The sequence below is a fragment of the Borostomias antarcticus genome (genome assembly GCF_949987555.1).
Source record: "Borostomias antarcticus genome assembly, chromosome: 15".
Taxonomy (NCBI): domain Eukaryota; kingdom Metazoa; phylum Chordata; class Actinopteri; order Stomiiformes; family Stomiidae; genus Borostomias; species Borostomias antarcticus.
The window spans coordinates 13,666,057-13,727,004 of record NC_140248.1 but is presented as its reverse complement, the minus strand read 5'-3'; the positions used below and the strand labels follow the sequence as shown (position 1 = coordinate 13,727,004).

At 45.5% G+C, this 60,948-nt stretch overlaps 2 protein-coding genes across 3 annotated transcripts; both read left to right on the top strand.

Moving 5' to 3' along the window:
- Positions 1–5,166: 5,166 nt before the first annotated feature.
- rom1a (retinal outer segment membrane protein 1a) lies at positions 5,167–7,497 on the top strand (the record flags this gene model as incomplete). Its single annotated transcript, XM_084450257.1, has 4 exons — positions 5,167–5,316; positions 6,215–6,645; positions 6,838–7,084; positions 7,285–7,497. 4 exons carry the CDS (start codon positions 5,167–5,169, stop codon positions 7,495–7,497), a joined length of 1,041 nt encoding a protein of 346 aa, XP_084306383.1.
- A 2,779-nt stretch (positions 7,498–10,276) lies between these two features.
- Positions 10,277–25,967, top strand: rps6ka4 (ribosomal protein S6 kinase, polypeptide 4). Of its 2 annotated transcripts, none has more exons than XM_084450545.1 (18): positions 10,277–10,696; positions 10,956–11,027; positions 11,180–11,247; positions 11,545–11,695; positions 12,167–12,282; positions 13,586–13,693; positions 14,435–14,512; positions 14,677–14,780; positions 15,412–15,562; positions 15,728–15,889; positions 21,310–21,435; positions 21,940–22,073; positions 22,326–22,419; positions 22,674–22,844; positions 23,296–23,487; positions 23,595–23,754; positions 23,844–24,007; positions 24,186–25,967. In XM_084450545.1, exons 1-18 carry the CDS (start codon positions 10,603–10,605, stop codon positions 24,411–24,413), a joined length of 2,373 nt encoding a protein of 790 aa, XP_084306671.1. In that variant the 5' UTR covers positions 10,277–10,602; the 3' UTR covers positions 24,414–25,967. The 2 variants fall into 2 exon arrangements, with proteins under 2 accessions (XP_084306671.1, XP_084306670.1); XM_084450544.1 differs by having other exon boundaries at positions 14,432–14,512.
- Positions 25,968–60,948: the final 34,981 nt, after the last annotated feature.

Here is a 60,948-nt window from a genome sequence, read left to right as displayed (position 1 = left end):
ATTTAATGCTCTGTAGAACTCATCCTTAACTAATCTCATGCAGTGCACTATAAATTACCTGAACCTCTGCCTTGTATAATTTCTCTCTAAACCACAAATAAAAAATAAATAAAAAAACGTTTACAATTGTCATGGATGAATATTACAAACCTTGTCTGCTATGTATATTTCAGGTATGAATCCAGTAAGTTGTATTTCATTGGCCACCAGAAGAGGGCAGCTTCAGCGTATGTGGTTGCTGTGCTCTGCACAAGCTACATTACTGTCTTTACCTTACCTTACCTTTCACACACATCTTTCTTGTGCTTATGTGCCTATCCCTCCCTGTGAACCACACCTTCCAGACAAAACGATTTAGTGTAAGTTACGGTCACCTACCTCTTTCTCGCGCTGCTGTGCCCCTCCCCCCACATGAACCGTAACTTCTAGACTAAACAATGTATCATATTTTCTCACAGACACCATGAACGCAGTTTTCTTTGTGCCTTGCTCTCATTTTATTCTGTGAACCCAATGAGTAGGCGACTGAGTAGGCAAATGTCTGTCAGACAAACCCTGAAACATTTTGGACCAAATGAAAATGGAGAGTAGATTGAAATTGAACCAGAGAAAAAGGAGGAAGTCTTGGAAATGGAAGACAACATCAATCCAGATTTCGATCAAGACCATTATGAGACTGACTAACAGTCAACAGATGAGGAAGAGGCCCCTGAGGAAGAGGCCCCTGAAGTCCTTTGTATAATTACTGCAGTACTCATGTTAACCACTAGTTGAAGACTCCCTCCCTTTCACCCCCCTCCTCTTCCCAGCAGGTATTAAACAAACTTTGGTTATGATTGTCCCCCACCCAGCGACAGCCGAAGGGGGGGGGGGGACTTTAGGTTGGCCAGTGTCACGGAGTGAGTGAGTGAGTGAGTGAGTGAGTGAGTGAGTGAGTGAGTGAGTGAGTGAGTGAGTCTGTCAGTCCCCCTGTAGTACCAGAATCCATCACAAAATGGGCGCCTTTCCAATGCATTTTTCCATTGACAAGTACATTTACATCAACATTTACAAGTACATTTTTACATAAAAAACTATGCTTGGTGTCTCAGTATAGTCCCAGACAAGTTTACTCTGGAAACCATGTACTTTCTACATCCACAGAGAGTAGCGCTTGAGGTGTTTAGTAGAGGTAGATATGTCTGTATTTCAACATTCATTATAGGACTATAGACCACACAGGTGCATGGACTTGTTTGCCCACTAGATGGAGACGTTATTGTCCTCTTACTCACTCTACCATGGTTTGTAGAGAGTATACTTTGGTCAACCATTGATACACATGATGTGACATTAGTAGCGCCAGATATGTCTGTATTTCAACATCCATTATGGGACTTTTGACCATACAGGTGCATGGACTTGTTGGCTATTAAGACGGCGCTCATCCGCTGTTGCTTTTTACACAAAAAACTGCACGTGTCTCAGTGTAGGCACAGTCCATTCTCGCCAGGGGTCTTTTTAATTTGACCAGCATCATCAACCACATGAGATGGTTAGAGCTCACATAGTAGTACTCGTTGTAAGTTGTTTTTCCCATTGCCAGTACATTAAGATTTGAAGACTGAAACTAGTATGCTATGTATTTCAGTACCAGGCCAGGTCCAGCCTGGCTTATGTGTGTGGCTGGCTTGTTTCTGTTCAGGATTGGTAGGACAGAAGCTAGTCATGCCACTGAAATAGCTGTGAATTTAAATCATATGAAATAATGTCTGATAAATGAAGATGGGTCTTGTCGCCTGGACACATCAGTTCCAATGCTTTCAATGCTAATCCATCACATAGGAGAGGTAGGGGTACACAGGTTTCCCATGTGGAGTGGAGGTGAGACTCTGCCCCCTTGGGACAGAATGGGTCAGGGGCAGTGCAGAGCCCTTCAGGCAATCTCCATGCACCCACCAGACCACTCAGGGGCTGAGTTGTGGGGTCTGTAGCATAGATAGTGGCGTGGTGGCGAGACTCCACCCCCTCAGGTCAGAGCAGTTCAGGGTTAGTCCAGTTACTTCTGGGCAATCTCCATGCACCCACTGGTGAAAATCGTGTGTCTCTAGCTCATTCAGGGGCTGAGTTGTAGGGTCCGGAGCATGGATAGTTGCGTGGTGGCGAGACTCCACCCGCATGGGTCAGAGCTGATTGTGTGCAGTACAGGGACCTCTGGGCAATCTCCATGCACCCACTGGTGAAGACCGTGGGTCTCTAGCCCACTCAGGGGCTGAGTTGTGGGATCCGTGGCGTGGATAGTGGCGTGATGGTGAGACTCCGCCCCCTCGGGTCAGAGCTGGTCATGGACAGTGTACCTCTCTCCGGGCCACCCACCTGCCCCCACCAGTGAAGACCCTGTGTCTCTAGTCCTCTCAAGGGCTGAATTGTGGGGTCCGTGGCGTGGTGGCGAGACTCCGCCCCTCGCGTCATATTGGGTCGGGGCTGTGGACCCCTCTCTGGGCTACCCATCTGCCCCCACCGGTGAAGACAAGTGTGTCTCTAGCCCTCTCAGGGGCTGAGTTGTGGGGTGCATGGCGTGGTGGTGAGACTCCGCCCTCTCGGTTCAGAGTGGTTCGGGTGTAGTGCAGTTACTTCCAGGCCATCTCCATACACCCACTGGTGAAAACCGTGTGTCTCTAGCCCACTCAGGGGCTAAGTTGTAGGCTCCGTAGCATGGACAGTGGCGTGGTGGCGGGACTCCGCCAGCTTGGGTCAGAGCTGATTGTGCGCAGTACAGTGACCTCTGGGCAATCTCCATGCACCCACTGGCGAAGACCGTGGGTCTCTAGCCCACTCAGGGGCTGAGTTGTGGGATCCGTGGCGTGGGTAGTGGCGTGATGGCGAGACTGCGCCCCCTCGGGTCAGAGCTGGTTGTGGACAGTGTACCTCTCTCCAGGCCACTCACCTGCTCCCATCAGTGAAAAGACACCTTGTGTCTCCAGCCCACTCAAGGGCTGAGTTGTGTGGTCTGTGGCGTGGTGGCGAGTTGTTGGGTCTGTGACGTGGTGGCTAACCCTCTCTGGGCTACCCACCTGCCCCCACTGGTGAAGACCGTGTTTCTCTATCCCTCTCAGGGTCTGATTTGTGGGGTACATGGCATGGTGGCGAGAGTTCGCCCCCTCGGGTCAGAGCCAGTTGGGGACAGTGTAGCCCGCAAAGCAGTAGTCATAACTAGACCACCGAGGATCTGGAAAATGTGCGGTGTCATAGTGTTTTTGTTTTGATGTTCTGGGACCACTGCCTCTTGTGGTATCAACATAGAACTGCAGGTTCTGGGACCACTGCCTCTTGTGGTAGCAACATAGAACTGCAGGTCAACAACATGACGAAGGAAGCCAGGGAGGGAGGGAAGGAGAGAGGGAGTGACAACTGGACATTTGCTATTATTGGTGCGCTGGCTTACAGCCACTCACAAAAAGCATAGTCTATTCTACTGAGGGACACTTCTACTTTTCAAATCCAGAGGTAAGATAAAAGAAAAGATTCCTGGCTTGTTTACTCATTGTTTTACATGTTAGGGGTCTCATAGATTAGTAGTGTATCATACTAATTAAAAAATAAATTCCATCTTTCCACTCCATCATTGCCACAAAGGAATATGCAACATGGGTGGGGGACAACATGTTCACTGTGCACTTGTTTATGGTTTGTGTTAATATAGGAGCAGTTAAAACAGACTGGTCAACAGTAAAATAAGATGGGTAGCAATGAACAGTGGACCATTGAGATACTGTACAGCTCTTGACTATGGGTTTGGACTTCTTTTTACAAGTGATTTATTCTAAATGTAGACATTGCATTTTCTGTTCTACAGCATCATTACTTGCTGTCCACAGTACTGTGCTCATACATAACTTCCTGGTACAGTATGTACCACTGCACCATTCCACCTCCCAAGTGGTGCCACACAGGTAGTCTCAGTCTTTTGTCATTGTCACATTATTTACTTACAGTAGGCTTCTGTCTTATCAAGGACAGCATGACATTTTAGCAGCCATATAGTCTGGAATGATAGATTGTAAGCCCTAAATGGTTCTCCTGGTTAGAGTTTTACATTCACTCTGCTGAGCCTCTTTCAGAGGCTTTTGATGGGATCATCACTTTCTCTTTTTATGTCTTCTCCTGTCCCTGCCCCTCTCCATAACACTGATGAAGAACACTGTGTTCTGGTCTGATGATTAAAGTCAAGAGACATCCATTGAGGTGTTTACATCTATCATCTCATGTAGTCACAGACAGAATCTTTCATGATCATGCAGGTTGAAAAAAAGATGAATATCTTTTAGGATCAATTCATCACTCATTTAATTAGTCATCTTTATACATTTCAATCAGATTGCTGTTTGGAGGGTGGCCATTTCAACATTCTTGATTTAGCTTTTACACAGTTTATCTGATCTTATCTCAAGTTATGGATTTACAAACACATCAGTACTTACAGTATAAACCATACCTGTCATGTTCAATGAGATTTGTCAGAGCTCATCCATGTACCTCAACCTGGTTTGAGGATAGCTGGCTTTGCTGAGCAGACAATGGCCTGGATTCCCATTGGGAAGGCCTCTTTAATAGGATAGGTGAGGATTAGCAGTAAGACATCCAGTGTTGGCCAAATCCAGTGTGTCTCACCCAAGTATGGGCACACAGGTGCAAGGACAGCGCACGCAGCACTGAGGGGGCGTCTGGACTTCTTTGTCACTTTTTGGGGGCTTCACTCAGGTGAACTTTGACATCACCAATGAATCCAGGGAATACTTAACATACTTATTAGGTGTCTGAATACTTTCTGAACTTTTTCACCCCCACTTTACTCTAAATTTTCATTCATTGTCTCTGGAAGACTTTTTTTCTCATTGGAAAATAACCAGTATAGTTTCTTATATAAATACTTTGCTTGACTACTTCAACCTCTCCAACCTCTGCATTGCTGTAATTCAAGCTTTCACAGACTTCACAGACTGCTTCAGCTTTGACCCTACTATTGGGACCGCCCTCTGCCAGCCACCCTCAGTTCAGTGTGTGCGCACTCATCCTGCTTTCTTCCCTCAGATTCATCGCCCCGCCGTCACCTCATCGCCAGTCTCGAGCCCTCAGTTCTGTCAGTAGCCCTCATAGCCTGCGGTGGTGCTGACCTTCATTGCCACCATGGTGCTGATGAAGATGAAGTTCCCCTTTGAGAAGAGGGTGAAGCTAGCCCAGGGGCTGTGGCTGCTCTCCTGGGCAGCCACCCTGGCCTCAGCCCTCACCTTCACCATGGGCTGCTTCCTAAAGACGGAGCTCCGCAAGAGAGCAGAGGTACCTGAACATGTCATTCTTTTTCACTGCACTGTTTAAGGGTGCTCCCAGGATTTACCACAAGTACAGCAAACATTCAGGATTTGATCTGCTTTTCATATCTTAGAACCTCTTAGTGTGATCATGACTGTGAGGCTATAGCAATGTTTATGAGGAGTGAAATGTGGATGTGGGGATTTGTGTGGTTTTTTCTTTCAATATTATATTGGGATGTTGAAATGAATCTCTTGAAATACTCAATTCAAGACAAAACATTGAAGAGGTTATCCAAGGTTAAATGATGAAGTATTGCAGGTTGTGTAGCAATCTCTTTTTTGTGTTTTTTTCATTAATTCAGTCTTCATACTGTATGCATTATGCAAGAGGAAACTGTCTCTGGTCTCAATATACCTGTGGCCAAACATATAATACATAATCTCATAATAGGGATTGGGAACTGTCCTGGACAATAAGCTGACCTACAGAATAGGGATGGATCCGATGATTGACACCCATCTAATCCACCTAATGTTGCTGTGTATGTCTATGCAGCAGTGTACTTCTATGCAGCACTACCACCTGTGACATAAATGATCTGTCTATATCAAGTTGATAAATCATTGCAATCACACATAGTCATTGGAGATGGCTGACAGTCTGAGGCTATGCCACTGATGACACACTGTTCTCCCAGCTCCACTCCTGTTCCAGAACTCATAATGTCTAATTGCAACCAGTGTTATTCCACAAGACCTTCAATTGCATATTATTCTCATCTATTACAACCCAGAAAACAAGCTGTAGTAATAATTTCTTGAAGAGATCATGGGATCTAATCTATTGGGATAAGATAATGGTAGGACTTGAAAATCAATGTATAGCTTTGCTGAACAACCAATTGATAGTGGTCTGTCTACAGGTAATGGATAACACAGAGATCCATGCTGTGCCCAATACCCTGATCATCGTGGGCCTAGCCTCGCTAGGCATCAACTACTTTGCCGGCCGCATCTGCCAGGACGCCCTCGACGCCGGGCGCTTCCCACGCTGGAAGAAATTCCTGAAGCCCTATTTCGGAGTCTCCCTTTTCTTCACTTTCCTCATGCTGATGGCCGTGATCATGAGCTACGCCATGAAGGGCAACCTGGAGTACTCCCTGAAGATCGGGCTAAAGAACGGCATCCGCTTCTACAAGGACACGGACACCCCGGGTCGCTGCTTCCAGAAGCAGACCATCGACCGGCTGCAGATGGAGTTCCAGTGCTGCGGGAACAACGACCACAGGGACTGGTTCGAGGTGCAGTGGATCAGCAATCGTTACCTGGACTTCAGCACCAAGGAAGTGAAGGAGTGAGTACCGGAGAGGACGCTATAGGGGTGAAGTTGCTGGTTTAAGTGTATCGATTTCAGGGGGGGCGGGCAGACACAAGATCCCTATATATCATAATATATGTTTAAGGTTGTGGGAAATGAGCTGATAAGAGTGATTCATGGACTCAGCCCCTCCCACCCCACCTCACCCCTTCGTTTCCAACCTTCCAGCCGTATCAAGAGCAACGTGGACGGCCGGTACCTGGTGGACGGGGTCCCTTTCAGCTGCTGCAACCCCAGCTCCCCGCGACCCTGCATCCAGTATCGCCTCACCAACAACTCAGCCCACTACAACTACGACTATCAGACCGAGGAGCTCAACATCTACATCCGCGGCTGCAGGGAGGCCCTGGTCAACTACTTCATGAGTCTGATGAACACGATTGGTGCCGGAGTTCTGTCTGTTTTCTTGATCCAGGTACCGTGCTGATGTTAGTCATCATATACAGTATAAAAGAAAACACTGTCATATACAGTATTGTGTGTTGCTATTTGGGTTACTTCAGGTGGTCTCTGAGTGGTCACAATATCAAGGTCCACATGAAATCTGATAGTGGAATATGTAGGTTGTAGGCCTCTTTGTTAATGTGAGCATCCTCCCTTCTTCCTCCTCCCTAGGGGTCAGTGCTGGTGAGCCTGCGGTACCTCCAGACAGCCATGGAGGCGGTGGCGGGCCAGGAGAATACTGAGATTGAGACTGAGGGATACCTGCTGGAGAAAGACCTGAAGGAGACTATCAAAGAGTATTTGGACCCAGTGATGAACTTCCTTATGCTGAACCAGGTGGCGGACGCCGAGACGGGCGCTGCTGCTCCTCCCAGCGCCAGCTAAAGGGGAGATATCTAGTGGTTTCAAACACCATTGGTGTGTGTGTGGAGGGGGGGGGGGGGGGGGGGTGCGCAGCACATTCCATTATGGTACAGGTATATGCGTGGTTTATGACATGCTTTACTCCAAAATGAGCGACCTGAATTACCTCATCCATCTCAGTTGTATTTTTGGATCAGTGTGACTGTCAATTATCAGAGTAAGGTATTAGAGTAATACCCATGTCCATAATCAATCCCACCAAAAGCAAGGTAGGTAGATACTCACACACACACTCACATAATAACAATAACTATCCTCCCAAACCCAAGACTCAACCCTTCAATATTTACATATACTCCACAAATACATATAAGTAAAGCAGTATTTAATGCATTATTTATTCTATATATGGAGGTGCAATGCACAAATTCCTTTACCAATTCATGAACCACTGAAGTCAGATTGTGTATGTGTTCAAATGGTATATGTAAATGGAGTTCAATGATAAAATGGAAAGACGGATACAATCCTGATCATGATATGAATTAATTGAATATTGTTTAATAAATTCACCAGCATGCAGTTCTCAAGTTGAAGCCATGGTATCACAACTGACTCTGACAATCCAAAAGAGTAACCACATCCCTGTCTTACAATGAGACCGAATAACCTAAACAGAAATTTTGAGCATTCTGAAAATATGCATTATCATATTTCATTTGGCATAAAAGACAAAACTCAATGTAAAAAGACAAAACTCAATGTAAAACTGACTCTATAGAGACACAATGCTTGATGCTCTGTTACGCAATCCTCAGCAAAAGGACATACATAGCACTGTAATGCAGAATTATTATGACAGATAACCATTAAAGTTTTATTAAAATTTGTATTTGCTTGGTGGGGTTTCGCCTCTTTGTCATCTGTCACTTTTCATTATCTGTTGTTGTCGTTTTGAGTCACTGGTGACAATGCACAGTTGAATGAACTGTATAGCGGAGGCCAGGTATTGTACATCTTCCCTATCTCATCTCCTCACTTCACTAAGCTGCTCCTCACCTGTTAACCCCCCCAGTCCCATCTCCTTCTAACACGCTCAGTCTTTTCTCCATCCCTTATTGAATAAGGCTTGTTCCACTCCTAACCCACGCTGCCCTCATATACTCCTTCCAGCATATGTGTCAGTGGAATAGGATTATGCAGATTGATGTCAGTAATGCAGTGAAAGCTACGAGAAAGCCGGTGTCTGTGTCCTCTGTCCTGACACAAGTGCAGCTAATCCCACAAGGTTAATACTCCAACTGCTGCTCCAGCAGTCATAGGCCTTCATGCTCACACAGAATGATGTGCCATGCATTATATTTATGGACACAGTCATATGTATCGCACACGTTAGCTCCAAAACCATGTTATATTGTATAATGTGTGCTTATAATGCCACACTTCGCCACACTTTCCCAGCAGAAATATGAGAAGCTAAGGAGTCAAGGACCACACCTTAAATGAGGACAGGGGAATCTTGGAATAAAATTAGAAAGAAAGGGCAGAGGTATAGGGAGGAGAGCCATCAAGGTGGTGAGGTAGTTGGGGATAGAAGGTTCAGGGTATGAAGCTGTGGTATGTTGTCCAGCTGTCTGTTTCTGCATTGGCAGAGGTCCTGTGAGGTCCTTCACAAATCCAGCAGGTGGAAAGGTGGAAGAGAAATGTGACATTGGCCAACAGGTCAAATATAGAGCGAGAAGAAAGTGTTAACTTTGAGGTGGAAACTATAGGAGATGGATTACATCCTCAAGGTTGGGTTACCACTGGTGTGTGAAAGTGAGTAAGGAGGGCTCCATTGATAATGATGATAAACTAACCACAATCATAAATATAATAATATTTAATAATAAATAACCACGATCAATAACATAACAAAGTCAAGGTTTAAGTTTCAAAGAGGTTTAGTGGTCATATGTACGGATACCATGTAGGGCCTACAATGAAATGCTTAACTGTACCACTAACTGACAGTAATATCATCATAAAGCAATTAGGAAGGTGCCGAACCTTGTCCTACAAGTCTCTTTGCAAAGTGCTTAGAAAGCACCGACGCGGCTTCCGTACAGAAGAACGCTCAAACTTAAACCTAACATAGCTAACATCTGCCTACAGACTTTTTAGTCAGTATTGTAAAATGTATTCTCATAAAATGTGAAGTGGTGCATGTCGTCTGCGTGAGTTATACACATCATCCCGTCCGGACAAAAAAAAAGATAAGAAAGTATTTCTCGACATGCAGAGAGTGAAAAGACCGCAACATTGCAAAATTCACAGCTAGCTCTAAATAACGTAGCCAGATTGTTGGCTAGCTAGTAGCGCAAAGTCGTTGTATTTTATTGATGGGTAGCTAACGTTATATAACTAATTTAATGGCTAAATAGCGCGCGCAAGCTAGCTAGACTAACGTTAGCTAGTTAACTTAATGCACTCATTGGCAAGGGTTCGGAATCGAATCAAGCCAGCTAACGTAGCCACCTAGCCAGACTACCCATTACGTTAGCTACGTAAATTGACGTATTTTACTGTCAGCTAGCTAATGTCAGGCCAATAATGTCTTCTCTGGTCGAGTCCCGTTACTAGTTATCCAGCCAACGCACCAGACGTTAGTTAACTAGCTAGCTAGCCTAGCTGCTAACCCCAGCTAGCTAGAATGTTTGACAGGTTAGCATCGGTTGGTCGTGGCAACTTGTAGCTAGCCTAGCTAGCAACAGCATCCACCGGTGCGGTGGTATATTGACGTTCTGTCAGCATAGCTAGCTATATCTTAAGATATAGCTGTTTAAAGGCTATCTGTCTAGCCGCATTTGTGCACCATTTACTGAGTCTAGCCACGATTTCTGATTTGACGGATTATTATTGGTCGCACTGGAGTGAAAAGCAGAAGATTAACCCAGAACAGCAGGATGTCACAGGGATTTAGTTTTGAAAACAAAACAGCTAACCCATGTTGAGCATTTTTGGAATAATTCCTTATTGCCATCTCAATTAGACCCTGCGGTTAGGCAAACCAAAAGTTTTGTTTCTGACCCCATAGCCACTCACACGTTATTTTTTTAGAAAAGTGTTAACACATATTTTGACATCATGTCTGGAGACAGCTCGGATAGCAGTAGTAGCGAGGATTCAGATTCAGGGACGCGGAGGAAAGCCTGTCTCATCAAACATGAGATTACCAATGGTAGGTCGCCATTTACTATCAACGTCTTTCTTTGTTATCAACGTTAAAATATGTTCCTTGGTTATAAGGAAGACGTGATTCCTCACAAGACACTTGAAGGATGTGTGTGCATAGATTATGTTAGATCATGACCCGTCCGTGCATTTTAATTCAGTAGTACAGCTCAGTGAGTGATGAATGTATGTGACGTTTTCGTAGTAGGATTGTCGCGATGCGCACACAAACACTGATACTGCAATGTGTTTTCTTCCTCTGTCAGCAAACCTCACTGGTCATACAGAGAGAGTGGGTATGGAGAACTTCGAGCTTCTCAAAGTGTTGGGTACAGGAGGTGAGATTTGTTCAAGGTTCTAAATAGAGATACAGTATTATATAGCCTGGCTAATTGTACCATAGTTTACCTCCAGTATTGTTGTACAGATTACAATATAGTGGGATAATGGGATTGTTTTACCACTTTGTACTGTTTTTTTTTCTGTCTAGCCTATGGGAAAGTGTTTTTGGTCAGAAAGAATAGTGGTCATGATGAGGGGAAGCTCTATGCCATGAAGGTGAGTCTGCCTACCTGGTCTGTGTGATATTCGTTTAGAGACAGCTCAAGGACCAACATTTGTCTGGTCAAGTCCGGAATTATGAGGACTATCTGTTGATTGTCCTCATAACTTCACTTCCTGTCTCATTTGCTCTGTCCTGTCTTTGCACTGTCCTGTCTAGTCCTTGCACCCTGACTAATGTTGTCTATCCATCAGTGTTATGCACCAACTGACCAGAACACATTCATAGTATGTGTAAAAACCTACTTGGCAATAGAATCTGATTATGATTCTGCTCACATTGTCCCCATGCAGGTGCTGAAGAAAGCAGCCATCGTGCAGAAGGCCAAAACGGCAGAGCACACGCGTACCGAGAGGCAGGTGCTGGAGAACATCCGCCAGTCCCCGTTCCTGGTCACCCTGCACTACGCCTTCCAGACCCAGACCAAGCTGCACCTCATCCTGGGTGAGCCCTGGGTCATGTAGACCCCAATGTGGAACTCTCCACCTGGGACCCCGAAGTGCTGAGCGTTGTTTCGGTAACACTTTACAATAAGGGTACATTAATAAGCGTTAGTTAATGCATTATTAAGCATTAAGTAACAGTTAACTAATGTCTCTATTAACCATTTACTAATGTTATTTATGTTAACTAAGGTTAACTAACCTAACCCTAACCTTAACCAAGGCATTAATTAACATTAGAAACCTAACCTAACCCTAAATAAGCATTAGTTAACAGTTAACTAATGTTTTTTGTGACCCTTATTGTAAAGTGTGACCGTTGTTTCTTTACCGTTCCTGGTAATGTTTCTGCAATGGGCCTGTTAAATGCACTGTATGTGTGTTTGTTTCCGTCTATTCAAGTGGTGTGTGTATTTGCCTGTGTGTGTGTGTATGTATGTGTGTGTGTGTGTGTGTGTGTGTGTGTGTGTAGACTATGTGAGTGGTGGGGAGATGTTCACTCACCTGTATCAGAGGGATCACTTCGCAGAGGACGAGGTGCGGATCTACATCGGCGAGATCATCCTGGCACTGGAGCACTTGCACAAGGTGGGTACCCATCTCTGTCCTCTCTGTCATAGTCACAGTCGATATCCCTGGAGCTCCGCTTTCACTATCTGAAATTTTGCACTTCAAATGCACCTCCTAAATCAATGGCATGTCTGGAGATTGGCAGTTTTACAGGTTGGGTCGTTATTTTATGAGGGTGTAGGCCACATGTTGTCTTTGTCTAGACTGGTGGTGTGCAAGTGAGTTCCTTTTTATAATAATAATAAATTGGGTTTATATAACGCTTCTCATCTGCTGAGACAAATCTCAAAGCACTTCACAGATAAAAGACTATGGCACAAATAAAAGACTAATGCTGTGTTCACACCGGGCGTGAATTTTTCCTGCGGCGCGGTGAGTTTACATAGAAATTCAATACAATTCGCGCGAACTGGGCGGCGGGCGGCGCGAATTGCCGAACCCAGCGGTGCGGCGGCCAGGATTCGCCGCGCGGCAACATTCGCAACAGTTCAATTTTTTGAACTTTCTGCGGCGGATTTGCGCGGCAACTCATTGATCCCGCGGCGAGATTGGGCGAACTGGGTGGCGCGAATTTTCTCGCAGGGCAAGAAAGGGCAAGGGCAAGGCCCGTTTTAAAAACCTCTATGGAGGGGGCAGTTCTGAGGTAGTCTGGGAGGGAGTTCCTGTGGCGTGGGGAGAGAGAGCAGAAGGCTTGGCCTCCCATCATTCAGAGACATGTAGGGGGGATGCGGAGCAGAGGGGCATGACTAGAGCGGAGGGAGCGACAGCGTTTGTTGTGGGTGGTGATGAGGTCAGTGAGGTAGCTGGGGCTTTGGCCATATGAGGCTTTGTAGGTCAGGAGGAGGACTTTGAACTGGATCCTGTAGTAGACTGGGAGCCAGTGGAATTAGGCGAGTGTATGGGTTATGTGGGATGACTTTTTTGAACCGGTGAGGACTCTGGCGGCGCTTCTCTGGATGTGTTGTTAGACTGTTGATAGATTTAGCTGGGAGACCGGAGAGAAGTGCATTTCCATAATCGATTTGGGAGAAGATTAGAGTGTGGACCAGGTGTTTTGGTGTCGTCTTTTGAAAGTGGTGGCTGCAGTATATTTTTGAGGTGAAAAAAGGAAATCTTTCAGATGTGATTGATATGGGCTTGGGATTCGAGTCGAGCTTCACTCCAAAGTTAGTGACGACAGAGGAGAGAAGAAGCAGTCTCCTCTATTCCAGAGGAATAAGCTCCACTCTTTCATCATTGTAATAATGCATTCTACAGTATGCCTTCTCTGTCAAATGCGGCTTATGTTGTGTATGTAACTTCCTGTTTGTGCCATGTACAGCTGGGTATCGTGTATCGAGACATCAAATTAGAAAACATCCTTCTGGACAGCGAAGGACATGTGGTCCTAACAGATTTTGGGCTCAGCAAAGAGTTTCTGCAAGAAGAGGTGCGTGAAGACATCTTTTTAACAACAAAGACATACAGTATTAGATTGTCAGGTGTGTGGGTGCTTGTGCGGGTGGGTTCACGAGTGCACGCCAGGGTTATAATAGTTTTGCTTTTTTCATTAGTTTTTATTTTTATATCGTTTTAACTTTTTGTGTTCAATTTCAGTTTAGTTTTAATTCGTTTTTAAAGCAGATTTGCTAGTTTATTTTTTATTTTTTGATAATGCTTAGTTTTAGTTTAGTTTTTATTAGTTTCAGTATTAGTTTTAGTTTGGTTTTTTTTCGCGTTAGCCTCGTGAGACCATCCTGATCTCGTGAGCTCATGTTGTTTCACTCTGTGCAAAACAAACCATCTGGCGAACGTCAGATTACTTCTGCGCAGGGGCACAGCTAAAGAAAGAATGCAGGATAGATTTAATATCCACCCAAAATACTAGGCTTATGTATGAAATGAAAAAGACTAAAACTAAGGACATTTTCTGTACAATTTTAGTTTAATTTAGTTAGTTTTGTAAACACACAATACAGTTTTAGTTAGTTATCGTTTTTTCTTTTGTAGTTTTTATTTTTATTTCAGTTAACTAAAATGTTTTTTCACACCTAGTTTTAGTTTTTTAGTTAGTTTTCGTTAACTATAATAACCTTGGTGCACGCATGTATCGCAGTGTACTGTTTTTTATTTTTTTATTTTTTATTTTTAAAGCCCTTACTGACTTACTTCATTTGATCACAAACAGAAGGAGAGGACGTACTCATTCTGTGGCACCATCGAGTACATGGCTCCGGAGATCATCCGAGGAAAGTCCGGCCATGGCAAGGTTAGGCGCGAGGATAACTCCTCTAGCTGCGTCGTGTAGCTGTGCAGTATGTGCAGGGGTGATAAATGCTTGCATGACAGGTAGATCCTTCCAGAACCAAGTTCACCCCCCCCCCCCTCCCCTCTCTTTTTCTCCTCTTTGTCTCGCCTCCCGGGACAAATCAGTCGGTTGATTGGTGGAGTCTGGGGATCCTGATGTTTGAGCTCCTGACAGGGGCGTCGCCGTTCACCCTGGAGGGGGAGAGGAACTCGCAGAGTGAAGTGTCCAAGTGAGTGCTGCTGCACGTCTCGCCCACTCCCACTCACTGACTGTTTTTTTCTCATCCTCTCTCATGTATCTCTTCACACTGTCGTTTATGAAAATAATGACATCCATTGTGGTGAGTGGTTGTGCCTTTCACCATCTCTTTTATGTAGCTGCCAGAATATACAAACGTGTATCAGAACAAATTAATTACTTGTGATGTACCCTTTGTGTAATATGAAGCCCACTGCCTAATTTAAAATTCAAATCATTCTTTCCAATCATGTTCTTTATGAATATGAAGGTTGCTGTCCAACGAATCCTTGGTTATCACAGTGTAGAGACAATTACTTCTCTCTCCCCCCCTTTCTAAACCTCCTCTCTATCTCTCCTTTCTCTCCCCCTCTCTCTCCCTCCTCTCTATCTCTCCTCTCTGCCCCTCTTCTCTCTCACTTTCTCTACCCCTCCTCTCTCTCCCTCCTCTCTATCTCCTCTCTCCCTCCTCTCTCCCTCCTCTCTTCATCTATCTCTCTCCCTCCCCCTCAATCCCTCTCTCTCCTCTCTCTTCCCCTCTCCATCCCTCCTCTATCTCTCCACTATCTCTCATCTATCCCTCTCTCTATCCCTCCTCTCCCTCCTTCCTTTCTTCCACTCAGGCGTATTTTGCGTTGCGAGCCCCCATTTCCGTCTATGATTGGCCCCGTGGCCCAGGACCTGCTGAGAAAGCTGCTGGTGAAGGACCCCCATAAGAGGCTGGGCGCTGGGCCGCGAGGGGCTGAAGACATCAAGGGTCATCCCTTCTTCAAGGTGCTCTCCACCTCTCACGCCTCGCTGCTTTGTCACCAATACCACTTTTTTTTCACGCACTGGAGCACACACACACACACACACACACACACACACACACACACACACACACACACACACACACACCTACCTCACCATGCTCATTGTTCTGTCCTGCCTCTCCAGGGTCTCAACTGGTCAGATCTGGCAGAGAAGAAGGTGTCCAGCCCGTTCAAACCAGAGCTGAGGAGTGAGCTGGATGTGGGGAACTTCGCTGAGGAGTTCACCGGCATGGACCCTGTTTACTCCCCAGCCAGCACTCCGCCAAGCACCGACCGCCTGTTCCAGGTAGGTCCTCAGATGAGATTAACTTTAATAGTCCTCGTTGTGGTGGGGGTGGGGGTGGGGGGCGGGGGCGTTACAGCAGCTAGAAGGTACAGAGTACAGTGTTTCCCCAAGGATTTTTTTCAGGGGGGGTGGTAGGCCCCCGAAACTACTAATGTTGTCGCGGAGTGGGAGTGTCATGGATACATGGTGTCAAGTGTCATCATAGACATGCAGTTAGGTGTTTATCGGGTGCATTTCTCTACACTAAGCTGAAATGAAACAAGTGCACATAACTTAGGTAAATACATATTAACAATATTTACTTACAAAAAATAAAAACATATTACAAAACATTTCCTTCAGAAAATGTGTGTGAATGCTGAACAGCTGAAATGAAATGGCAAAAGCATTGCTGAAAATGCTTAGCCTAAAAAATGGGAAATAATCCATTTAGTCCACAACACTTATCTAATGTTAGCCTACATAGTTACTAACATTAGAAGACATAGACTAAACTGTGGTTACATTACTTATGTAGCTAGCTACATCAACAGAAAATATTTTCATTTCATCATCTCTCAGTCCCAGAAATCTCCCAGAAAAACATCCCTAATTAAAAAATATGGCATTTCATCCAGTCTGTTAATAATGCTAGAGTTGTCTGGGATCCCCGTGCCAAGCCTAAAGGCCTCCTAGGGGGGCACCTGAACACATGCAGTCTCACCCCTAAACGTGACCAGATTAAGCAACTGCTTATAGAATCAAATTTGGATTACTTATTTTTTATCTGAAACCTGGCTTCAAACCAACTCCCCAGCTGCTGCTCTAACTGTTCCCGGTTATATTATATTCAGAAAAGATCGACCAGATGATAGATGGGGAGGAGTAATGTTTTATGTTAAAGACACCATCCATTGTACCCAGATCCACCTTTTATTTAGACAACCTGGACCTTATTTACGGCATATTATAAGACGTTTGACTCACTGAGAACTTTGGAGTCCTGTAGAAGAAATTTAAAATCCAGTACAAGCCAAGTATATCCATGTAATGGCGGCGGACGGGGTACCGAGAATGCAGCTTCTAAAAAATGTATTTTCTGCCGCGAAACGGTTGTTTTCATCAATCTATTTTTATGAATCGCTAGTTGTGCTTCCATAGAGCGAGGGCTTGTTATGGTTTTCACATGCCTCTAATATAATCTTTAGAAACGTCTTTAGAAACGTCTTTAGAAACTAAATAAAGTTTCCCCACTTGCTCCAGCACGCATGCGCACTGCGCGCAGACTGGCTATTCTCCGTCTGTAGGCTACACTCGTGGCTCACATTCACTACGCTACGATCGGCTCGCGCTGGATTTAAAATTTCTTCTACAGGTCTCCGAATTACATCAAAGTTATCTCGGTGAGTCAAACGTCTTATAATATGCCGTAAATAAGGTCCAGGTTGTCGAAAAAGAGCATTCTCCTTTAAATATGATTAACTAGAATGCATTGGTTTAAACATTACCCTGTCCCCCCAAATGTCCTTCACTGTCCTAGGGCTCTATCGACCACCAGATTCAAAAGCCATCTTTTTCGACCAGTTAAAGGTGGGATAGGTAGTTTGCTTTTGGCTTTATTTGGTAAAATTGGCATAATATCCTTTCAGCTATCAGGAACAGAAGTGCTCAGAGAATAAACTTGGATCTCCGTGTTTACTGCTGCCTCTGTATTTTGGATTCAAAGAATGCACCGCACGCGAATGTATTGACCAATTAGGGTCTCTATCTCGCCACACCTACCAGTCATGTTTGGAGGGAGGGACTACATCATGATTAACAGGAGGGAGGGGCGGGTTCTTTTGAAAAAGATGACCAACCAGGCCTTGTTGACGTCAAACTACCTACCCCACCTTTAAACACCATACTCAAAGATTGTAACCTTGACAAAGAAGTACATCTGATGGGGGACTTCATCATAAACTGGGAAGATAAACATGGTAGAAAAGCTCTCAAGCAACTCACAATTAAATTAAATTTCAGATGATCAAAGGGACAACCAGAATAACATCTAAATCACAGACCCAAATCGATCTAGTGTTCAGTAACAAACCAGAGAGGATCACTAAAACATTTAATTTTGTCACCAGCCTATCTGATCATAACCTGACGCTAGTATCCAGAAAACTGTCCAAGAATAGATTTAATCTGACTACCACCAAAAAACAAACCTACCTCAGAACCCCAAAGGCTGATCAAGGTGACTTTGATGAAGCAATAAATGGAATTGACTGGAAGGCGATACTATCAGGGGCTGATGTGGAAACTGACAGTCTCCTGTTCCTCTCCACAATCAAGACCACCATGAACTTTCTTAAAGACACAACGCCAAAACGTGGCCAAAAGAGCACCCTCCCCTGGATAAATGACAATACAATAAAATCAATGAAAGAAAGAGATCAGGCCCTTAAAATAGCCCTTAAGTACAAAAAGGAACATGACAAACGTAGGTTTACAACCCTGAGGAACAAGGTAACAACAGAACTGAGACAGGCAAAGGCAGCACTCTTTATTGGCATCATTAATGAAGCAAATGGAAATAGTAAAATGATCTGGGACAACATAAAGAAACTGACAGGAAAAGACCAAAAAATTCAGGGAAAACATTAGAACTTAAAGTTAATGGATGTGTAACACAGGACCCCCAAACAAGTCAACAACAGCTTTTAACATCTACTTTGTTGAGTCAAACGCTAACCTGTACCCCGCCCAATTAGATCCTACATGCAACACCAATTGATGAAACTAATCCTGTCTTCTCCATGAAGGAGGTCTCAGAGCCCAAGGTGCTCCGAATACTAAGCGCACTCAAAAGCTCTACAGCTAAGAACGTGTTTGGGCTGGATTCCTCCTTCCTTAAGAAACACAGAGAGTAATTCACGGGCCCCATCACCAAAATGGTCAACTCCTCTATCCAAGATGCCGTGTTCCCACAGGCCTGGAAGTCAGCCATTATCACTCCGATCTTTAAGTCAGGGGATGCTGCAGAGGTTAGCAACTACCAACCTGTCAGCATCCTTCCAATAGTCTCAAAGATAACCGAGAAGTGCATAGCAGAACAACTTGTCACTCACCTCAACAACACTCCTTTCTCACTTCACACCATGCAGTTCGAGTTCAGAGCTTATCACTCAACCGAAACAGCAAACTGCTTCTTTTTGGAGTCTGTTAAAGCTAAAATGGACGAGCGCGGAGTGATTGGAGCGGTGTTCCTGGACCTGAGGAAGGCCTTTGACACCATCAGTCATACTCACCACCAAGCTTTCCAGGTTTAACTTCTCACCCACTGCAATAAAATGGATGACATCATATCTCGAGGGTAAGACACACACAACGTGCCAGGATAAATGGAGAAACATCACCACCCTTGGAATATGATGTCGGGGTGCCACAGGGATCAATCCTGGGCCCTTTGTTGTTCAGCCTCTACATCAACGACTTGCCCACTGTCTGTGCTGGCACAACAGTCCAGATCCAGATGTATGCAGATGACACAGTGGTTTATGTACATGCTCAGAACAAGGCAGCAAATAAACTGAACACAATAATGACCCGCATAGTTACATGGCTCTCAGATAACTGTCTCCACCTCAACGCAAAGTAAACCGTCTGCATGTTCTTGGAAAAAAGAACATCTGTAACACCTGACCCAGATGTGTTTGCAGCAAAAGAGAGGCTTGAAGTGGTCACAGAATTTAAATACCTCGGCATAAACCTGGACTCAAACCTCACCTTCAAAAAGCATGTAAAAAAAAGTCACACAAACAGTTAAATACAACACAGCTAATTTCAAATACATCTGTATCTGCCTCAATATGGAAACCGCAAAACTCTACTTCAATGCAATAATCATGTCCCATCTTACATACTGTCTAACCAGTTGGTCTCAGACCTGTAAAACCACTCTGTCACCAATCCGATCAGTTTATAAACGGGCTCTGAAGGTTCTAGACAAGAAACCCATTCGCCACCATCACTGCAACATCCTCGAAAAGCATGCCCTTCTAAGCCGGGATAACATCTTGAAGCTCAGTGATGCCAGCCTGGTATTTAAAATCCACCACGGTCTAGCCCCACCACCCCTCTCTCAGTTCTTTACAGAGAGCAGCAGGTTCACTAGAACTGTTGTAGAGGGAGACTTCATCATCTCAGTGAGGAAAAGCTCATTCAGCGAATGGGCTTTCTCTGTTAAAGCTGCTGAATCCTGGAACACCATCCCATCACACATCTGCAGTATTGATATGCACAAGTCATTTAAACACACACTCAAAACCTGGTTGTTACAATATCAGGCATGTGACCACTAACTAGCCCTGTCGCAGTCCAGCTGCCTAACTTTGTGTACCTGCCCGTTTGCCTAACTGTGTATGTATACTTGACTGTCTGCCTGCGTGCTTGTCTGTGTAGTATTTGATATTGTGTTGGCCTTGCTTTGTCCCTGTACATAATGTTTGTAAGCTGTCCTGCATAGTGTGTGTGTGTGTGTGTGTGTGTGTGTGTGTGTGCGTTGCCTGCATGACTGTCTGCCTGCTTGCCCGTCTGTACTCTGCGTTCCTTGATCGTGTAATGTCCTTGTATTGTCCCAAATCTTGTTGTATCCTGTTCTGTATCTTCCTAGAACTTTTTACACTTTCACTCTCTTTAACTTAGCTAATTGTTTTTCTAAGTTGTGCACAAATTACCTTTTAAATATTTGCTATTTTTATTATATTAGTTCTAAAATGTCTTTCTATATTATGTCTTTTACCAGGCTTTAACATCTAGCCCAGGGACTGCAGCTGAAAATTAGCAACCCTGTTAATGCTGGCATATTTACAGTTTTTATTCATGCTTACATGTCCATCACTGTGGATTGGTATGCACTGTCCCTGCTCAAATAAACTCAATAAAGTAAAGTCAGAAAATGTCCGCTTGCTGCGATGCTAATTTTCGCCATGTTAAACTTTGACTGACTTAAGCTAAAAATGTTAGCCATCAAAAAGTCCGCTATTTTTTTTGGCTTTTCGGGTCTTTCAGGAGGGGCGGGGGGTCTTGTTGGGGGGGGGGGGGGGGGGGTCCACCTCTCCAAGGCAATGGTGGGGGAAACACTGGAGTAGATCAGAGTAAATAATATACATCAGGCACTGTTATAGAGTCTGATGGCCGGTGGCACAAAGGAACGCCTTGAACCGCTCTGTTTTGTACCTGTGGGGGATTAGCCTGCGACAGAAGGCGTCACAGGCTCATCCTCACACCCGTCACATCAAGCAGAATGACCTCTGGCATTACACTGTCACTTCACTGCCACAGTAAGACACAAATCAAATCAAACTTTATTTATATATATACACCCACCCCACCGTTCAGTTCATCAGGTCATCTCTGAGCTGTCAATCAATGATGTCTGCTCTCTTGTTTTCCAGGGCTACTCCTTCGTCGCTCCCTCCATCCTCTTTAACAAGAACGTGGTGATGGGAGACTTCATGGAGGCACAGATGGGAGCAGACCGGCCAGGCTCGGCTACAGTCCGTCGCAGTGCCATGTTAGAGGTATGGACCTCCTCACAGGGGTGTACCGGTAGGCCAAGTGCTTATTAGGTAGATGGATAGTACCACCCGGATCCTTCCTCTTAACCACCTACTGTATTTATATTTTGCTACTCTTGCACTTTGGCTTTAGCACTAGATTATAAGCTCTTAGTCACTTGTTTTGAATGGAGATGCACTTTTGAGTTCTGACGAGAAGTACATGTACTGTAGTACACTGACTACTTACAGTGCAATTATTGTAAGTTGCAGCTTTGCATAAAAGTGTCTGCTAAATGAATGTAATGGATACCTGGAGGATATTGGGTCCAGGCCCAGTGTGTATATTGTACCCTCCAGGGCTCTGAGACACTCCTGTAAATCTCTGCTTTCAAGGCAGTTTTAAGTAGCCAGAGTGCAAGATGTGTAAGATGTGGACATATCCTGTTTCATCAAAAAGATTTCAAAACACTCTCTGTCTTCCTCCCCTCGACTTCCTCCGTGGTCTGCTGCTGTGCTGCCCTATAGGACTCCCAGTTCTTCCAGCACTACGAACTGTGCCTGCAGGGGGCGCCCTTGGGCGAGGGCAGCTTCTCCGTGTGCAGGAAATGCAGACACCGGCAGAGCGGCCACGAGTACGCTGTCAAGATCATCAGCCGCAGGTGAGCCGACTCTACCCTGCCATTTCCGCGGCTAGTGTGAGTCTGGAGTCTAGCATGCTCTCTGCTCCTCTCGCGCTGTAATGCGGCTTGTCAATGTTGAAGCCGCGTGATTAATTACACCGTTCACGCTTCCCTGTGTCGGAATGTATTTTAATATATTACTGTGACTATTTGATAGCTGTAGGTCACAGATGTGTTCTGTTGACCTTTTATGTTGGACTGACTCTGAGTTGCTCCTCCCGGCTGTGTTAGAATGGAGGTGAACACTCAGAGGGAGATCGCAGCTCTGAGACAGTGTGAGTCTCACCCCAACATCGTCAGACTGCATGAGGTCTACACCGACCAGGTACACGGATGTGTGCTTCACATTCGCATGCCCCTAAAGGCCCTGACACAACAATGCCATTTCTTTTTGCAATTTATATTCACCCAGGAGGCTGTAGGATTAGATTTTCAATAATGTTTGACATTTGGAAATCGTGAATTCAGCTGGGAACTGCAGTCAGCGATAAACAATTTTCTCATCGCAACTTTCAACCCCGCTCTCTCCCTTCCTCCGCTCTCGCCCCCCCCCTTGCTCTCCATCTGTCCGTCTGCCAGTACCACACCTACCTGGTGATGGAGCTTCTGGCAGGCGGGGAACTGCTTGAGAGAATCAAGCGAAAGAAGCTGTTTGGGGAGGCGGAGGCCAGCCTGCTGCTGCGGAGCCTGGTGTCGGCCGTCAGCTTCATGCACGAAGCCGGAGTGGTGCACCGGGACCTCAAACCAGAGGTGGGCCACCACGCCTCCTAACACTTAGGCCTCTGTCCTTCTACTACACAGACCTGCTGCAAAACAAGGAGGAACCCACGTTTGTTTAGAAATATATTTCACTGATGCTTTATCTGCTGGTGAATTGGTCTGACTCAACGGATGTAGGTTTTGTGGAAAGCCGCGTCATTCCTTTATTACTGCCCAATCAGTGGCGGCAGAGTCTGTTGTCCACCCAATCAGATTCAATCCAGACCTAGCAACCGCTACTCCTAAGATGATTGTGATTGGTTTAAAGAAATACAGCGTTTTTCCCTCCCTATCCCCGAATGATGATGAGTCCAGCCAGACTTTTCTCCAGCACTGGCACAGCGTAAATGAAGTGTGGAGATAGGTCTGGCTATGCAAGACTACCTGTATATTGACCTTTTGCTACAAAATCCCATTTGAATCCCCTCCTTCCGCCCGGCAGAATGTCCTGTTCGCAGACGAGGGGGAAGACTCGGTGCTAAAGGTGATCGATTTCGGCTTCGCCCGGCTGTGCCCCGCGGGAAGCGCCCCCCTGCAGACCCCCTGCTTCACCCTGCAGTACGCGGCCCCCGAGCTGTTCCACAGCGCAGGCTACGACCAGGCCTGCGACCTCTGGAGCCTCGGGGTCATCCTGGTACTTTGCTCCGCTTGCTCACTTCCTAATGCCTCATTAGCAACCAGAATAATCATCACAATGTTAATAACTGTGTGCATGTGTGTCTGTGTGTCTCTCTTTACCAGTACACCATGCTGTCAGGCCAGGTGCCCTTTCAGAGTGAGCAGCGGGGGGTGACCTCATCATATGCCGCTGACATCATGCAGAAGATTAAAGAGGGGGACTTCTCATTGGCTGGGGAGGCCTGGAAGGGCGTATCAGAGGAGGCCAAGGAGCTTGTGAAAGGTGCGACAAGATGAGCTCGAAGCTTCCAAATTATGACTTGTGGCATTCTTTTCCATCATACTCATCCCTCTTCCTCCTCTCCTGCCCAGGACTGCTGACGGTGGACCCAGAGAGGCGTCTCAAACTGTCCGACCTCCGGGAGAACAGCTGGCTGCAGGGTGGGGTCACGATATCGTCCACTCCCCTGTGCACTCCAGATGTGCTGGAGTCTAGCGGGCCGACCGTCCGCACCTACGTCAACGCCACCTACAAGGTAACGGGAATCTGAGTCTTCTCAAAGCTTTTGCCCTGACTTTCACACGTGGGCAAATGAGGCAACTCTCAGCAGGCAGATTGTAGATGTGAGTAAAACGCATTCCCCTCTTGTAATTGGCTTTCGTTCAACATAATCTTCCTGCTCTCCACTTCCCCTCTCTCTCTCTCTCCGTTAGGCCTTCAACAGGGGGAAGAGAGAGGGCTTCTTTCTCAAGAGCGTCGACAACGCCCCTCTGGCGAAACGACGCAAGCTCAAAATGACGAGCACGGGGGTGGAGACCAGACGGAGCTCGTCTTCCTCCTCCTCCTCTTCCTCCTCCTCCTCTGCCTCCGCCGCTGCGACCACAAACCTCAAAGTGCCGCCGCCGCCACCGCACCACGGCGTGACGCCAAAGCAGAGCTAGCTGTGGGAGGCGGAGGACTGGGGGAGCAGGGGGATCGGGTGGTGGAGGTAGAGAGACTTAAAGAGTAGTTTGTATTTAAGCAAAGGGCAGTAATGGGTTCCAGTTGGGTTCTGAAAACAATGGCAATTGTATTATCGCAGCAATGCAGTGTATTTTCACCATCTGCTCTGCGCTAATTAAGAAGAATCATCTGGTTTCTTAGGAACTAATGTGTAATTTCAGTAATGAATCCAAGTTTTGTTTTTATGACATGGATATGGATCAATATGATTGGAAGTAGAAGTCTGCACAGTACTGTACTTATTATATATAATGAATCACCTTATGCGATTGGCACACACTAGGAATGTGATAGGATCCTGACCTGTGCTTGTTTCAGGTGCTGGATTCACATACAAACAGCTGAGATGGTTTGATGTTTGCAGTGCTAAAACTGCTGTTTTCAAAGATTCAACATCTTATCGTCACATCTTATGGAAACGTGCGCATTCTAAAACCAGCGTGGCATCTATTGTACGCGAATCCGGCTCCAGATAGATAGGAGAGAAAAACGTTGAACCATTAATGGATAAAGGGAAATCAGAAGCCATGAGTGAGCACAAGCCATAGACAGAGTGAGGGTACAGTCGTAACCTTCACATCAGAGCACTTGTGGATACATAGTAGCCAGCACATGGCAGGTGGAGAGGGGGTTGGCTGGGACCTACTGTATATCATGTGACAATTTTATTCTGATATTGGGGAGAACAAAGTGAGACTAGTGCAGATAGCTGTCCTAGTAAATTAGATTTGTAAAAGAAAACAGTCCGGGGGCTGAGGTCTTCTAGCAGAGCGACCGTCGATGTTACACACTGCCAACTTACAGGAACTGTGCGTAGCATTCCCTTTGGCAGGAGGAGAGGTTAGTGTTGATCTGTTAAAAGCTGGTGAGTGGGTAGAGTTATTAAGCACTGGTTTTCTGAAGTCCAATGATGCTATATCCATCTCTGTGTGAATAGCAGAGAACATTTTGGAAGTGAAGAGTATGATTGTGACTCCGTCAGATAAGACCGTTTTAATCTTTCAATGTTAGTCACACTGATGATTTACCTATCACTTTTTTACTGGATCTGATCAATCTGTTGATTTTTACCTGGATATCGCACAAATGTAGTCTTTTAATCAGTTTTGAATGCACATTTCAGCTTTAAACCCAGTGTGCGTTTCTTGTATTTATTGCGTGTCCTGGGTGTTGCATGTTTTTTAAAGCTGTGGTAATGGTTGTTTTGTTGGTATGAGTGTCTGTACAGGATGGGTGTTGATGAAGTGTGTGTGGCCTTGGGATTGGATGTACTCTTTTCTTTTAACAAAGTATCATTTCTTTGTGACTGTAGTGAATTGATTTTGTTTTAGATTTAAATTTTTAATCACAGATCCTTTGTTAGTAATTATAAACTTACCGTCATGTTGGGGACTGTGCTTTTATTACTATTGCTATTTTTTGTATTTTAATTTGGCTATTGATGTACTGTGTTGTCTTTTTAATGTGATGATTTTGAGATACCGTAGAATGATCTGCCCATGTAATGTATTGCTTTTTTTTTTTCTTTTTTTTTTTTTGAGCATATCATGATATTGAGATGTCACAAGTTTGATGCCTGTTTGCACCAAGAACATAAGATATGGTGCAAAATAAATATTACTTTACACATTATAATATACATTTGCTTGTGTTTTTGTGCGTTGGCTGTAAGCCAGCGCAGCTAGAAGAGCGAATGTCGGGTTGTCCCTCCCCTACATTGTTGACCTGCAGTTCTATGTTGCTAGCACAAGAGGCAGTGGTCCCAGAACATCAAAACAAAAAGACTCCACAAATTTCCCAGGTCAGCGGTGGCCGAGTGGATAGTGCTCTGCCTAGCACCGCGAAGATTGTGAGAAGGACTAGGGCTGCGTTCTGAATTGCATACTACCCTACTATATAGTATGCCAAAACAGGATGTAGTCCCAATGCATAGTATGCCACATGCAGTATGGCAAAAATACCAGGATGTCCTACTACATCCGGTCTTGTTTCGCAGTATGCAAGCCAGCAGGCTTTTCTGGCTATTCTGACCCACAATCCTGTGCGCAGCGGAAATGTGCGTCACATGTTCGAGTGTGACACAGGCCTCTAGGATGCGTCTACGCGTTTCCCAACCCAGTTTAGGGATAACACCATTGAGTTTCGGGTTAAGGAAGACCCTAACCCCTAACCTTAACCTTAAACCTAACCCTACACCTGACCCTCACCCCAACCCTAACCTTAACCCTAAACTCTATGGTGTTCTTGCTAAACTACTAAATTGCGAAAAGTAATCTCGCGTCCTACTCCTATTGTAATGAGGACTGTCTGTCTATAATGCAGTAGCGTACCGTGGGGTCTTGCACAGGGTCTTTTCCGACAGTGTTATTACTCCCAATGTGAATAACGAGCTAGTAAGACCGGTGTCAAAGGACCGTAACATGTACTGTATTTTCATGAGGACTGTAGGGGGCGACGGTGCACTACCAAAATGCGATTTTCGTGCCTTCTTTCACTGAAAGAAGGCCCATTTTATATCAGGCTTCTTTCACTGAAAGAAGATGCAAAAATCAAGTTTTATTTGGATTTGGATTTGTATGGGTAAGCCAGGCTTATACCCTGGCTTATAGGAGCAATCGCCACTGGTAGGGGTACTAATAATTTGCAACACTTGGGACAATTTAATTGTTCCTACCGAAACGTAAACAACTATAATTCCACACCAAAACGAAGTCCATCACAAGAGTACGAAAACTCGTGCTAAAACACCACAACGCCTTATATCAAACTGAAAATAGCCCTGCCAGTGCTAACCATCTCTGGGCTACTGTATCGCATTCATAAGCCATCGTTCTGACACCATAATAAGAGGAAGCTTTTGTCAACAACATGCAACAACAGGTCCTTATCTCTCACATAGCAGCAAATTCCACAAGAGTGTCTGCCTGCAGGCCTACCTTCTCAAGACAGTGTGTTGCTACACCACTCTCAGGACACACCATCGCCATGCCCACACCACTCTCAGAACACACCACCGCCACGTTTAGGACAGTGTAGGAGCGAACTGCTCCGATAGATGGCGGTAGGTTGCGCAACGACTTGGATCCAAGCCGCCGTTGAAAGAAGAAGACAACGATGACCATTTATATGTAATACCATAGAATCCAGGCTAAGAAAATGTAATTTTTCCTAACACAATCACTGTTTATCTGATTTGTTTGTCATAAATCCGATATTATTTTGTTTTACATGTATAGAAAGATAAGATAATATTGTTTGCGAAAACAGCAAATCAATTTGACTCCTCATTCTAAAGAGCCATCATTCGGGGATAAAAAAGAGTCATCCTCACTGGGACGTCACACTGACAGTCCAAATCCTTAACCATTCGGCCACCGGGCAGTATGGTAATCCTAGTAAAATAGGTGTATTTGAAGTGGAACAAATGTTAATTTTCCTTCATATATCCCCCCAGTTATTCGGATCGGCTCTACAATATTATGGGTTCTAGGTTGGCCCATTCTACACCTCTCCACTGAGTTTTGTGAAAATCGCTCTGGTAGTTTTTGCCTGAGAGTGGTGTGGGCGTGGCCTCATTGTCCTGAGAGTGGTGTAGCAACACTGTGTCTTGAGAAGGTAGGCCTGCAGGCAGATGCCTCTCGCAAATTCACACACATTGCCAAAATGATCAATCTGAAATGCATTCAGCTGAAAAGCAGGACTCACCATTTCATTAGGTTTTGCTAGCCGTTAGCCATCTCCGACTCCCTGGGCCTTGTTAGCTAACTATCATTAGGCTTAATTTCCTGAACTTAGCTTTAGCTTAGCGTGCAGCCAAGTTATGGGTTACTGTTTACTTAAGATATTACTCTACATTTCAACCAGACATTCCAGTGAAACCAGGTAGTCAAAATAACCTTCCGTGATATAAAATGGGCACCGCAAACGCTTAATGGCTTGTAGCCACAGGTCTTGTCAGAGGCGCCAATGACGCGTTTTTTTCAAAGATGGCGCGGTCCTATAGGGCTTCACTTTAGGACACTTAAAATCCTATAGTAATTCATTTTTGTATGGGATGTGATGCACCAGTCGCTCTACGCCTACATGTGGTTTATTTTTGGTGATTAGACTGACTGTTAACGGGCACAGCTTTAGGTGGTGATGGGGGAATTAGCTTAATGTATTGATGCTTTTTTGTGCGTGGCTGTAAGCCAGCGCACCTAGTATAGCGTTCGTCCGGTTATCACTCCCTCCCTCTGTTACTGCGGACAATGTTGGCCTGCATTTCTCTGTTGGCACTACAAGAGGCAGTAGTCCCAGCACACCAAAATCAAGAAGGACACCAAAATCAACCAGCCGATCTCCACTGCACAAGTAGAGTAGTGGTGAGAGCATTGGACTCCCACCCTGGAGACAGGTTGAAGATGGGACTGGGGGGGATGATTTTATGGGACTATACCCCAAACCTCCACATGTTCATCCTTTCACATCCTTTCAATTTACCCATTGCCTTATAGATCATATCCTGTCCCAACCCCAACCCATATTCTAACCCCAACCCACACTAGGGACTGGAAGAAGGACACCAAAACCCACCTGCCGATCTTCACTGCACAAGTAGAGTAGGGATGACTTTATGTTATCATCAGTGTAACTGCTTTAGCCACTGACCGCTATCATTAGTGTTATGGAAGCTGCTGCTAGTTGTTGTGAGCCCATGAGCTAACTGGCTATCCCGCTCTCATTGTGCTGGATTAGCATTGGAAGCATTGGAACTGATGTGTCCAGGTGACAAGACCCATCTTTATTTATCACACATTACCGTCCTACCAGTCCTGCACAGAAATAAGCCAGCCAACGCACATAAGCCAGGCTTGACCTGGCCTGGTTTAATCAGCAGGATCATCATCATCATCATCGGTGTTAATACAGTACCACAACAGAATGCATCAGGCCTTGCCGACTGGAATTTAGGCCACCAGGAGGCAGTAGAGCAGTAGTCCACCAGGCATTGCTGTTGAAAGACCAATGGATAACATGGCTATAATGCACCTGTCATTGAGCCATTAATCAAAACGATCCTTGAGTGGATCATTTGCATAGGAAATTGTGATATATTGAGCATGACACAGATGGATATGGATGGAATGCTAAATCAAAACCATTCCATCAATTACAATCAGCCGTCTTGGAAGTGACCCAAGGCCGGTGCCAGCGTTTAGTGAGAGAGCACACACACACACACACACACACACACACACACACACACACACACACACACACACACACACACACACACACATACACACACACACACACACACACACACACACACAAAGACATACACTCAAACTCGTGGTAGGCAAGATAACCCTGCAACCAGACCATACATGAAGAATTTGTCTTACATTCCTCCACTGAGCTTTTGAATAATTAACCCAGTGGAGAAGTGCAGCTCTTTCCATGTCACATGCGTCAAGGCTGATTTCATGGCAGACCCTTCACTTTGTTTCTTCCCATCAAAATTGTATCATTGCTTTCCCAAAAAAACTTCCATTATTGAGTAAGCCTAGTTCAAATGTTTTCTGTGCACCTAAACCACACACGAGGCAACTTGATCGACAGGTTGTAGGCCTACACTTCCAGGTCCTGTGGAAAGAGCCAGAACAAGAACCATGTGACACTTAGCAGGCCGACAGAGCATCCATATGCAAGGTCAGTCTGTTGCCAATGCCATTTGTCACACAGAACACTGCAGTCCGTCACAATGACGGATGTGTTGGTCGTGTCGAGAGAGGGAAGACGAACAACCCGCTTCTGCTTCTCGTGTAATACTTCCGCAAATGACACGAGCATGAATTAGGCTACAGGGACTGTACACATTTCATACTATAGTAGCCTAGCTTAGAGAGAGGATTCATAATGTGTGTGTATGGTCATAGAATCGATAGTTTTGCGTGTAGATAGTTTGGAATTGTATGCCGTGTGTGGGTGGCAGACAGTGTCAGAGTCCTTATACTTTGGGAGTTGAATACCGCATTAACCAACTGCCATGTGGAGGACAGGAAGTAAGAGCGATCCTGGGTGTTTGTCCCCTCTCTACCCCGCCCTCTATCTCAGTGACATTTACACAAGACACTTTAATATTGCAACAGTCGACATCTGTGAGTAGATCGAGACATCTGACTCAAGAGAGAGTGTGTACACAATCAGCCAATCACACATGCTGGCTTTCTCCTCTCTTTCATCCACCCTCACAATGGTAGCCTACTGTAGCTCTCAGAGCGCCATCATCATAAGGATGATTTATTAGTTAGGCTACATAAAAATTCTTCAAAACATTCATGCACTTTTTTCATTTGAAAACTGTGTTGTAGAAAGACTCTGGTCCAAACCTCATTGCTTAATATAAAAGTTAATTCCAGGATCAAAATTATTCATAATTATTCAAATGTTAAGCCTGACTGTGGAACTTAATTGTTTTGGGCTACAGGGGATCTACAGGGGATTTCTTTTTACTGTATCTTTGACTCTTGCTTAGAGTGAAGTGTGTGGCAAAAGTGTGGCAATAGTATAGTCTTCATTAGGACCAATGCACCTGATGAAGTGTGTGGGAATAGTATAGTCTTCATTAGGACCAATGCACCTGATTTTTTTTACTGTATCTTTGACTCTTGCTTAGTCATTGTTTAAAGCTGTTGGTGGTCTATTTGCGTCTATGAAAATCCTGTTTTTGAGCCTTCCTGTTGTTGAGCCTAGCAGTCTGCCGCTGCCGATATCGGCCCGCCAGCGGTTTTTGGGAGGCGTTCCCGCGTCGGAACCCGGTCTGCTCCTGTGGGAGCAGCGGGTCGATGATTGGTTCGACGCGGGCGTAGATGAGGCGCTCGAGGATCTTGAAGGGGACACATAGCAGGGGATACACGCGACTACACTCCAACTTCTCACAGTTCTTGAACCAGGCCAGGTCCAGCCTGGCTTATGTGCGAGGCTGGCTTGTTTCTGTTCAGGACTGGTAGGACAGAAGCTAATCATGCCACTGAAATAGCTGTGAATTGAAATGACATGAAATAATGTATGATAAATAAAGATGGGTCTTGTCACCTGAACACATCAGTTCCAATGCTTCCAATGCTAATCCAGCACAATGAGAGCGGGATAGCCAGTTAGCTCATGAGCTCACAACAACTAGCAGCAGCTTCCATAACATTAATGGCAGTGGTCAGTGGCTAAAGCAGTTACACTGATGATTCCTGTAATGTTAGCTATTTTGCTGCAATTGGTTCAACTGCTGTTTCTGGATAAAGTCATGACTTGCTGTTTTGCACTTCCCTTTAGGTGGTGAATAAGTAGACCAAGACACAGTGGGTTATTTGGACATCTACTTGAATGAGCTGGTAGTAATGTTGTTTGTAAATAGTTAAGGGGTAATAGGCCTTTTTTTTTCTTTTTTCTTTTTTTTTCTTTTTACTAATATATATATATATATATAGGATCTTGATATTATATTGATATGAAGATATGAAAGTAAAGTTAAGTATTTGCCCTTAGAAGTAAATTGTATTTAAAATGGTTCTTAGCTAAGTAACCTAAGTATAGGCAGACTTGAAAGGCCAATCGTAACTAGGGCTGCAGGGCTCTAAGGTGCGACCATTTTACATACTCGCATTTGCGACTAAAAATAGTTTTGTGCGATCAGAAAAAATAATTTAGGAGCACACTGTGCGAGTACTGTTTTCAACTATTTTGCTCACATGTTTTTCCTAAAATAAATCCATGCAAATTGGATCAAACCAGAGTCAAACTTTCGCGCACCCGTATACAAATCTACAAGTCCCACAACTTTTTAATTTATTTTTTTATTAGAAGTCCCACGACTGCAACCTGCAACGCGCAGAACTCTCGTGATGACGCGCGATGACAGCTCAGCTGCCCTCACTCAAAAACAACTGTGCAGATGCCGAATGCCCCTGCCAGTAACATTAACAAAATGAAGAAATGAAGCCCATTCAATCGTATTTTGCCCGGCAAAGGGCCCGTCCCCACTGGTCAGCGGGAATTAACGCGTGTCCGCGAGCCCTCCGCGTTTTCATCTGCTTGGGTGGGCGTGTTCGGGCTTCAAGCTAACTAGCATTATAATCTTGCATAAAATACTGATTCTGTCAAATATATCGTTTCGAAAAATTATTTATTTATCCAGGCATCTTAGTTTTAACAGTTTAATTTATAGCGGAGCAGGTTATATTTGCTCGTATGTGGTATTTATTTTGTTCACAAGTTCGCGATCGTACAGCCAGGCTACAGAGCTCCAGGAACCCCTATGCCAAGCCGAGCTGCATCACATTGTGGCCGGCCCAGAATGTGATGCAGCTCGGCTTGGCATAGGGGTCTGGTAATGATGAGTTTGTAACCCCGATAGTGTATTCAGCCTGTTATTTTGACTATTTCAGTTCTTGAAGTAGTGTTTTTACAGGGAACTTTTAACATTGAAGTCAACGGGCACTTCCACATCCGCACCCCAGACTGACCAATATGGCTGCCAGGTGAATAAGGTGAATTGTACCGTTTTTGACGGCAGGGCTGTACCTTTCTAGTATCTGTATACCGTGCAACACTACTTCTGACTGAATAATAACCGTAACCTAGCTACTACGCCCAGCGTTCCATTCTAGCAGGAAGTTGTTTTTTGGTTGTTGTTTTTTATAACAAAAAAATCGATTTTGGGGCAGCAAGGCGAAATCGTCACACACAAAAATTGCGATTTGTAACAGAATTGATTTTTTCTCCCATCACCATTTCATATTCCTGCCTAAGTTCGCAAAGCATTGTGTGACTTTTCATCTACCCCTCGGTTTCAAGTCAGCATCTGAAAACCTTCGTTTTGGAGGGCTGTTTGAACGTCCACTAGCCCTCGATAGCTCCCTAGCCCTAGAAGCTAAAAGGAATGGGACACACTACCCTACGCGTGAACGCACAAAATGTAGGGGTAGGGCCAAGGGCTAGGGCTAAGGGGGGTATTGGGATTGGGCCGTAGTCTTCATTGGGACCAATAAACATGATGAAGTGTGTGGGGATAGTAGGCTATAGTCTTCATTAGGACCAATGCACCTGATGAAGTGTGTGAGAATAGTATAGTCTTCATTAGGACCAATGCACATGATGAAGTGTGTGGCAATAGTATAGTCTTCATTAGGACCAATGCACCTGATGAAGTGTGTGGGAATAGTATAGTCTTCATTAGGACCAATGCACCTGATGAAGTGTGTGGGAATAGTAGGCTATAGTTTTCATTAGGACCAATGCCCATGATGAAGTGTGTGGGAATAGTATAGTCTTCATTAGGACCGATGCAGGTTATTGGGGGCCAAGCAGCAAAGCTGCGAAGGCCACCATTGTGTTTGTACCTTTTATTATTATTTATGATTTATTTATTTATTATTATTTATTCTTCTGCCATGGGAGTCTATGGCAGCCCATAGAACCCTATGGTAAAAAGTTGTGAAAATTGGCACACTCATTCATGACAGTCCCCTGAGTCTTTTCACCAAGACCCATGTACACAGCTCGAACCCTCTAGCGCCACCAACGTGTCAAAGTTGGAGGTGCGTTTGTGCACGCAACTTTTGACCTGTAAGCCCGATTTTCAAAAACGAGGTACCGTTGGATTCCTTGGCTCAAGCCGAGTTCAACGCAATGTTTCAGTGGGAAGCGCAGTTGCCGAACAAATCATCATACAGCGAAAACTATAAGTCACACAGTTTAGATACTTACATTGTACGAATCAGCAGTTGTCTGAACATTTCGATATATAATATGTGTATAAGCTGTTAAAACTGTAGGCATAGCGACAAGTTAGAAAAAGAGTAAACATGCAAAATTAACAGCTCTAAAAGTTAGAGTGCGGTGCCATACGTTTCAATGGGGAGCGCAGTTGCCGAACAAATCGTCATACAGCGAAAACTGTAAGTCACATAGCTTACATACTTACATTGTACGAATCAGCACAGTTGTGTGAACATTTTGATATATGTGTGTGATATGTATAATATGTGTGTGAGCTGTCAAAACTGTAGGAGTGCCAGCAGTTTACAAAATGTGTGAATATTTTCAAAGCAACTGCTGCCACCACTCTAAAAACCTAATGTTTCTGAACATTCCAAAAGCAGTTTCAAGCAGTTTCAATGGGACAAAGAATAGTTTCAAAAGTTAAATTTCTAAAAAACTAGGCACCAACAGTGAAGACCGTGTGTCTGTAGCTCACTCAGAGTCTGAGTTGTGGTGTCCGTGGCGTGGTGGCGAGACTCCGCCCCCTTGAGTCAGAGCCAGTCGTGGACACTGTAGGCCGTGCCGGGCTACCCACCTGCTTTCACCAGTGAAGACCGTGTGTCTCTAGCCACCTCAGAGGCTGTGCTGTGAGGTCCGATGCTCTAAAGAAATAGTGGGAATATCACAAGTTGGGCTAGCTTCTACAAGCTAGCCCACCTAATTACTCTGTCGCCATGAGTGTTAGGGGTTGGGTTGGTAACTTGGAAATATTTCAGTTGTGGCCCTTTTTTGTTGTGAAGAGTTGTGGTTTAACAATTACGGCGATTAACCACCGTAAGCGAAGCAAAGTCTGCCAACTGAGGACCACCACACGGGCTGGTGTTCGGCTGCCACAGGCAAACCAGAATTCTGCAGCTGAACACCGAAGGGCTCACCCCCAGTAAAATCAACGTCATCGAGCACCTGGCCTGCACTACCAAGGCCCTCGACATCCTCCTCCAGGAGACCCACTGCGTAACAGCAGATAAGCTAGTTCTCCCAACTTTCACTCTAGCTTTAGGAAGCATGTCCTTGCTATGTTCGTCCATCAAAGGTTGAACTGGACCCTCGCCGACCAATCCCTGACTGGCTCGGAGATTGAATGGTTGTGCGTGGACGTTGCTGGCTTTAAAATCGCCAACGTCTTCAAGCCTCCGCCCTCGCGAATCACACCAGTGTAGCAGGTTATGGACATGACAAATGTTCTATAGACCATATTGTGAGACCATCTCACTGACTGGAATATTGGTGATGCCTGATTAAGATCTTGCAGTCCCAGGACATCCTGCTCTCGCCTACCCAATGACTAATGAATGAGAGGTCATGTAGAGAGGAATGCATTTTGTTAGACTGTTTCCTGTCAAAGTCACAGTAAATATGACAAAACCCTTTTAGCAAGGACTGGTTCTGTGAAAGGGGGGTTTTGGGGAAAACATTAACTCTTTCTCTCCTTGCCATGGTCCTCCTACCCCCCCCCCCCCCCCTCCCTGCGGTGATAAACCCAGGGCACGACATTCCTGAGGACACATGGGCCCAACAGAGACTCACAGTTAAACAAAGGAGTATAAGCATTCTTCGTATTGTTTCTTTAATAAAGTGAAATTACTTTCTCCCAACTATATTATGCAACCACCACGAGAATAAGCCCTGGGAATAAATTATGGGCATTGATGCATTCTTTTTGTAACCAAGTGTAACTGTGTGTTGTAAATAACTGCTGCTAAGTCAACCTAACAATGTTTGGTATCAATCTGAAGCTAAAATCATGAATCAGTTGATTGCTGGGGCATTTGCTGGGGAAATGTAATATCATGTTGAAACCATAACAGGGATATTCGATGATTCCAGACTCTTAAGAGAATCTTGGCTCACTGTTCTGTGATCGAAGGGAGTGGAGGTCACTCTGTGTGAATAACTAATTGGTGCTGTCTATGCAAACAGGACACACCTCAATTTCCTGCCCTTTTTGTGCATGGCTGGAAGCCAGTGCACCTAGTATAGCGTTTGTCCGGTTATCACTCCCTCCCTCCCTCCCTTACTCCGTTACTCCAGACAATGTTGGCCTGCATCTCTCTACTGGCCCCACTAGAGGCAGTAGTCCCAGCACACCAAAATCAAGAAGGACACCAAAATCAACCTGCCGATTTCCACTGCACAAGTAGAGTAGTGGTCAGAGCATTGGACTCCCACCCGAGAGACCCGGGTTCAAGACCCGGTGGGGATGACTTAATGGGACTATACCCCAAACCTCCACATGTTCATCCTTTAATTCCAACCTTTACCCCTTGCCTTATAGGTCAGATCCTGTCCCAACCCCAACCCTTATTCTAACCCCAACCCACACTAGGGACTGGAAAAAGGACACCAAAACCAACCCACACTAGGGACTGGAATAAGGACACCAAAACCAATCTGCATATCTCCACTGCACAAGTAGAGTAGTGGTCAAAGAATTGGACTCCCACCCGGGAGACCGGGGTTCAATACCTGGTGGGGATGTCTTAATGTTATCATCAGTGTAACTGTTTTAGCCACTGAGTGCAGCTGCAGCTGCTGCTAGTTGTTGTGAGCTTATGAGCTAACTGGCTATCCTGTTCTTATTGTGCTGGATTAGCATTGGAAGCATTGGAACTGATGTGTCCAAGCGACAAGACCTATGTTAATTTCAGACATTATTCCATGTCATTTCAATTCACAGCTATTTCAGTGGCATGACTAGCTTCCATCCTACCAGTCCTGAACATAAACAAGCCAGTCATGCACATAAGCCAGGCTGGACTTGGCCTGGTTAAGACAGATTCTTTCACTCTCAAACTCTCAAGTTCCGCTCTAAAATTTCTTTCCGTAACCAAGCATCCAAGCTTGTGCCTGATTGATGAAAATCAATCTGTATCCGTGGAATTGCTGAACTGCTAGCTAAGATCTCTACTCGACAGGGTCTTCAAACGATCCACCTCTGGCAAGAACTTTTAAACCATTTCAGTTGCTGTACAACAAGCAGCGCTGAAATTGAACTCTGAACATCCACGGACAATGTTTGCGCAACAGTCTACCATCACTGTTTAAACGGGAGTGCAGGAGCGTTACATCCTGCATCAAACCGAGCGACCGACCATCACCTGCCTCTTCCCTTCGTCGAAACACCTCCCGACACCTCGCTTTCAAACACACTACCCGTAAGGTTGACTTACAGCATTCTCTTTTGATGTGGTGTGATGCCAAGTGTTGTTTAAAGGATAAGGACACTGAATTTCATGTTTAACTCTATTCCTGGCTTCCCTGGCATGTATCTGACTAGTACAGGTTAAAATACTTCTGTTTTGTGCAGTACAGAGTTCTGTGTCAATAACGTCGGCGCGCGCACCCTGGCTCGTTGCTAGCTATAGGCACATTCGAAAAACTCTAAAAAGTATGATACGTGGAATTCAAGTTCAGGAATTACATGGATTATGCTTACCAAGCTCTGAAGCCGTCCTCTAAACACCATAGGTCCTTTCGCCTCTGCATTTTGAAACAACAGTAACTAACTAACAGTAACAGAAACAACAGTACTAATTTCACCACATAACATACAACAGCCATCCCTTCACGCTGTAAACCTCTGCGAAATTCGAAATTTCGTGTGTGAATTTCCCGTGTTTCGGAGATAGTTGTTTGTGTGTGCGCATACATACGTGAGTGTATTTTTATGAATAGTTTATAGCACTAGCCTGGGCCTGTTATATCATTTCTCTTATATCTGATGATGACATCAACACAGGACCCTCCACTTCAGGTGGATAGCACTTTTCTGCTCCACCATCTGGGAGAGGTAGGCTACATAATGGTCACTAAGAACTTCAGAGTTCCTGTGCATATGTGAAAATCTGACTAAAGTACAGTACATACCATCTCTTCAGCCCTACATCAGTCTGGCCACTAGGGCTAGAGACTGAAGCCAGTAGAACAGCAGCTGGCAACGATAACGTGTCAACTCGTCAGACCAGTGAATCATTGAAACATCTGTTAGCGTCAGAGTATCGTAAGTATCGTTTGCCTGACTGGACTCTGCACTGGATGGATTGCTCAGAGATGGCACAACTTGTGTCAGATTCTCCAAAGGAACACTGAAGTTCTGAGTGACCAAAGAGTAGCCCATTACTGATGGTGGAGCAGAACAGGGCTGTCCTAAGACAAATTTAGCCAATAAGGTCAGAAAAGCAGGAAATCCTGTTTAATCAGGAACAATCACATCCCTGAGAGAGAGAGGGGGACAGAGAGACCGACAGAAACAGAGGGAGAGAAACAGACAGAGACAGACAGAGAGAAACAGAGGGATGGAGAGACTCGAGAGAGAGAGAGACAGAGAAAGAGAGACAGACACAGATACAGAGAGAGAGGGAGACAAAAAGAGACAGAGACACGAGAGAGAGACAGAGAAAGAGAGACAGACACAGATACAGAGAGAGAGGGAGACAAAAAGAGACAGAGAGACATTAAGAAAAACAGACGGAGGAAATGAGAGTTCATGCAATTACCTAGAAGAAGTTAAACAGGGCCTAAAGGCCTAAAGGCCATCTTCACTCTTGTTCCTCTCATGTTCATCAAGGCCATCATGCTGTTTGTGAACATCCTGAAACAGCAGAAACACACCCAATATGAAACACAGAACAGTTGAAAAGCCGTCTTCACTTGCTCAATTGAATCCGCTTTAATACAATGTTTTGCTCAACACTTCATTACGACTGCATAATAAACGGCAGAATTCATCTAGTCCTTTGTACAAATCTACCAACAACGTGGACGAGGCGTACTGGGAACTCTGCGGCATACTGGTGAAAGCGGCCCAAAAATCCATTCCACGCGGACGTCGCAATAGCTACAAACCGTGTTGGGATGCGGAGTGTGAGAGTCTCTACTGTGCCTTCCTCCGGGCCCCCCCAGGAGCTGAGTCAGACAGACTTGCCTCAGCCCTGCTGTCCAGACTCAGCCGAAGGAGACGAGCGCTGGGAGGAGGCCATTAACTCCATCGACTTCTCACACTCCAGCTGCATGGCATGGAGCATCCTTAACAACCTCATTGGTAGGTCAAGACACTCCCCCCATCACTGCCCTATCTCTTCAAACAAAATCGCATCACAATTTGTGAAAAGTGGGACATGCGAGGGCAAAGACCGCAAATCGTCACTTCTCGTGGCAAAAGAAGTGTCTGACCTCTGGAAGGCCACAACTCCTAGCGGCGGTAACATCTCTGGTGAATTCACACTGGAGGAGTTTGCTGCTGCCCTCCAGCATGTAAAGCCAGGGAAAGCTCTGGGGCCTGATTCTATCTGCCCGGAGCTTATACTCCATGCCACCCCTGCCTTGAAGTCCTGATTAAGAGCATTCTTCTTTTCCTGCTTGCGCCAACTCAAGATCCCCAAAATTTGGAGTAGAGCCCTAGTTGTCGCGAAGTTGAACAAGCCTGGAGGGGACCCCAAGTCCCCCCCCCCCATCTCTCTGTTATGTATCCCCTTCAAGATCTTCAAGCGTCTCATCTACACCCGTGTCGAACCAATCATCAACCCGCTGCTTCCACAGGAGCAGGCCGGGTTCCGACTTGGGAGATCGACCGTAGATCAAGTCACTTTGATGACTCAAGACATCAAGGATAGATGAGACCTGATGGCTGCCTATGACCCCGTATGGCACCGTGGCCTCACCTGCAAGCTGCTCTGTCTGCTGCCGGACAGGCACATGGTCAGCATGATCATGGAGCTTGTCCGAAACCCCAGCTTCACCCTCACCACCGGTAGCGGACAGCGAAGCAGGTTGCGACGCCTTAAGAACGGCATCCCCCAGGATCTGTCCTGGCCCCCCTTCCTTTATAACATCTACACTAGGGGTGTGCCGGGAGCCCACTATTTGTATTTGTATTTGTACTTGACAGCTAATTATTCGTTTTCGTATTCGGACGAAGCCGGAAGTGGGCGGGGCTTAAGCTCGGACTCGGAGCCAGACCCAAGCATTCAAGCTCCACTCCTTGGACCACTGTTAGGAGGAAACGAGGAAGGGAAACCTCCAGGGTCGTCTCCCAACCCTCCGACGACGACACCCTCCAGCTGAGGAATAGCTTTGCTCGGAACAAATGACATCAAGCTCCAGCAGTCTGAGTGGCTGAAGGAGGATTTCAAGGCCCTGATCTCCACTGCTCAGGCGTCAGGAAAGACCTGCATCATCTCTGGCCCGTTCTCCTCTCCCCGGTATGGTGATGCCAAATATAGTAGGATCTGTCAGCTCCACATCTGGCTGAAAGGCTACTGCTGCCAGTTGAAGCTTCCCTTCATAGATAATTTCACCACCTTCTTGAACCGCTCGGACCTCTTCGACAGGGACGGCCTTCATCCTAGCAGGTCAGGTGCCCATCTGCTCGGTATGAATATGGACCTGACGCTGAGATGATCCAGCGTCTGATGTGGGGTAAGCCCGACCAGTCTCAACCACCCTACTGCCAAACATAAACTTCCTGTACCCATGGTTCGGGCTACACCAGCTCCATCTCACCAGCACTCCATCACCCTGCCCCTCACTGAGACCTGGCAGAGTGACGTTTATATTTCCATAAACAAATTTTGCCCACCTGAATATGCCATTCAGCGAATTATCTCCCACCGCACCCCTATTACCATAAGGAAACAGTCAGGTGGATCTAATATGAAAAACCTGATATCCGTTCCAGTGAATATACCATCCAGGCCTACTAGTCAGGTGAGCCAGCCCTTTTCTCCGGAAGCTATTTCAATGGCTATCCTGAATGTCAGGTCCCTACCAAGCAAAACATTTCTCATTAAGGATCTTATATGTGAATGTAAATTAGACTGTATGTTCCTAACTGAAATCTGGCTAAATATAAATGGACCAGCAGCCCTCATCGAAGCCTCTCCTCCTAACTACAGCTTTTCAATCTATCAGAAGCGGGGAAAAAGGTGGAGGAACAGCCACCATAGCTACAGATGCCCTCAGCTGCAGGACCATCTCCTTTGATGATTTTACCTCTTTTGAATACCATGCTATTGTCTTAAAATGCCAGCCCCCAGTTCTGGCAGTAACTGTGTATAGGCCTCCCAAACAATGCCCTGTCTTCTCTACAGAATTTTCAGAACTCCTGTCCATCATCCATACAAATTATGATAAGATTATCATCATTGGAGATTTCAACATACACGTGGACACTGAGGCGGACTCGAAAGCCAGGGACTTTATCAACCTCCTAAACTCCATGGATTTTACCCAACATATCAATGAGCCAACCCACAACTGTGGCCACACCCTTGATCTAGTGATTACTAAGGGCCTGACTATCACTGTCTCCTCTATTAGTGACCTCGCTCTCTCCGACCATTTCTGTATCTTCTTCACTGCATTGGTTCATAAAGTCAAAAGTAGTACTGAGCGCTTTATCGAGAAACGTTATCTTACCTCCGCAGTAGCCGATAGTTTTAGAGAAATAATGACCACAAACAATTTATCAACTCCAGAAGTGGGGCCGTTAGGAACTATTGAAGACTTAGCAACCACCTTTAACACCAGAGTAAGGGCAGTCTTGGATTCTGTAGCACCTATTAAACTGAAAAGGATCACAGCCAATCATAAAGCTCCATGGCGAAATGAGGAAACAAATCAACTAAAGAGAACCTGCAGAAGATCTGAGCGTATATGGCGAAAAACCAAGCTACAGGTCCACCATGATATTCTCAAAGATCATCTCTCTGCCTTTAATAAAGCAATAAGAAATGCAAGGAAAGACCACTTCTCAAAATTTATATCTATCAACCGAAATAATTCAAGAGTGCTCTTCTCAACAATTGATAGCCTATAAACCCTGCCATAAAAACACCAGATAACCTGCTCTCTACCTCCAAATGTGAGGAATTTGCAGCTTACTTCAGAGATAAGATTATGAATATTAGGAGGAATATCACCCAGGAAAGGTCATGCATCCCGTTCACAGATCCTCTTCCTCCATGTAATGGACATATGAGCTTGTTTACACTGGTGGACACAGAAATGTTGAGAAAAGTAGTATCCAAACTCAAATCCTCCACATGCCTGCTGGATCCCATCCCCACAGATTTTTTCAAAACTATTTTTGACTCTGTATCCTATGACATTTTATCCATTGTTAATGACTCCCTATCTACAGGTGTCTTCCCACCAATACTTAAAACTGCTTTGGTGAGACCCGTGCTGAAGAAAAACAACTTAGACACTTCAGTTCTTAGCAATTTTAGACCAATCTCCAACCTTCCCTTTTTGATAAAATTCTGGAAAAGATTGTTTTCAAACAGATTAATGATTTCCTAGCTACAAGTTCTACCCTTAACCTTTTCCAGTCTGGCATTCGAGCCCATCATAGCACAGAGACGGCATTAGTCAAAGTTGTAAATGACCTCAGAATTAATGCTGACTCCAAAGAGCTCTCTGTTCTCGTCCTCCTGGACCTGAGTGCAGCCTTTGATACTATAGATCATGCAATCCTCATCAAAAGACTGGAGAAGTGGGTTGGCCTCTCTGGTCCAGTCCTTAATTGGCTTAGAACCTATCTAACCGGTCGTGATTTCTTCGTTGCCCTCAGTGAACATAGCTCAGGAAAGATCCCTATGACCTTTGGGGTGCCCCAAGGATCGATCCTAGGACCTCTACTCTTCAGCCTGTACATGCTGCCCCTTGGCAGTGTCATCAGGAGGCACAACATTAGCTACCATAGCTACGCAGATGATACCCAACTCTATATTTCTGTAACACCCAGTAACTACAGCTTGGTTGACTGCCTTGTCAAGTGTATTACGGATATAAATGTATGGATGTCACATAATTTCCTCCAACTAAACCAAGACAAAACAGAAGTACTGATCATTGGAGAAAAAGCTGAAAGAGAGAAACTATCTGCACACTTAAAAACTCTGGAAATTGACACCAAATGCCAGGCTAAAAACCTAGGTGTCATACTTGACTCAGATCTTAATTTAAGAATATTACAAAGACATATTTTTACCACCTAAGGAACATTGCCAAGGTGCAACCCTTTCTCTCTCAGGCTGACACCGAAAGATTAATGCATGTTTCCATCACAAGCAGGCTGGACTACTGCAATGCTCTACTATCAGGCCTACCAAAGAAAGCAATCTCTAAGCTACAAATGATACAGAATGCTGCAGCACGAATCCTCACTAAGACGAGATGAAGGGCACACATCACACCAGCCTTAAAATCACTACACTGGTTACCTGCCAACTCTAGAATAGACTTTAAAATACTATTACTAGTCTATAAATCTCTCCACAGTCACTCACCAGAATACATTTCAGACATGCTTGTTAGGTACATGCCCAACAGACCACTCAGATCCTCAGGTACTGAACTTTTAACAGTTCCAAAAGCCAGGACCAAGAAACACGGAGAGGCAGCTTTTAGTTTCTATGCCCCCAACCTCTGGAACACCCTGCCAGATTGCCTAAGAAGGGCCGAAACAACGGAGGTCTTCAAGCGAGATCTCAAGACGTACCTTTTCAACCTATCCTACAATCACTAGCCAGGACCTTGTGACACAGAAAGGCAGCCTCAAACCTACCTGTAAATCCTCTGTATACATTGGTGTATATCCTGCTATTCACTGTATGTATATCAAGTAGTGTACAGAAGCTGGTTACCCTGAAACAGGCTTGTTCTGTTCTGACAGTTGTGTTGCTTCAATGGCTCAGCGTGCTACTAACCGCTTTCTGCCTCCCCTAGTGCATCTCTCTCTCCCTCCTACCTTCTAACCAGGTCCAGTGGATGCCCCACTGTCGCCCACAGACCACCCTGAGTCCGATAGATACCCCCGTGTCAGCTGTGGATGTCGTAGTATTTAGTTAACACACACACGTACACACAGACACACATCAGTCCACATCTGGCTTAGGCCTGGACCTGATGCTCTTAGCCTTTCTTGTTCTGAAAATGTAATTTAATGTAATTTATTGCTCTATAAATGTTCTTAGCCGTTAGACAAATATATTCCAGGAGCTTGCTCCAGGTTGCCTGTTTTAATATCTGTGTTGCTTTTATGGCTCTGTGTGCTACTAACCCTGTTTTGCCTTCCCTCTCCCTAGTGCCTCTCTCTCTCCCTCTTATCTTCTAACCAGGTCCAGTGGATGCCCCACTGTCACCAGCAGACCTCCCGGAGTCCGATAGATACCCCTGTGTCTGCTGTGGATGTCGTAGCATTTAGTTAACACACACACGTACACACAGACATACACCAGCCCACTTCCGGCTTTAGGCCTGGGCCATAGCAAACACACACTAGTATTTGCCATGTCTCTCCTATGATGCTTTTTTAGCCTCTCTTACTCTGAAATGTAATTTAATGTAATGTACTGATTTATAAATGTTCTTAGCCGGTAGACAAACATACTCCAGGAGCTTGCTCGATCGCCTTGTTGAGAGGGGTCAGGGAATAATTTTTACAGCTCACTTATCTGGCCCCCGGGTGATTACTGTTTTTTTGCTTCCCTCTGGAATATGTAGAGGTGGGTTGTATGCCCACCTCCCTTGTTCTCTGGAAAGCGCATTGTGTTGCCTCTGGGTATGAAATGCGCTATACAAATAAAGCTTTGATTGATTGATTTGATTAAGCCGGAAGTTGGTTCAAAACTGTTTAAACCGGGGAGAAATGTCATTTCTTTAGCTTAATATTAATTGGCATTGCAATTGCTGTGCTTTCAACGCATCAGAATTGCTGTTTATATATATTATTATTATTATTATCATTAATTATGAAGTATAATTCCTCCTCATCATCATCCTGTGTGTTTTTATTTAACAAACTATGAAGTGTCAGAACCCCACCACCACCTTTAACTGGGGGACATTCTACATTTAGTTAGAAACTGAAAAACATTTTTCTAAATCAAAATATAAGTCCTCATAACTTTGCTAGAACAGCTATAGTAGCTCTATTTCTCCCGTGTCATAATATCTAATATATTATCGGCAACCATGTGACACAGGCAGCGTGGTGTACTAGTAATGGTTTTCACAAACCCAGCAATAAACATGTATTACTATAAATATAATTGAAAAGATAAACATTTTACACTAAAACCAATAAACTAAACTCTAAACTAATACATGTCTATGTTGTAGGGTTTGTGTTAGTTTGGACCCAAATGACTGGACTCAGGGAAGCGGAAAAAGGTGAAACCCAAATTTGCATTTGCACAGCAAATATGACATAAAGCCAAATTAAATGTAGCCTAGGCTATAGGCTAATAAGACGAGGAAAATGACTATAGGCCTAATTGTAGGCCTATAGCCTACTCAAGTTTCAACAGTGCTTAAACCATGGGTAAGTAGTGTATTATAGTGAATTTTTTTTTTTTTTTTTTTAAAGGAGTAGTAAAGGCAAAATGCATGTTTAGCCCTGTTTTAAGGTTACTTATGATCATATACAATGGTTCAGATCAAAACGTTGACAAAACTAGCACTTTTGAGAAAGTCTGATAATTGCTCTACCACTGTTTTGGTCATACAATGGATGTGGGTGGGCACCGTGAAAAATCATTCAAAAAACATGTTAAACTCTCAATTTCTGAAATAGCTAGCGTTAGATAGATTTAGCCTACTACACAAGCTAGCTACCAGTTGATACACCAGTTAACTAGGGACAAAAGGCAAAAGCCCTCGGTGCTGCTAACGTTCGTTGCCTGCTTACTATCTGGCTTCTTAACGCGCTCCAAACTTTCTCTCCCTCTCCGTGTTTTCTAGACGTCTAGACAGACAGCAGGTGCGAGACTGCAAGTGCGTGCGCCTCTGTCTCTCTCTCTCCCTCCCCCTATTCGTGTCATGTCAACAAGCAGACAGAATGTGCGCTCATACAGTATTTGACTGTTCTCCCCCCTGCCAAATATTTTTAACAAATAATTACAAAACAATCTACTATTCGGGAAAAAGCTACTATTTGTGCTCAACCGAATACAGTATTCGTATTCGGGCACACCTAATCTACACCTACGACCTGCCGATCACAGTCTCCAGGAAGTATGCCTACGCAGATGACCTTGCACTGGTGTACTCAGCTGGAGATTGGCAGGACACTGGTGGAGGAGACCTTGAGCCAGGACAGGCAGACACTAGCGGCATACCTCCGGAAATGGAGCCTATCAACGAAGCCTTGCCTATCAACGTGCCTATCAACGAAGCCTTGCTCATCATGACAGGATGCCTGCGTCCCACTCCTGTGGACAACCTTCCCATCCTTGCAGGCATCCAGCCTGCTGGCCTCCGCCGCACAGGAACCACAGCACGTCTCGCCTGCCGGGCCGTGGAGCTTAACCACCTGCTCCACGACAGACTCACTGCAACAGCAGAGCCTCCCCAGCGTATCAAGTCAAGACACCCTTTTGTGCCTGAGATCTTAACATCAGCGAGGCAGGATGGGCGGACTACATCTGGAGTGCGGAGTGGGAGGCAAACACCTCCAGTCTCTGTGATTTCACCCCAGCTGCCGGTTCTTCCCCTCCCGGGATGGACTTAGCCAGACCAGCGTGGGTGAGGCTTAGCCTCTGGACCGGCGTCGGACGCTTCTGCTCATCGATGCACAGATGGGGCTTGGTATCCTGTGCAGCGTGCGAGTGTGGTGCTGAGGAACAAACCACAGACCACGTCATCCAGGACTGTCCGATATATCGGACACCCAACGGAATGCATGGCCTGACGGTTGTGGATGACGAAATGGTGACATGGCTTCTGGACTATATATCAGGGCATATGATGCCCTGATATATAGTCCAGGTGGTAAAAAGATAGCCCCTCGGCCCCGAGCCTGGGGGGGGGGGGAGAGGATATAATGGTGCGTTCGTTTATAACTGGGAGGTGGCAAATTGCGACTTGCTACTAGGAATGATTAAATAAAACACTGCATGAACTCACACTTCCTCGTTGCAAATTCGGATATGTTTCTCAGCCCCCAGTTGCTCGAATGCGCTAGATATAACTGGTAACTGTGATATAATGGTATATAGCTCGAATGCACACAGGTCGGAGGTAGGTATTTTGCCACTTGCGACTTGCCACCTCCGACCACAAACGAACGCACCATAACATCAAACCCACAAGATAATTGTTATACTGTCCTCTCTGCTGGTGTGCAGACTTTATTTTGTCCATTGTGACACTTGCCGTTTTTCCAGCACCTGCTCTAGTGGATGCGCCAGCGTCTTTTTATTTTTTACGTCTGAAAGTTCCCATGTTCATTGGGCTAACGTTTGCTTTGCTAGGTAGGCAGATGGCACTACTAGCTAGCTATTGCTAAAGTTAGGCATCTTATTAGATTCTGTTTCTTTGGTGGATAACAAAACTCCAGAGGTCTATCACAGGCTGGACAGTCCTATCCATGTCTCTTCTCTGTACGTGGCTAACTGTCCTGTCTCTCCCTCCAGCCCAGATGGCCTCACAAGTCGATGGTGCGTCTGTGGCAACTAGAGGAGGTGGAGGAGGAGAACTCGTGCTACAACGCTCAGAGGAGGAATCTGCCACCTGATACAGCAGGAATCAGCCGATTTATTCGAGAAAAATTAACGTAAATCAGCCGATTAGAATCGCAGAGGAAGGCGCCTGCTGACCTGTTAGCTCTTAAGCAATGAGATTGCGAGGCCAGAACTACCCGTTGTATAATGTTTGATAGATCACGCGTGGATGCTGTCGTACCAATTCTGTGCTGGATCTGCGCTCCTTTGATAAATGAGGGCCATTGTGTGTGTTATCCCAGACTGAGATAAGCAGGGCCAATGATAGGTTTTTATCATCATTGTGTGTACTGTATTTATCAAAGACCAAAGTGTTTCAAACCATGGGCCAAGGCAGGCCTAGACTTTATCTTAATATATATATTTTTTTTTTTAATCTTATTTTATATGGGACTTGGTGCCACATTGTCTACAGACCACAGCACGTGGTGCCAGTCCTGGTGGTTGGTGTTTGCTTTTTCTGGCTGATCTGAGCAGATTTTAGAAAATGAATCATATTTTTCAAGTTATATATACTTAAGATCATCCACGGCATCTTGGGGGCCCAACATTGGACGATGTAGTTAAACTCATTGTGGAGGTGAGGGGGGAGGTATGGGAGGTGCCGAGACCAGGAGTGGACAGCTGCTGGCTCCAGCCCTGCTAGCACACCTGTCCCTGCCACCACCACCTGGCCCAAGAGTGCCGCAACATACGTATTAACTTGTCTTGTTACTGATAGATGTTTCTTGGTTTAAAAAACCCCCATTAAACTTAATTCTGTTTTTTTTAATCAAAGGCCTCTGGGTCCTGTGATCTCTGCGTTGCTCGCACGGCGTTCCATTGGCTCAGGTGACTAACGACTTGAATACTCCCTTTAGAAGTTTAGATAAAACCAGTTGTTTGTACATATTGCAGTGATGTCTTTCCACCAAAGCAAGTTAAGTAAAAAAACAAACAATAAAAACAACTCTGACTCCAGGCCAGAATCTGAATGTCAGGCTACATTTGTCATGCATTTCTTTATTCTAACACATGTAGGCTTTTTTTTTTTTAAGAGAAAAAAAAAGTTAATACTAGTATTTTAAACTTGTGATTAATCATGATTGTGATTAATCCTGATTTATCACAGCCTATTATTGTGATAAATTGGATTACATTTTTTAATCGATTGACACCCTAGTTATTTCTGCTAAAAGCATAGACGTGCAGGTCCCCGCTCCGCTCCCTCGGCCTCTGCCTCCACAGTCTGAGGATCAGGCTGGCCCTGTCCCGGACCAAGAAGAGGATTTGCTCCGGCAGTCCTTCCTGTGCCCAAGGCCTGAGGTAAATTCATCATTCAAGATTCAAGACATTTATTTGTCACATCCATATCTAATGTTCTAATTCATCTTATCATAATGCTCACTTAACTGCTAATATAATTAACTTAACTATTAATGTAATAACATATTCTCTCTCTTTATCTCCCTCTTTCTCCAAATCTTTATCTCCTGTAGCTGCTGCTTCCAGAGAGTTGGCGATAAGCTCTCACCAAGGAGCAGCAACAGCAGTGGATCAGTCGTGTGCTGTTTACCAGGAGCAGCACGGCGAAATCAATCAGCCACCCACATCCCCGCGCCCTTCTTTGCATGTCAGCTGTTCCTCTGGATGCCAACCCGTATGTGGGCACTGGGAATGCAAGCTGACATGCCTCCAGTCTGGGTGCCAATGATGTAGCGACAACCGGTATAATGATAAACCACGATAAAATCAGATTACAATTATCGTGATGAAATTATTATTGAAACCGTGTTTGATTACGACACTTTGAAAAACTCACTGTAAATACTGTCCAGCATCAACCAGAGGCATTATTTTAATGTTTATGCATACAAAAATAGCACAGTGCTTGGTGAAATTATGTCTTTGTGTTTATCAGTAGTTTTTATACACTGTTATCAGTAGTTTTTAAACATTTTCAGCACATTTTAACAATTCCACGATAATACTGATTACCGTGATAATTTTGGTCATTATAATCATAGTATGACATTTTCATACTGTTACATCTCTAGTGCCAAGGCACCCTCACAAAGACTGGGCTGTACATGAACATCCCAAGGGTCTTGGACAGCGAGGGCTGGTATCTCATAGCCACTGAGTACCTTGAATGCGTTTGATGTAAGAAGAAGGTCACGGCTTGGTCACAGGACCTGGTGAATCAGCTGGAGACTATGCATCTCTGCCAGTTTCCAGCGATTCTCACCTACCGGTATGTATACATTTAAAATACTGAAAATGCACTCTCCAAATGTGTCAATGACTCTGCTGAACATGCCAAGGATACTGTAGGATAGCTTAACATGTTTCTCCTCTTTTGCCATTGTCCATTCTCCAGGTTGTCCTATGATCTGCGGGTAGTGAGGATGCTTCGGGCACACACTTTGGGGAACAATGCCACCAAAAGGGCTTCAGATAGGGGATGGAGGTCAAAGGACTATGAGGTGACATTGACCCTGAAGACTCTTTGTGCTGGATTCATAGTCACTAATAGTCTGACTGATGAATAGTCTGACTGACTTCTAAGTTTTTATCCATTGCTTTTTTATTTAATCCTTGCTACAAAAACATTTTAGCACCAAATTGCTCTGACCAAATTCTGTTCGGGCACAAATGGATATCTGTCAAGCTTGTCTAGACTGATGTGCAGAGAGAAACAGAATGTGAGCTTGCAAGGTCAGCATGCCCCACCCGCCTTTATTCTGTTTTTATTCACCCCCAGGCCATCAGACTATTGTACACCTGAGTTGCATGCAGTTATATATTAAGGTACATATTGTGTCATCATGTGTTTGTTTTGTGTGTACAGTACAGTTATATGCCATCTATATTAATATATCTTACGCCCATGGTGTATTTGAGTTGTGTGTATAGATAGGCGATCTGTCTAGAGTGTTTATAGTGTCCATCTCCATAATGTATCATGTCCTGTCCAAAGTGTACACGCTGTCCTCATTTTATTATATATTGTGTCTGTATGCTGCTTTTAATTTTTTTTGTTTATTGTATATAGTACAGTATAATGTTAGTTATGCTGGTTTTGAAAATGTCCTTTACCTATTTGTATGGGTAGCCCATATGTAGGTTGTTCTGTCTTATATGCTGCTAGTGCTGTTTTTCAATTTTGTTGTCATCATTACTTAAATAAAAAGAATGAAAAAGATCTGTTCTCCTTTACTACATACATTAGCATTATTACATGTATTAGCATAACGGGTGCAGAGCTGATTACCACCGTGCCAAGTAAGGACTGTTAGCAACGTATGTGGTCGGCCCGCTGATTAACCGATGAACAAGAACGAAACGGAGCTGCTGCGGCACCTGCTGGAGGGCCGCCAAATTGGTCTTAGCTGGGGTTTAACAGACTGATGCAGTGCACGCCTAGCCTGATACACACCAATCGCATTTCGCTTCACTTCATTATTCAGTCTGAATAGGCTCCAATTGCAGCCTTTTTTGGAGATTAGTTTCAGAGAGGCAGCCATTTCAGCGGTTAGTTCATCCCCTAACCAATCACAGCATTTGAAATTGCATTCAGAAGATGCTGATTGGTCTGGTTGAAATTCCAACCAGAGATGTTGCTCTGGACGAGAGCCTTTCCAGACCCTGAATCGCACTTAAAAAATGTGAAAATTCAGATTCAGGGGCTGGAGCCAGGCTAGTGCCCGCAGTTCTCTCATCCAAACAACTTCACACTCAACACTGCGTGTGCCAAGTTCAAAACATGTTGGAACACTAGACCTTTTTTGCGTTTGTAAACTGTACTTTGCTACCGTTGTGTACTTATCTACCGTTAGCTAGCGTGTCCACTCAAAGCAGCTTTCTTTAGAACTGCTCTGGATCCTAGAGTTCGGAATGGGCTGAAATGGGTGCATTTTGTGCAGCTTTCTCGAGAACCACTGATCCAAACGACTTTACAGTCTACACTGCACTTCCTTGGGTCCTGAACAACACACCTGCCGAATGTTAACTACATACAGCACCCAGTTCTCCAGGAAATCTTATTACCTCCACCAGAACGACCTCCTAGACCCCCACCAGTCCGGGTTCAAGGCTGGCCAATCAACAGAGACCGCCCTCCTTGCAGTGACCGAGTCACTCCATACCGCGAGAGCGAACTTTCTCTTCTGTCCTGATACTCCTAGACCTGTCAGCAGCATTTGATAGGGTAGACCACCAGATCCTCCTCTCCACCCTCGAGGAGAAAGGTGTCACTGTCTCTGCATGCTCCCTGTTTGTATCCTACCTAACGGGCCGCTCCAGGTGACATGGAGAGGGTGTCGGGATGTTGGAACCGCGTAGTCTGACTACGGGAGTTCCACAAGAGTCTCCATGGGTCCTCTCCTTTTCCCTCTATACATCTCTGGGCTCGTCATTTGCTCGCATGGCTTCTCCTATCACTGCTATGCCGCCGATGACACCTAACTGGTCCTGTCATTTCCCCCTTCTGACACTCATAGCTGGGTGCTTGGCTGCCATCTCGGAGTCTATGATGACACATCATCTCAAGCTCAATCTGGACAAGACTGAGCTGCTGTTCCTCCCGGGGAAGGGCTGCCTGCACCGGGGCCTGGCCATCACCATTGAAGTTACAGTGGTGACGCCGACTCGGACTGCAAGGAATCTGGGTGTGACCCTGGATGACCAACTGTCGTTCTCCGCACATATCACATCCGTCACACACTCCAGCAGATTCATGCTCTAAAACATCAGGAGGAGTCGCTCTTTCCTCACTGATGAAACGGCCAGGTGCTCATCCAGGCCCTGGTCACCTCTCGCCTGGACTACTGCAACTCCCTCCTTGCTGGGGCCCCGGCATAAGCCATTAAACCCCTGGAACTTGTCCAGAAAGCCGCTGCTCGCCTGGTGTTCAACCACCCCAAGTTTTCCCACACAACTTCCCTTCTCCGTTCACTACACTGGCTCCCTGTAGCAGCTCACATCCAGTTTAAAACTCTGGCACAAGCCTACAGGGCAATGAAAGGAACAGCCTACAGTACCTCCAGGCCATGGTCAAACCCTATACCCCCTCCAGACCGCTACGCTCTGCTACCTTGGGGCGACTTGTTGCCCCGTCACTCCGAGGCCCCTGCAGTCGATCGACGCTGTCATGGCTCTTCTCTGTCCTGGCCCTGCAGTGGTGGAACGAACTGCCCATCTTTCGTCGCAGGCTCAAAACGAATCTCTTCAAGAAGTACTACAACGATCTTCCTTAAGCATCTATTGTATTTTAGATTGCCATTCTTGCACTTTGTCTTCAGCACTAGATTATGCTCTTAGTCACTTGTTTTAGAAAGGAGATGCACTTGTGAGTTCTGTCAAGTAGCAGTACATTGGCTTTTCCTACGTGCAATTATTGTTAGTCGCTTTGGATAAAAGTGTCTGCTAAATGACTGTAATATAATGTAATGTAATAATTGGGTCACAGACATACATACAGACAGACATACAACGATTTGTGCCTTTAGATAGATTTGTCTATAATACCAACAACAGGGGGGGGGCAAATGAATCATCACTTGACCTTCCCTCCAGAGGCAAAGAGGCTGTTCATTGCATGAAACCTGTAAAAAGTGTTCAGAGGCTTTTTTTTTCTCTTTGTACGGTTTATCAACCCACAGATTTAGTGCAGTAAAAAAATAAATACCAAAAAAACTAATAATAATAATAAAACGTGTGGCTCCGATTTGATTTGCCTCGTGTGAGTGAAATCAAAAGCAATCACAGCATTCCATCTGCCTGGGACCTGGGACCTCACACAAATGTAATTGTTGACATTCAATTTTTAATTTCCTGCATCCTCTCACCCTTATACCCACGAGTTCTCACTAACCCCGCTCCCCAACAGCGACAGGCTCTCAGACAGAGAATCAGTGCATCGATTCAGTGGCTATAAAGGCATTTTCAATTCGCATGCCATTTCAACCCCCGCCCTTCACTTTACTTCTCCAATTCCATTAACCTCCCCCTCCCCTCTGGAGCCAGTCCCCTCTCCCATCTCCCTCTCTCTTCACCCCTTCCCCCCTTATTCTCATCCCCTTATTTCTGGTTCATTTGAGAGAAAAAGAATGAGAGAGAGGGAGAGAGGGGTGACCCTGTCTCCTTTACCCTCCGTCCTTCTGATGTGATGTTGAACCGACCCTTCCCCTCCATCCCTAACACCAATTATCACCCCCCCCCCACCCCCCCCCCCCCCACCCCACACACACACACACACACACACACACCCCACAGCCACCTCTCTGCTCCGAGCACCCCAACCCCTTCTTTAAAGTGATGAAAATTTAACTCTTTCATGGTACCACCAGCTGAGGCCGTACCCAGAGCTGTGTCACAGCTCCTGCGTGTTTGTGCGAGCGGATGTGCCAGGTTGAGGCCTGTTCTGACTGACATGGTGACCCCGTTGGTGGAACTCGGTAGGCCTACTGAGTGGTTTTAGCTGTTCGGTCTAAGCAGGAATTAGTGTGTCACTCAGGTCAGAACCGGGGGGAGAGGATGAGAGCGTGGTCAAATTATGTCAAATTATAGGACGGGAGGTGAATAGGTAGGGCGGACAGAGGAGAGAAAGAGCAGTAGAAACCGAGGGAGAGAGGCACTCGGGGGAGGTGCACTCACGGCATGATTTTTAAAATCATTTTATGAGAAATAATGCCTCGCGTAGTATCTCTCTCTCTCTGGCATTGTTAAGTGCAGCTCTCTGTAGACTATCTGATCTGCAGGGCTGCTGGCAGTTGATTAAAAAAGTGAATGCAATTCTAAATGAGCTCGTAATGCTCACCCCTCTCTGGAAGCAGAGGACAAACATTAATCGACGCCATCCTATCTCTGACAAGGTTAAAGACAGCGAGGGAGATGGGGGGGGGGGACAGGATTGCAGGGCGGGAGAAGACTAGTAAGTAACCAATACCAAAGCCTCTCCTGTCTGCCCTGATAAACAGCTCCCGTTCTTGGGCTCAGCATCAGTCCAGCTCCAGTCCTGAGAGAGCACGGCCAGCAGTTAGGAGGACCGCTAATGTGACCCCCCGAGGGCATCCAAAACTGAGAGTGGGAAATGGTCAGCTGCTCTTTTTGGGGCACTGAGCATTGACGTACAAGTACGGTACCAAGCGGCATGCATTGTCGTGAAACATGATTTAGGTCAAGCCCCCAGTCTCGTCTGTGTGTGCGCATTTAAAGGGCATGCACAAGAGTAACAACGAGTACACAAAGGCTGCCATTACAAAAGCGGCACAATCATCTGCACTGTGTGGAGGCGGAGTGCTGCTCTTATCAGTGTTCTCTCTGTGGAGCTGGAGCTCATGCAAACAGGGCGCGCACAGTCACTGCGTCCTCATAGCCCCTGTTCCGTTAGTAGCTTGTTTGTGTGCTGACCACTGGCGCAAACCTCTGAGGGGTGTATCTGAGCCTACATTCACTCACGTTCACTCACCCTTGTGCACAGAGTGTCAGTGTAGTACAATGATTACCGTTGAGTTGATTCATACCATGTTTGAGATACAGGGGGACAGGAGCTGCGGGGGGAGGGGGGTGCTGTTGAGGTGACAAACAATGCTAGTAGTAGGAGGGAACCATGCCCAACAAATAGGGAGATTTGTAGAACAATAACTAGTTTCTCCCTGCGCTTCCGTTCTTGACTATTTCTGTTTCCTCAGCTCTCCACTTGAACAGTAGGCCCTATGCCAGTGCGGGAGCCCAGGAGAGACAGCTCCACAGTCCCCAGCTCTAGCACCCCCTCGTGCTGCTAACTTTGCCATCGCATGACATGCCTCGCTGCCAGCATAGACAGTTTGGCACTTTACATTACTTAGTGTAGAGACAGAGCTGTCGCGCTGTGTTCTCAGTGAAAGCCTGTCACGTGCTCTGCTGCTCTGCCAGCATGACAAGCACGCAGGTTTACGGAGTGCTGGAGATATCCATGTGTTTTTTCCTTGTCAGGGGATTCAGACGCCGTAGCGTTAGAGCGGATCAATACTAATGATACCGCAGCGCAGCGTGTCACGGCACGCTTTCCTGACCACTCCTCAGTCAAGACACGGCCCTGTCAAGGCAGAAGATACCGCTGTAAAGAAAAAAAAATCCACTCAAGGATTTTCGTATTTGCAGTATGCAGCCTTGGATTCAGGCCTGATTTGTAGTCCTCTCCTAGAATTCCATTAACTCACGTGCCACATGGTTTGCTTCGCATGACCATCTGGGAACTCTCCATTGGAAACTGGTTGGAAAAGGGCAGGCACTTTCCAAAATACTTGGCAGGCGATTGCATGAACCATCTATCACCGTCTGTCATGCACTAACTTCAAGTGCCCCTCACTGTTGTCACATCTAAACCCGCCCAGTGTAGCTGTTTGTATTTCAAATTCCTCAGAACCAACGCTGATTGTTTTCTGATCTGCCACAAACAGATCTCTATGGAGAGTATCCAGACTGATTTATGTATCCGTTGATGAGGCGACTGGTCCGATCAGGCTGGGCACCGGCGCAAAAACACTGCGTACGGCAGCCCTAGCCCTGGTCTACTCAACCAGTGAATACTGTGCAGTTTGGTTTGAGCGGTTTGGTGTCGCAGTGCTCACACCTGCCTCATCGACCCGCCTATGAACGAAGCCTTGCGCACCGTGACAGGATGCCTGCGTCCCACTCCTGTGGACAACCTTCCCATCCTTGCAGGTATCCAGCCCGCTGGCCTCCGCCGCACAGGAACCACAGCACGCCTTGCTTGCCGGGCCGTGGAGCCTAACCAACTGCTCCACGACAGGCTCACTGCAACAGCGGAGCCTCCCCGGCGTCTCAAGTCGAGACACCCTTTTGTGCCTGCCACATGGGATCATCAGCAATGCAGAGATCTTAACATCAGCAAGGCAGGATGGGCAGACGACACCCAACGGAATGCATGGCCTGACGGTCGTGGATGATGAAACGGTGACATGGCTCCTGGAGATGTGCCCGGATATATAGCCCGGGTGGCCAGTCACCCAGGCTCGGGGTGGTAAAAGGATAGCCCCTCGGCCCCAAGCCTGGGGGGGAGAGGGAGAGGACACATCAAACCCAAACAGAGAAAAAAAAGAAAGAAAAAGAAACGATGGTCTATGGTCATGAAGGATGGGTCATGACCGAAAGAACAAGATCACATATACAAGGGGCGGCTGTAGCTCAGTTGGTAGAGCGGGTCGTTCAATGATCGAAGGGTCAGTGGTTCGAATCCCAGCTCCGACTGTCCACATGTCGAAGTGTCCTTGAGCAAGACACCTAACCCCAAATTGCTCCCAATGAGCAGGTTAGCACCTTGCATGGCAGCTACCGCCATTGGTGTGTGAATGTGTGTGTGAATGGGTGAATGAGAGGCCATTGTAAAGCGCTTTGAGTGCCACTAAGGTGGAAAAGCGCTATATAAGTGTAGTCCATTTACCATTTACAAGCGGCCGAAATGAGTTTTCTCCGGAGGGTGGCTGGGGTCTCCCTGAGAGATCGGGTGAGAAGTTCAGTCGTCTGGGAGAGACTCAGAGTAGAGCCGCTGCTCCTTTGCATCGAAAGGAGCCAGTTGAGGTGGTTCAGGCATCTAGTGAGGATGCCTCCTGGACTGGCCCCCTAGGGAGGTGTTCCAGGCGTGTCCGGCTGGGAGGAGGTCATGGGGTAGACCCAGGACTAGGTGGCGGGACTACATCTCCGCACTGGTCTGGGAGCGGCTAAAGATTCCCCAGGCAGAGCTGGTTGATGCTGCTAGGGAAAGGGATGTCTGGGGCCCCCTGCTGGAACTGCTGACTCCGCGACCCGACCCCGGAGGCCTCCCAGTCGTCCTTCACGCTCAAGAACGCTACCCAGATTTGTGACAAGTGACTCTAGCTGTGGCAAGCTAAGGTTAGCTAACTAGTACCCTAATCAAATTACCTGCATAAAAAACAGCATAAAAAGCAGTCTCAGGGGTTCTTAGAATTCTTACAAGTCTAAGATTGGGAGTCAGTAAATCAATCAATCAGTCAGTTGAAATAAATACGATATGTGATTCATGCCCGCGTGTACGCAGTGACTGGAGAAAGGATGTCGTCTGAGCAGGTAAAGTTATGTTACTTGATTTATTTACTCTACACAATCAGTTAGCCTATATTCATTTTGTCACGTTTGAACCCGAAATTTCACTGACTTTAGTTTAGTTCATGTAGCCTAGTCTACACACCGTTTGCATTGCAGAGCGTTCTACTATTTCAAACCATATTTGATGCGGTTGTGTGATCTGTTGAAAACAGAACTTGTCTCTGTCAAGTTATTAAACAGATACTGGGCTCAGACAACTGTGGAGATATTTTACTCAACTGCTTTATTGAACCACCAGAACAATAGTGACTCGCCTGTCCTGCATAGCCACATCTCTACTGGAACTCCACAGACCCTTATCTGGGATGTAGCTCGAGCCAGATCTGCAGCCAGGATAGTAGGCTACTGCTCTGGACCAGAGCTAATCTGGGATGCTGCTGAAACGCACCGCAACGCAACTGTCTGTTTTGAAGCTGATTTCATCACGTAGCTCTCTCCAACGGATAAAAGCCTTACCAAGATTGACTCTGGTCTTATCCCTCGCTCTATCAGATTGTCTTTTTCTTTTTCTGGCTTCCTCCGTGATGTTTCGCTTCGGTTTTCTCACCTCCGCCATGATATCATTGAGCTAAAAAACGCATGATATCCATAGACCAAACAGCTACTACTGTGTTGTTTATATGCCGTGAAGCACAACGTTGTGCATGCGCACTTCGACTGAATGCTGCGTCCCGGGGGAGCAAGTTTTAAAAGGTAGGCTAATATGTCAATGGCCGTGTCCGAAATGCCTGCTACCTGCTGTATAGCAGGCGAGAAGTAGCATGCTACTTCAAAACTGTGCCTGCTACCTCTCGCCTGCTATTCTCGCCCGCTACCTCGCCTGCTATATTGGCGGAAAAAAGGCGAAAACGTAGAATAGTTCAGAGCATGCTATTCCGGAGCTACGTCACTGTTCAGCGAAATTTGCAGGACAGCTGTCATGGCCGACGCCGGTGACTGTCAGGCGGGTTGAGCGAAGTAGTTTTTAAATGTTAGTATTGTCTTAATTTGTCGATGAAAATTTTTTTTTTTTCTGTCAGATATCTTAGTTATAACGACACAGAGCTACAAATGCAGTTTTGTGTATATATGTGGGGTAGAAATTAGATCTCGAAACCTCACGATGTCGTAGCTAACTAGTAGCCCTGTAGCCATGGAAACGCAACGTTACCAGATAAGTTAGCCAGCCACTGGAGCGGTCATGTACGTAACGACGTAACCCATGCATTCCCGTCACCTGACTCGAGTAGCATGCTACATTTTCTCGCCTGCTATATCGTTTTCGTGGAGTAGTAGGTACTAAGTAGCATGCTACTTCTCACCTTGAAATTGAGAGTTTAACATGTTTTTTGAAGGATTTTTCACAGTGCCCACCCACATCCATTGTATGACTAAAACGGTGGTAGAGCAATTATCAGACTTTCTCAAAAGTGCTAGTTTTGTCAACGTTTTGATCTGAACCATTGTAAATGATCATAAGTAACCTTAAAATAGGGCTAAACATGCATTTTCCCTTTACCACTCCTTTAATATCATTGCTGTAACATTACAGCTATCCATTTCAACTATAGCTAACATCAGGAGCTAACGTCTATTGCTATTGCGATAGAAATGCATCAGTTAAATCTAACACTTCCTCACAGTTAGATTGAAACAAATTACACATTAAAGGTTCATAAACAATCCAAAAAAACAATACTGTTTTCCCCTTTCAGCTAGGTGCTTAGTGGTTTACAGGTGATACAGCATTTACAGAGAGCAATATACAGTAGGCTACGTTAGTATAGCTGTCTTTTCTTGTGTAGCTAAACTTTACTCCCGCCAGTGCCAACTAACCAACTTTAACTTTCTAGCGTGGGATCCTACTTCAGCTGGGAGGTTACCAAAATAAAAGTCCCATAATATTAACAAAACCAAAATCAGCACTAATAAAATAGGCTAGCAGGAAGTGACTAGCCTACTTAATAAATAGTCCTCACTAAGAGTTATTTACAGTAGGGACAGAGAAACACAAGCAGTTCGGTAACATTTTTCATCTCTGGGATGTGGTTTTATTTTCAACATGCATCCAAGCAAAACGCCACAGAGAGATTTCCCTCTCAGCAGATACACTCCATTTCTTGCCATATGTATCTATGGCAACTCGTCCAACCTTCTCCACCTCCGATATTTCCGTCCTCTATGCTCCGTGACGAAGTAAGTCGACCCAGTGGTGTGGAAAATTAGATCTCTAATTGGGAATCTTCAAGAAGGAATCCTTGATTAGTAATTTCACACGTCTTTGGAGTCTGTGGGGGATGAGGCCCTGCGTTGAGAATAACTCACCCTCCAGCCCAGCGAGGAGTACCCAGAAACAGATGGGTTTGATAGAGCCCAGACAGACACCTCTTGAAGCTCATCCGCCCTTCAGAACTGGGTCTCTCTCGTTCCCCTAACCTCCCTCGCCTGAATCCCCCTAACCCTCCAATGAGTCTCTCCCTCTCTCTCTCTCCTGCTTTCCCTCCCTTCAGCCCTAAGTCTCTCTCTTTCCCACTTTCCCTCCTTCTACTGAGTCTCCCTCCCTAGATCCCTCCCTTCTGTGTCTGGGCCTCTCTCTAACCTGAGTTTGCTTACCTTTGCCGCTCCAGGAAATGTCGATTGTGGATGGGTATAATATGTTAGTCTTCCACGTAAGTGCTTTTTTTTCTCCTGTTGGCTGTAAGCCTCTGTGGGGTGATGTGTCTGAAGAGCTGACCATCTAAGGCAGGCATACACACACTGACTCACCCCTCGCCACTCCTCCCCCGCTGAGCTACCCCTAATGTGACGACATCTCTCCCCCCAGCAACAACAGCAGCAACAAGGTCCCAGGTGGGATGTAAGAGAGTCACAGTAGTTGGAACAAGCCCTGCTGTGTTGAATGACATGAACCTATAATTATAGATTAGATCTTATTTCTTTGTTGTGTGATTTTTTTTAATTCTTAAGTCGAAACGTTCATTTAACTTCTAGCTCTTGGCTGAGATCTGGAGTGGCTGAGTTTGATTGCTCGGTCCCCCGGGTCTAGGCTACTGAAACCGCATTACAGAACGAACGGGAC

Coding starts and splice junctions, on each gene's coding strand:
- rps6ka4 (XM_084450544.1), top strand. CDS start 10,603: ATGTCTGGAGACAGCTCGGATAGCAGTAGTAGCGAGGATTCAGATTCA. Junction 11,028..11,179: donor CAAAGTGTTGGGTACAGGAG/GTGAGATTTGTT, acceptor TTTTCTGTCTAG/CCTATGGGAAAGTGTTTTTG. Junction 12,283..13,585: donor CACTGGAGCACTTGCACAAG/GTGGGTACCCAT, acceptor TGCCATGTACAG/CTGGGTATCGTGTATCGAGA.